The sequence below is a fragment of the Callospermophilus lateralis genome, chromosome 2 (assembly GCF_048772815.1).
Source record: "Callospermophilus lateralis isolate mCalLat2 chromosome 2, mCalLat2.hap1, whole genome shotgun sequence".
Lineage (NCBI taxonomy): Eukaryota > Metazoa > Chordata > Mammalia > Rodentia > Sciuridae > Callospermophilus > Callospermophilus lateralis.
The window spans coordinates 202,733,365-202,805,453 of record NC_135306.1 but is presented as its reverse complement, the minus strand read 5'-3'; the positions used below and the strand labels follow the sequence as shown (position 1 = coordinate 202,805,453).

The window sequence follows — 72,089 nt, the reverse complement described above, 5'->3', positions numbered from 1 at the left end:
TAAAACTCCACTGTATACACATCCGGTCCTGGGTTTTTCTTGGTTGGTAGTCTTTTGATGGCTTCTTCTATTTCCTCCATTGATATTGGTCTGTTCAAATTGTGTGTATCCTCCTGACTCAGTCTGGGCAAATCTATGACTTAAGAAATTTACCGATGTCTTCACTATCTTCTATTTTATCGGAATATAGGTTTTCAAAATAATTTCTAATTGTCTTCTCTATTTCTGTAGCATCTGTTGTGATATTTCCTATTTCATCTTGTATGTTAGTAATTTGAGTTCTCTCTCTTCTTCTCTTTGTTAGCATGGCTAAGTGTCTGTTGATCTTATTTATTTTTTCAAAGAACCAACTTTTAGTTTTGTCAATTTTTTCAATAGTTTCTTTTGTTTCAATTTCATTGATTTCCGCTCTGATTTTAAATATTTCTTGCTTTCAGCTACATTTGCTGTTGTTTTGCTGTTTCTTTTCTAGGGCTTTGAGATGAAGTGTGAGCTCATTTATTTGTTGGTTTTTTCTTTTTTTGAGGAATGATCTCCAGGTGATGAATTTCCCTCTTAAAACTGCTTTCATTGTGTCCCATAGATTCCGGTATGTTGAATCTGTATTTTCATTTATCTCTAAGAATTTTTTGATTTCCTCCTTTATGTCTTCTGTAGACCATTGATCATTCAGTAACTTATTGTTCATTTTCCATGAAATGTATGATTTTTCCTTACTTCTTTTATCGTTGATTTCCAGTTTCATTCCATTATGATCAGATAGAATGCATGGTATTATCTCCACCCCTTTATATTTACTGAGGGTTGCCCTATGGCATAATATATGGTCTATTTTTGAGAAGGATCCATGTGCTACTGAGAAAAAAGTATATCCACTTGATGATGGTTGATATATTCTATATATGTCAGTTAAGTCTAGGTTATTGATTGTGGTATTGAGTTCTATTGTTTTTTTATTCAACTTTTGTTTGAAGGATCTGTCCAGTGGTGAGAGAGGAGTGTTGAAGTCACCCATAATTATTGTGTTGTGGTCTATTTGATTCTTGAACTTGAGGAGAGTTTGTTTTATGAACGTCACAGCACCATTATTTGGTGCATAAATATTGATAATTGTTATGTCTTGTTGGTGAATGGTTCCTGTTAACAGTATATAATGTCCTTTCTTATCCCTTTTGATTAACTTAGTCTTGAAGTCGATTTTATTCGCTATGAGGATGGCCACCCCTGCTTGCTTACGAGGACCGTGTGCGTGGTATGTTTTTTGCCAACCTTTCACCTTCAGCCTGTGTATGTCTTTTCCAATCAAATGTGTCTCCTGGAGGCAGCATATTGTTGGATTTGTTTTTTAATCCATGTTACCAGCCTATGTTGCTTTGTTGGTGAGTTTAAGTCATTTACATTTAGAGTTACTATTGATATATCATTTGTATTTCCAGCCATGTTTGATTATTTCTCTCTCTCTTTTTTTAAATTTGGTTTGTTTCTCCATGATTAGCTTTTCCCCTGCTCTCTGGCTTACTGAGGTACTTCCCACTGTTGGTTTTGGTTATTGTTTTCATTTCTTCCTCGTGTAGTGTTTTGCTCAAGATGGTTTGCAATGCTGGTTTTCTGGCTGCAAATTCTTTTAATTTTTTTTTTATCATAAAAGATTTTTATTTCCTTGTTATCCCTGAAGCTTAATTTTGCTGGGTACAAAATTCTTGGTTGGCATCCATTGTCTTTCAGAGTTTGAAATATGTTGTTCCAGGATCTTCTCACTTTCAGCGTCTGTGATGAAAAATTTATTGTTAACCTTATTGGTTTACCCCTGAATGTAATCTGCCTCCTTTCTCTTGAAGCTTTTAATATTTTCTCTTTGTTCTGTATATTGGATATCTTCATAACAATGTGTCTTGGCATTGGTCTACTGTGATTTTGTATGCTCAGTGTCCTATATGCATCGACATTTTGTACATCCATTTCCTTTTTTATGTCTGGAAAGTTTTCTATAATTATTTCATTCAACAGGTTGTCCATTCCCTTGGTTTGAACCTCTATGCCTTCCTCTATCCCGATGACTCTTAAGTTTGATTTTTTTATGTTATCCCATATCTCTTGGATGTTTTTCTCGTGATTTTTTACCAGCCTTCCTGAGTTGGCTAGACTCTTTTCAAGATGATATATTTTGTCTTCATTATCTGACGTTCTGGCTTCTACTTGCTCCACTCTGTTGGTGATACTCTCAATTGAGTTTTTAATTTGGGTTATAGTTTCCTTCATTTCTAAAATTATTGTTTGATTTTTTTATAACCTCTATCTCCTGATAAAGATGCTTATTTGCTTCTTTTATTTGCTTGTGTATTTCATTTTCAATGAGTTCTTTCATTGTTTGAATTTGCTGTCTCATATCCTCTCTAAGATTCCATTCCATCTGTCTAAGGTATTCTTTGAGTTCTTTATTTGGCCATTTTTCTGATGCCTCTAGGTTCTCTTGTCTATTTGGGCTATCCTGCATTGTTTGTACTTCGTTTCTTCCTTGTTTTTTCATGCTGCTTATGTTACTTCTTGCTCTGTTTGACTGCTAAGTTACTGTTTACTCCTATAAATTTATTTGGTTTTGTGTGTCTCTGGGGTCTCTCTTTTGTGATGGGAGACTATGACTAGAGATGATGAGTTTTGTTGCACTTTAATGTAGATTCATTTGTTTCCTAAACTGTGTACGGATTCTGATGGCATATAGCGGTCTGCGGTTTGGTCTTGGGACTTATATTTAGGTCGAATGATGTGATGCTATTGAGGTTAGTATCTCTTGACAACCTTGCAAGGTTGCTCTACTGATGAGGGATATTAACAGGAGAATGGTCTGGAGTATTTGGGGGAAGTTAAGGTCTTGGTAGCACTATATAATGCCTCGGAACATTGACTTATACATATTTAGTAAATTACACATAAACAGCGTAGTATAGCTTGGGAGGAAAGGTATTAGAAGGGAAGGGAAGAAGTCACTAAAGGGAATGACAGTAAACAGATAGAATTCAAGGAAAGGGGAATAAGTAAATTGAAAAGAAATGAAAAGACCAAAGGAAAAAATAGAGAAAAAAAAGAATAAATTTAAAAAAAAATCAAAAAAAAGGTGATAGTAAAAAATAAATAAATAATACAAAAAATATTTTAAAAAATTAAAAAAGAAAAAAATAAAATTTAAAGTTTAAAAAAAATTAAAAAATTAAAAAATGCAGTCCTAGAGTTCGATTAACTTGTCTTCCAGTAGGTGGAGCTGTGCCCACCAGGCCAAGCTTCTCCTCTCAGTGCGGGGGAACCAATCACTGTGCAGCAGCTCCTCCTCCCCGACTGGGAGGGTCTCCACTCCTGAGTGTCTCAGGCCGTTTCTTGTGTCTAGTCTCCTCGCCACTGTCCCGGTTCACAAGTGACGCTCACCACAGTACTGGCTACACACCAGGTCTGCTGCTCACGGGAGCCCTATCTTCTTGAACAACTGGGCACCCTATCCCTGCTTGCCAATCCCTCAGCCCCTAAGGTTGTGGAGATTGGGGCTGAGAGCCCTCGGCGTATTTTGCTTGCCCTCCAGTATCCACGCCCCCAGGAGCTGGTGCAAGAGACCTCAGTTGTCTGCGCTGGTGGGAGTGGTAGCCTGGGGTCCCGCGCCGCAGGTCCCCCGCCACTCCTGAATCCCTCAGTCTGACTATCGTGCTCACAGGAGAGCTGGGAGGGTCCCTTGAGGTTTCCCCGCTGTGTGGAAGGTGTGGCTAGGGGATTACACACCTGTTGCCACTAGAATCAATGAAGTTATCTCCTCTGCCGCTTTTTGATGACATCAGATCTCTGCCATGTTGGTATCCCATGTAAATGGCAGCATTTCGTTCCCTTTGCCGGGTGACCAAAGCAACGGGTGGGTCCTGACCGTCCCTCTCAAGCCCCGTCTCAATCCTGTTGCCACTGCCTATGAAGGCTCGGTTGGCATTTACCGCCACAGTATTCAGCAGGACCCTGACCGAGAAGCAGTTTCCGTGGGTTCTTTAGCCCTGAGCCAGAGCAGTTTGTCTGCGAGATGCAGGCAAACGGCAGCCTACAATTACTTGTTGTATAGCTGAATGAGATGCGATCAGTCGAAAACAGGCAATGGTGACCGAAATGACTGGTTTGATACGGGAAAGTCCCATTTTGATCACTGATCTTGTATAAGGTTTTAAGTCTCCATAAATAGTATGATTAATCAGTCTAGGTCTCCCAATTGCTGTCTTTTCCTCAAATGATACTTTAAGACAGCCAGCATGTTTATAATGGGACCAACACAAATGTAATTGGGCACTGTAGCTAGAATAATTAAATCTAGTCTCATGATTGGGAGTAATATGAGTATCTGTAAATCCTCCCATCATGAATGAGTCATTAGTAAACACTGAAATAGATTCCCAGGTCCACACAGCTGGATGTACCAGGGGTGGATCTGGGAAATATGTCCAGTAAGTGTCTTCTCAACTCCCTTTTACCTGACAGCCCAACAGGGCAATCACTGTAGCTACCATCATCAATGGGGTCTTATTCCTTCCTAGGAGTTGAATTATTTGTGAAGCATGTGTTGTCATCTTCTTCATGTCCTCCCATGAGATCAGCTTTATAGCTAGGTCATGTTGGTTTCTCTTCATTCTTCTTCAATATTTCTTCCGTTTGAGTGGAGGCTTCTCCAGGTGGATTTTCAGTCACTTGAATCTCGGCTCTATCTCTTCCATGTCAGATTGCTCATTCAGGCACCCAGATAGGGTGGAAAGCACCTTCTGGAAAAATACAAGCATGACCTCTGCCCCACATAATCACTGTATCTGGGCCTTTCAATTGTCCAGTCTGCCTAAAGGGCCTGTTGTTGTGGAAGACATATGTCTCTCAGCTGCTGTGTGACCTTCTGTGTCACAATTTAAAAAATTTAAAACAAGACATGGTTGAGGCTATTTTGGGGAGTCATAAACCTATTCCCTCTTTTTAATTTTTGTAATTGCAGCTTAATAGATAAATGAGCTCATTCCACAATGGCTTGACCTTGGGGGTTATAAGGAATTCCTGTTTTATGGTCAATTTGAAACTCTTGGCAAAATTGTTGAAAAGAAGAGCTTACATAAGGGGTTGCATTTTCTGTTTTAATCTTAAAGGGCATCCTAACACAACAAAGGCTTCTAGGCAATGAGAAATCACATTATGAGTATATTCCTTTGTATGTGCTGTGACAAAAATAAATCTGGAATATGTATCTCAACTATTACATGTATATAACATTGCTTACCAAATTGAGGAATATGAGTTGCATCCATTTGCCATACTTGATTTGGTTTTAATCCATGGGAATTTACTCCTGATGGCAGAGATGGAATGTGAATAACACACTTAGGGCAGTGACTTAAAATTTGATGAGCTTGTTCTCTGGTAATATTAAACTTTTTACGTAAACTAGAAGCATTTTGATGATATATAGAATGTGAAGCTTGCACACAATCATATGGAGACATCTGTTGACAAATGGCTACCAATTTATAAATTGTGTCATTATCTGAAGTTAAAGATCCTGGAAGATTACTGTGAGCTCATATGTGTCCTATGAAACATGGGTATTTTCTCATTTGCACCGACTTTTGTAGATTATGAAATAATTTAAATAGCTCTTATGATGAGGTATATCCAATAAATGAAGCTTCAATATTTTTGGTAACTCCAAGTGTATATAAGCTGTCAGAATAAATATTACTAGGTTCATTTGTAAAGAAAGTTAAGGCACAAATGAGATACCTCTGTGTGAACATGGCTATAAAAACCTGCTTTACCTGAACTTGAATCATCAGTGAACACCGATAGAACTCCATCTATGAGCTGGGCATGTACAATCATTGGAAAAATAAGCAGTGTTATTGATGCAAATTAAATAATTTTATCATGAGGGTAATGACTTTTTATCTGAGCAGGAAAATCATCAAAGGCTATTTGCCATAAACTAGAAGCTTGAAAAAGCCAATTATTTTGTTGAATAGAAAATGGAATAATTATAATATCAGGTTCAGATCCAATTAATTGTAAAACTCTCATTCAACCTTTAATTAATAATTGAGCAATAGAGACGTGAAAAGGAATTAATGTCTTTTGTGGAGAGTGGGCTAAATGAATACACTCAATGACTCCCAATCTTTTCCATATGGCTCCTCTAGGGGCATGAGCAATTGGAAATATTAATAAATATACCAGCTCTTGAGGATTAATTCTGGTAAGCTCTGCATTTTTAATTACACTTTCAACCTTTTTTAAAGCTGCTCTAGCCTCTATTGTCAGCTGATGAGGAGAGGTTGGAGAAGGATCTCCTTGTAATATCTGGAATAAAGGACTTTAATCAGGAGTAGTTAGTTTTAAAGATGGCCTCGGCCAATTGATATCTCCTAATAGTTTTTAAAAATCATTAAGGGTACATAACTCCTTAACTTTTATGGTAGATTTTGAGGACAGATTGTACATCCTTGAATTGTTTGACCCAAATATTGAAAGGGAGGCATCTTTTGTATCTTTTGAAGAGCAGTGCACAAACCCATTGCTGTAAGTGAAGCCTCTGAGTAAAATTTTCTGAAAGTACTTCTGGATTAGCATGAGCCAATAATATATCATTTATAAAATGAATAATATATGCATCAGGAAAGTTGTTTCTTAGAGGAGCTATCACTTGACCCACAATTTTTTTATGTAAAGTATGACTATTACACATCCCTTGAGGCAAAACCTTCCAGCAATATCTTTTAATATAATTTAAAGGAATTCCTCTGGGGGAAGGAAGTCCTGGCTGCAATGATCCCATAGGCTGAATTGCATGGTTTATTGCCCTTAAATCCTGTAGTAATGTCCAGTTAACTGACTTTTTCTTAATAATAAAAATGTGGGTGTTCCAAGGACTGATTATGACCAGCTTGAAGTTGCTCCTCATCTAACATGTGAATTATCTTAAGTTTTTCCCCTGAGATGGGCCACTGAGAAATCCATATAGGCTCTTCTGTAATCTTCTGTTTTTTGGATCGGGGAGATACCCAGGGCCCCTAGTAAAAATTTTGGTTTGGAGTATTTACTAATCTCTGTCAAGGAGACTGGTTTATAAGCAGATAATTTCCCTGATAATTTCCCTCTTATCTCCAGGAAGAAGCCCTTGATTAAATTTCCTCAAATGATCTCATGGAATTTGGAGTTACTAATAATAATCCTATTTTGCTTAATATGTCTCTTCCCCATAGGTTTACTGTTAAGGACTCTAACACATAAGGTTTAAAAATTCCACTGTTCCTATCAGGATCCTCCCAACAGATAATTAGCACTTTGAGCAGGCTGTGAGCTTTGTTCAATTCCCTCTACGTTAGCTGGTGCTATATGTAAGGGCCAATTTTTAGGCCAGAAGTGACTAGACAGGACTGATTTATCTGCTCCCGTGTCCACTATGCCTTTGAACTTTTAAAGATTAATTTTAAGTTCCAGTAGGGGGCATTCCTGCTGAACTTATTAGACCAGTACACTCTGTCTGGTGGTTTAGAAACTGAATTTACTTTTGGGTGTCCATCGAATTACAGGGTAATAAAATTAATTGAGCAATAGTAATTTTTGGAGTAAGCCAAAGGGGATAATTTGACTTTACAATAACATTTAATTCTCCCTCAAAACAAGAATCTACCACTCCAGGTATCATGTCGATGACCTCTTTTAAATTGTTAGGTCCCAAAATTAACCCTATACTTTCTCTAGGGAGTGACCCAAAAATCCCAGTAGGGATTTATTGTGGCCCTAATTCAGGATTTAATTCAATTATCATTGAGGGTCATAAAGAAACTGTCTGTGAGATCTGCTCTGGTAGAAATGGTGGCTCCCCATGGTCGGCTGTGATGACATTAAATTGTGCTATGTTTCTTCTTGTTCCCCTGTTTTTCTGGCCCAGGGTCAGGCCAATCAGAAGTTTCTTGACTCCCTACTAGGCAGAAGTGAAGGCCAGAATGCGGGCTGATGAGCGCCATCTTGGCCTACCATGTGGTTTTCAACTCTGTAATATCTCTTACCAGCAGCAGAGGGAGCCCTGGGCTTAATATTACAATTTCGCACATAATGGCCACACAATGAAAGCACCTCCCATGGGGTCTACATACTGATTCTTGGGGCTGGAGAGTTTGTTTTAATGCCACTGCGAGTGTAATTGTTTGTAAATGGGGTGGGTCAATATCAGAACACAAACAAATAAACTCTGAAACCATACCCTTCTTTCTATGGGGTCTGAGAACTCTTGACAATATTTATTTGCATTTTCAAATGCCAGCTATTTAACAGTAAACTTAAAAGCACCTGTATCTCCAATGGAGCAGTTTGCGGTCTGGTAGAGCCACCTACAAAATCAGAATAAAGTTCATTGGCACCTTGCTTAACTTTAGTCAGAACTAAGCTAGATTGGACCCTGGAGGCAATTTGTCTCCAGGCACGTTTAGCACATGCTGTAATCTTATCATACACCACAAATTCATAATTTAGTTGCCTTTCCAAATCAACAAATTCACCCATTCCTAAAAACATGCCCATGGGTGTTTGATGTCCCAGCATCCAATTATTTCTGTCTGCTCTGAACAAAAGTCTGTCCAATATGACCACCAGAGTAAAAAATCCCGCCCCCCCCCCACTCAAGGAAGCTCTAGCGATAGATATCCAATCACTAGGTGGGAGCAGCCAAGAGCAGATAGTCTCGAGCAAGCTTTGCATGAATGGTAAATTTGGACTGTAGACCTCGCAGGCGTTTTTTAACTCTTTAATAGTTTTAAAAGGAATTACTGCATGGACGTGAACAAGCTGGTCCTGATCATTAACCTGCTCAAAAACTGAAAAGAGTTGAAAGTCACTAGTGTCCTCCCCAGCTTCCTGGGCCTTTCTAATTCCTCGCTGGAATGGAGTAAGGAAAGTCATTGCCAGCTCAGAATATCTGTTAAAATTTGCCCTTTTAACAGAGAGCGGATGAATTAGAATGACCGGGGCAGGTGTTGTTAAACACCATCTGTTAAAAACCCTGGCAAATCCTGGACTTCATTGTCCTCTCCCTCAGACTGTGATTCCTCCATGGACTATTCCCTGTCACCATGTTGAATCTGAGCTTGTAAGTCTTGTGGAGGAGAAGGACTTTCTGTCTCTCTTTGAATCTCCTCTGGATTCTCCTCTCTGGGAGAAGGACCTTCAATCCCCCTGGAGGCCTCCTTCTATGATTCTCCTCTCTATGGTCTTCCTCCAGACTACTCTGGTTTGATTCAGGCAAGGCTAAGTTTTTTACTTTCAGTCTTGCCCCAAGGTTTTTTGTTTGAATAAAATTTGTTTTTATTTTTAGGCAGCTTAGAGGAAAAGAGATTTCCTTAGCCTCAGGCAATTTTTTCATTTGAATATATTTAATGGCTCTCTGAATACCTTTCAATAGATCTTCAGGGGGCCATGGACTATGGCCCATGTAATCAAAAAGACAGATCTCTAATGCAGTCTAAACCTTTTGAATATTCTCAAAGGTTCCAGGAAATTCATTAAAAAGGCAAATTTTATGTAATTTCCTTCCTAATTTGTCCAATGTATGTAAATTTGGTGAATCTTAGCCACAAAACCAAGGGCAAAATTCACCTACAATCTTTAAGAATTGCAGCAAATAGGTCTTTTTGACCTGCTTTCACTTCTGGGTAATTATTGTCTCTAAAATAGTCAAATACGTGTCTTTATTGGTAGAAGTTGAATTCCCCATCATTAAAGATTTTTTAACGTCCATTTGCTCCAGAAGTGCCAGGTACTTTCGTGACCCGAAAAATTGTCAGAAATTCTGCATTTCTATAGTGCACTTTCTAACTCAACTTAGTTGATTTAACTCACGAACCTCAATTCAGGGTGCCACTTCTGCCAATCGACCAGCACTGGCTTCATTAAAGATGGCTCAATTTGTGAGTAAAATGCTTGGGAGTTTAAAATTAAAGAGACAAGACTCTAATTACCTTTAAAACCAGCTCCATGATGGCTTCTTCTAGCTCCTGCCTCCAGCCACCATGCGGTAGTGAGGTTTACTGAAGAGGCTAGTGAGAGAGAGTGAATATTGGGGTTTGAGTGTGCAGAGTTTAGCTCCCTCAGGCCTGACACTTTGCAAGAGCTGTGGTTGTGATTTAGGTCAGCTGAGGCAAACCTCAGTTAGGAGGAGAAAACGTTCTCTTCCCCTTATCGCAAGTCACAAGTTCTGCATGGTTTGGCCAAGAGGAAGAAGCTTCCTGCATACTTGTCCTGGGAACAGTACATTCTAAAGAAACAAATGCATCCTCAGGGGATTAGATAATGTCTACAAAGAACTTTAGGAGGGTACTTATCAAATAAACAGGAACGATCTGAATTTAGCTCTGTGTACCCGCTGAGGCATGATATTTGGGCAAGGATAAAATGTTATTGAAGAATTGCTTGCTTTGTTAGAAGAAGAATATAAAAGGAACTTGCAAATAAACCTCAGCACGCAGTTGCAATTGCTGCCTTTGCTCTGCATCCCCTGTGTCCTGGTTATTTCGTGACCCTTACCCAGGGACCCGAACGCACTAGTCATTCACAAGGGAACACGCCAGGGAGTGGGCTTTTATTGTGTTACAAAAAATTCCAGGGAAAATCCTATACAATGAAGGTTTAGGGGGGCAGCATCCCAAGGTCAGGGGCAGCGACTGGGTCTTCAGGGCAGTGGCCAGACATGCCTCTGCACAGACAAGTCCTCCAACCTAGAAAAGGGTGGGGAAAGTCCTCACACAGCTGTGTCTAACCACCTCTCACCCAGCCAGGGTGCAAGTATGGCCTCCCACAGTGAATTAATCTCCTGATGGGATTTACTAAATGGAAACTGAAGGTGGGTGGGTTGTGGCTAGAGGAAGTTGGATACTGGGGTCCTGTCTTGTTGGTATATATTTTGTATCTGGCAAGTGGAATCTTTCTCTGCTTCTTGATTATCATATGTGGAGCTTCTCTCCACTACACTCTTCCACCATGATGTTGTGCCTCGCTTTGATCTCCAAGGAATAGAGCGTGCTGTTTTTGGATTGAAACTTCTGAAACTGTGAGCCCCAGATAAGCTTTTTCTCTTCCAAAATTGTTCCTATCAGACCTTTTAGTCACAACACCAAAAAAGCTAACTAAAACATAAATTAGGACTGAGAAGAGGGGCCTTGCTGTGACCATGTTGTTTGGAAGCTTTTGGGGATTTTTGGAATTTGGGGGAGGAATTTCAGCTGTTTAGTAGTGCAGGCTGGAAATGTTTTCAATTGTTGTAAGCAGAGCTTAATGGCTCATTCTGATGGGAGCTCAGAATATGAGAATGCCAATAGAACCATGGATTGTAAAGACAGGGCTCAAGAGGGTTCAGAGAAAGAGAACTGTATTGGAATTTGTAGTAGAGACAATCTGTGTTATGTTCTGTTTTAGAAATTGTCTGTATTTTGCCCAAGTCTGTGAGGCTGATTTAAAAGAAATGGACTCTCTAATCTGGTGAAAGAAGTATCTAGAAAGCATAGAATTTCAGCAGTGGCATACATGTTGCTGGTGGCTGTTAACCACATTTATTATGATAATCAAGAGAAGAAATCAGAGTAGAAAGATTTGAAAAACTTTGACTTGAAAGGTGGGAGTAAAATGAGTCTATGGAAGTTGCAGTTGAGAAACACATTACCTAACTAAAATGCTGAAACATTTTCCCAGAGACAATAAGAAAGATGGCTATAGAGCATCTCAGAAAATGGCAAGATCATATCCATCTCAGACTCAAGAAAGTCAAAGTAAAAATTCTCTTGAGAAGAGACCAGTGGGGACCCCTTCTTGCAGAAGGGGACCTAGGAGTTTTTCAACAGAGTAATATACCCAAACACTCAGAGGCTGCCGCAGCCAGAGTCCCTGGAGGCTTAGCTAATGTTCAAGCTGGTGGTAGACCTTGCTGTCAACCACCTGGTTCTGCAGGAATGTAACATGGTGGAGTTTAGAGGTCGGGAAGCCTTCATCAAGATTTCAAATTAAGGCATGGGAATCCAGAAAAAGTGAAGCAGCATCATAGTTCCTGCAAGCAAGGGGGCAATGCATAAAGATGTGAGAAAGAAGCAAAAGCTGCCATGGCAACCCTCCAGAATAAGAAATTCCAGTACCATGGAACATCCATTGAGAACGACTGCAGAAACCGAGGTGAGTCAAACCAACAGAAAGGCCACATGGGCTACAATCAACAAGGCCACAGATTGGAGTTAAGCAAGCCCTGTAGACAGAAGATAATGCCATGTGCCCAGATGCCAGATGTGGAACTACAGGACTTGTTTTCCCAGCTGCATTTAGACTTTCTGAACTCCCTGTACAATTATGTTTTGGATGCATGTACATTGCTTTTGAATTTTTACAGGAGCTCATGATATAAGCTTACCCTGAGTCTCAGAGGAGATTTTATTTTAATATAAACTTTTGGGCAGCTTGAACTGTTCAGCCTATGGGAACTCTTGGAAATGGACTAAATGTATTTTCCATAATGAGATGAACATGAGCTTTTGTGGGTCAGGTGTGGAATGTTATTGTTTAAATATTAGTTGTCCCCCAGAAGCTCATGTGTAAGACAATGCGATCATGTTTAGAGGAGAAATTATTAAGGTATGAGAGCATCAACCCAGTTAGGGGGTTAATCCCCTGAAGTGACTATCTGAGTGAAAATGGAAACAGGTAGGTTGTGGCTTGAGGAGCTGGGTCAATGGGGGTATGCCTTTGGGGTATACATTTTGCCTGGCAAGTGGAGTCTCTCTCTGCTTACTGATTATCATGTGAACTGCTTCCTTACATCACACTCTTCCACCATGATGTTCTGCCTCACATGGAGCCCTGAGGACTGGACCTTGCTGTCTATGGATTAAGATCTCTGAAACTATGAGTCCTAAATAAACTTTTCCTCTTCTACAATTGATCTTGTCAGGTCTTTTATTCCCAGCAGCAAAAAAGTAACTAAAACATCAATAGAACAAAATAGAAGATATAAAGACAAAACCACATAGATATATAGCAATCTGATACTCAAAAAGGTGCTAAAAACATAGGTTGGAGAAATGATGATCTTTTTAATAAATGTTGCTAATGAAAACTGTATATTCATATGTACAAGAATGAAAGTAGATGCTTACTTTTCACCCTGACAAAAGTCAACTCAAAGTGGATCTGATACCTAGGAATTAGACCAGAAACTGCAACTGTTGGAGGAAAACATAAAGTCACCACTCCAATATATTGGAGCAGGCACCAACTTCCTTAGCAAAACACTAAAACTCAAAAAAAATCCAAGAATGAATAAGTGGGATGTCATCAAATTAAAAATGTTATGCACAATAAAGGGAACAATTAAGTGAATGAAAAGAAAGCCTACAGAAATCTTTGCCAGCTACTCCTCATAGAGGGATTAATGTCCAGAATATATAAAAAACTCAAAATACTTAACAAAAAGGAAAAAACACAGTCAACAAGTGGGCAGAAGAACTAACCATATATTTCTCAAAAGAAAAAATATAAAAAGTCAACAAATACAAAAAAATACTCAATATCTCTAGCAATCACGGAAATGGACATCAAAGTAATACTGAGACTTTATCTCACTCAATTTAGAATGTCAATCATGGAGAATGCAAAGAATAATAAATGCTGGCAAGAATGGTACACTCAAACATTTTTGGTGGCACTGAAAACTAGTACAACCACTTTGGAATGTAGTTTGTAGATTTCTTCAAAGCCCAGGAATGGATCAACCCTATGACCCAGCTATCCTGTTTCTTGTCAGACATGAAAAATAAATAAATAAATAAGGCCATTACAGTGAAACAAGAACATTACATCAATATTTATAGCAGTGCCATTCACTAATAACCAAGTTATGGGCCCAGCCCAGATACTCATTAATAAATGAATGAAAAAATAGGATATGCCATATACACACAATGGAGTTTTACTCAACCATGAAGAAGACTGAGATAATGGCATTTGCTAGGAAATGAATTGAACTGGAGAACATAACAATAAGTGAAATAAGTTAGACTCATAAAGTCAATGGTTGACAATTTTCTTTCACATGCAGAAGCTAAAGCCAAATAAGAAAAAAAGATAGGTGGAGGGCAGTTACTTGAAAATAAAAGGCAAGAGAGTGGAGTAGTATAAAAGGATAGAAAGGGAAGGAAAAGATAGAAAAAGTAAGAGACTGTGGAATAAAATGGACAACATTATTCTATGTATCTAAATTTGAATACAACACAGTGACTGAGCATGGTGGCACACACTGTAATCCCAGAAACTCAGGAAGCTGAAGTAAGAGGATTGAATGTCCAAAGCCAATTCAGTGAGATTCTGTCTCTAAATAAAATATTTTAAAAAGGGCTGGAAATGTGGCTCAGTGTTTAAATACCTCTGGGTTCAATCCTCAGTACCCCCCCCCCCAAAAAAAAAAATTTAATACAACACAGTAGAGTTTTCTTTTATGTATGTCTATAAAACATCTATTAAAAACAATAAATTAATCAAAGAAAGACCAGTAGAACAAAGGAAGGGGAATATGGGACAGTGGAAAGAAAGATAAGAGGAGGTAGTAGGGACTGAAAAGGAGTAAATTATTTTCCGTGCATCTATGGTTGTGTAAAAATGAATTCCACTATCATATGTAAGTATAATGCACTAATAAAAACATTTTTTTAATTGAAAAGAGAAGCCATATGATCCAGCAATTCTACTACTGAGAATATACCCAAAGTGTCGGGAGCCATTCTCACATGTGACTGGGTGACTCCCGGTTAGGATCTGAGGTGCTCTGGCTGTGTCGGAGCTTTCCCGGCCCTCTCCTGTTGAGAGAACCTGTCCATGTGGGGGTGTAACTGACCACTGACCCCGGAGGCCCAATCACTGACCCTGACCTTGGAGTGCGGCCCCCCCTTCAACCTTCATTGGATGGAATTATCCCCTGAATTTCTTGTTCCCCAATAAAAGGCTACTCCCTGGCGTGCTCTCTCTCTCTCTCTCCTGCTAGCCCTGAGTAATCCTTGCTGCCCTGCCGGGCGGTTAGAGGAGGGAACCAGAGAGGGGAGCCGTCTCGGACCTGGTCATAGAAAAAGGTAACTGAGTCTGTGTGTTTATTTCGATCTCACTAGCTAACTTTTATGCCAAGAACCTCATTAATGAAACCATTGCGCTGGACGCATGGTAGAATTGGCGCCCACGAGGGGGGCATTCTAGATTAGCTAGATTGAGTGGGAGCGCGCGCTATAAAGATAAAGAAAAAAGTAAAAGATAAAGGAAGTGGTGACAATTTGGGTCACAAAAGGAAGTGGTGACAATTTGGGTCACAAAAGTACCTTAAGATATTGAAGGAAAGAGACGTTAAATTAATTAAAATGGGAAATTCAACTTCTACGGATAAGGAAATGTATCTGACTATTTTAGACAGTATAATTAATCAGAAAGGAAAACAGATAAAGAAAGCTCAGTTATTACAATTCTTAGAGATTGTAGGTAAATATTGTCCTTGGTTTTGTGAACAAGAATCTCCAAATTTACTTACTTGGGAGAAATTAGGAAGAAAGTTACAAAAGGTCTGTCTTTCTAATAAATTACCTGGAGGCATAGATAATATTCAGAGAACCTGGACGGCTTTGGAAGTTTGTCTTTTTGAATATATGGGCCAGAATTCGTGGCCCCCTGAAGACCTGCTAAAAGGCATTCAATGGGCTATCAAGTCTATTCAAATGGAAAATCCGCCTGAGGCTACGTTAATTTCTTTTCCTTTAAGCTGCTTAAAAATGAAGGCGCTAGGGGCCAGGCCCAAAGTTAAAAATGTAAATTTAAACTTGCAAAATCAGGCTACTCCGCAGGGAAATTATGGAGAGCAATATCAGAGAGGAGATACCTCCGAGGTCCTAGAGAGCCCTCCAAGGGAGGTAGATGATCTTCCTGGAGAGGAAAATGCGGAAGAGATTCCTAGAGGGGCTCAGAGTTCTTCTCAGCCACGTGACTTAAAAGCCCAATTTCAAAATGGCGACAACACAGAACCTTTACCAGCTAATCTATGAGGAAGAGATATTTTAACCAAAATGGGATTATTATTAGTTACTCCTAACTCTATGAGATCAGTTGAGGAAGTTAGTCAGAGGTATTTTCCTGGAGATGATAAGGAGACCCTTCAGGAAGAGTATCTGTTTACAAACCAGTCTCCACGACAAAGATTAGTAAATGCTCCAAGCCAAAATTTTTATTAGGGGCCCTGAGTACTTCCCCAATCCCTAAGACAGCTGAAAAAATCACTTGGCTCACAGAGGAGCCTATATGGATTTCTCAGTGGCCCATCTCAGGGGAAAAGCTTAAAATAATTCATAGGTTAGTTGAGGAACAACTTCAGGCTGGTCATATAGAGCCAACGCTTAGTCCTTGGAACACACCTATTTTTGTTATTAAGAAAAAGTCAGGAAATTGGAGATTGCTACAGGATTTAAGGGCAATAAATCATGCAATTCAGCCTATGGGATCCTTACAGCCAGGACGTCCCTCTCCTACAGCCATCCCTTTAGATTATAGCTTGATGGTAATAGATTTAAAAGACTGTTTTTTCTCTATAAGGTTACATCCTGGAGATTGTGAGAGATTTGCTTTCACTGTCCCAACAATTAATTTTAAGGAACCTGTTAAAAGATATGGCTGGAAAGTACTCCCACAGGGAATGCGTAATAGTCCTACTCTGTGCCCAAAATACGTAGACCAGGCGATAGATCCCATAAGAAGTAGCTTTCCTGATGCATATATTATTCATTTTATGGATGATATATTATTGGCTCATGCTAATCCAGAGGTACTTTCAGAAATTTTTACTCAGTTAGAGACTTCGCTTACAGCAATGGGTTTATGCATAGCTCCTCAAAAAATTCAAAAAGTGTCTCCTTTTCAATATCTAGGTCAGATAATTCAAGGATGTACAATCCGTCCTCATAATCTTCAGATAAGAATTAAGGAGTTACATACCCTTAATGATTTTCAAAAGCTATTAGGAGATATTAATTGGCTGAGGCCATCCTTAAAACTAACTACTTCTGAGTTAAGTTCTTTATTTCAGATATTACAAGGAAATCCTTCTCCAACCTCTCCACGTCAGCTAACTTTAGAGGCTAAAACAGCTTTAAGGAAAGTTGAAAATGCAATTAAAAATGCACAGCTTACTAGAGTTGATTCTAAGGAAATGGTGTATTTATTAATATTTCCAACTGAACATACCCCAACAGGAGCCATATGGCAAAAATTAGGAGTTATTGAGTGGATTTATTTATCCCACTCCCCTCAAAAAACATTAACTCCTTTTCATGATTCTATAGCTCAATTAGTAATTAAGGGTAGAACTAGGATTTTACAATTAATTGGATCTGAACCTGATATCATAATTATTCCATTTTCTGTTCAACAGATTAATTGGCTTTTTCAAATTTCTAGCCCATGGCAAATAGCTTTTGCTGATTTTCCTGGCCAGATAGATAGTCACTATCCTCGTGATAAAATTATACAATTTGCATCATTAACGTCACTTATTTTTCCAAAGATTGTACGTGCCCATCCTATAGATGAAGCCTTATCAGTGTTCACTGATGGATCAAGTTCAGGTAAAGCAGGATTTTATAGTCATGTTCACACAGAGGTAATACAAACTTCTTATACTTCTGCCCAAAGAGCAGAGCTTCAAGCTCTGATTTTTGCCTTAACCTACTTTGCAAATGAGCCTATTAATATTTATTCTGACAGCTTATATGCAGTCGGAGTTACTAAAAATATTGAAACTTCAGTTATTGGGTATACTTCATCACAAGAGTTATTTAAATTATTTCATAATTTACAAAAGGCAGTGCTAATGCGGAAATATCCATGTTTCATAGGACATATATGAGCTCATACTAATCTTCCAGGACCTTTAGCTTCAGGTAATAACAAAATTGACAGACACGTAGCTTTTTGTCAACAGATGTCTTCATATGACTGTGCACTAGCTTCCCATTCCTTACATCATCAAAATGCTTCTAGCTTAAGTAAAAAATTTAATATTACTAGAGATCAAGCTCATCAAATTGTAAGCCAATGCCCTAAGTGTGTTATTCACACTCCATCTCTGCCATCAGGGGTAAATCCCCGTGGATTAAAACCAAATCAAATCTGGCAAATGGATGTAACTCATATTCCTCAATTTGGTAAGCAGTGTTATGTGCATGTAATAGTGGACACTTATTCTAGATTTATTTTTGCCACAACACGTACTAAGGAAAATTCTCAAAATGTAATTTCTCATTGCCTAGCAGCTTTTTCTGTTTTAGGATGCCCTATGCAGATTAAAACAGATAATTCTCCAGCTTATGTGAGCTCTTCTTTTCAACAATTATGTCAAGAGTTTAAAATTAATCATAAAACAGGAATTCCTTATAACCCCCAAGGTCAAGCCATTGTAGAACGAGCTCATTTATCTATTAAACTTCAATTACAAAAATTAAAAAGGGGGGATAGGCTTATGACTCCCCAAAATAGCCTTAATATTGCCTTGTTTGTTTTAAATTTTTTAAACTGTGACGCAGAAGGTCACACTGCTGCTGAGAGACAAATGTCTCCCTCAGTAACAGGCCCTTTAGGCAGAGTTTTGTGGAAAGATTTACAGACCGGTCAGTGGAAGGGCCCAGACCCGGTGCTTATATGGGGCAGAGGGCATGCTTGTATTTTCCCAGAAAATTCTTCTTGTCCTATTTGGGTGCCTGAACGTGCTATCAGACATGAAAGAGATAGAACCCAGATTCAAGCGACTGAGGATCGACCCAGAGGAGCCCCCATCCAGAAGGAGGAGATATCGGAAAAGGATGAAGAAAGACCAGATTGACCCAGCCGAAAAACTGATTTCATGGAAAGACATAAAGAAGCTAACAACCCAGGCTTCCCGAATACTTCGAGACCTAGGAGAAAACAGGACCCCAATGATGATGGTAGCAACAGTAATTGCCCTACTGGGCTGTCAGGTAAAGGGGGATCAAGTAGACACTTACTGGACATATTTCCCAGATCTACCCCTGATACACCCAGCTGTGTGGACTGGAGAATCTATTCCAGTATTTACTAATGACTCATTCATGATGGGAGGATTTACAGATACTCATATTACTCCCAATCATGTGACTAGATTTAATTATTCTGGCTATAGTGCCCAATTACCCTTGTGTTGGTCCCACGATAAACATGCTGGCTGTCTGAAAGTATCATTCGAAGAAAAGACAGCGATTGGTAGACCTAGACTGACAAATAATTCTATTTATGGAGATTTAAAACCTAATACTAGATCAGTAATCAAGATGGGACTTTCCCATAATAAGCCAGTCATTTCTGCAAAACCTCCACAGATACACCACTGTCCAAATAGTTCTACAATTGAGATTGGCACCTTTCCTAAATGGATGGATTGTATAAATCCCTTTCCTGTACAACATAAGGTGTCTAAAGATAGTGGGTATATTTTAGACTGGTCTCCAAAAATTGATAAGAGACAATTACGAAGAAATTCTGCTATGACACCTGCAGGATTTTTTAGTAATATTTTGACTTATAATAAAGGTGGTGTTCAAAAAGATATTTGGCGTTTAATTGCTGCCTCAAAATTCTTACATTTTACAGACAAACCCTTACCAAGATTTATTGGCAAGAACTGTAAAGAGGGATCTTGCTATGGCTTACGAGCTTGTGTCCAATCTCCTTATGTTTTAATTATTGAAAATGTAAAAGTTAAATGGATAGATGACAGATATGTTGTCACTTGTAATAAATGTAACCTAACCAATTGTATTACTAGGTATAATGGAGAAAAAGGAGTGCTGATACTTCATCAGCCCTCTTTCATTTTATTACCTGCTAATATTTCAGAGCCATGGTATGCTGATGCTGGTTTACAAGTCTTGCAACAAATTCATGCCCAGCTGGCAAGACCTAAACGTGCTATTGGAGTTATAATTGTTGGTGTTTTGGCGCTAGTCTCTTTTATTGCATCAACTGTCTCTGCGTCTCTGACATTGTCTCAAAATATTCAGCATGCAAAATTTCTTAATAATTTAGCTCAGAATACTTCCAAGGCTCTGCGTAATCAAGTAAATATTGATGAAAAGATTGAAACTAAATTAAACGCCTTAGAGGCAACTGTTATTGACATAGGTAATGAACTTTCAGCCTTAAAATTTAAAGAAAGGCTTAAATGCCATGGTAATTATAAGTATGTGTGTGTTACAGCTGCCAAGTACAATGCTTCTCTCTGGGATTGGGAGAAGGTTAAAAACCATTTGTTAGGTATTTGGCAAAATAGTAATAATAGCTTGGATATTCTGGAACTTCATCACCATATCCAAGACATTCAAAATAATAGAGCTGATTTTTCAGATCCTTCTTCTTTGGCTAACCAAATATTTAAAAAGTTAAATGGATTCAACCCTGGAAATATTCTTAAACACTCGGCCTGGTACATTATTGGATTATCCTCTTTGCTGCTAATTCTCTATTGCATTGTAATTGTAGGATGGCGAGTCTTCAGAACAAGAATGCAGAAACTCCAGAGAGTGAACTGCCGCCTCATTTTTGCGAAAAGAAAGGGGGAATATGTCGGGAGCCATTCTCACACGTGACTGGGTGACTCCCGGTTAGGGTCTGAGGCGCTCTGCCTGTGTCGGAGCTTTCCCGGCCCTCTCCTGTTGAGAGAACCTGTCCGTGTGGGGGTGTAACTGACCACTGACCCCGGAGGCCCAATCACTGACCCTGACCTTGGAGTGCGGCCCCCCCCCTTCAACCTTCATTGGATGGAATTATCCCCTGAATTTCTTGTTCCCCAATAAAAGGCTACTCCCTGGCGTGCTCTCTCTCTCTCTCTCCTGCTAGCCCTGAGTAATCCTTGCTGCCCTGCCGGGCGGTTAGAGGAGGGAACCAGAGAGGGGAGCCGTCTCGGACCTGGTCATAGAAAAAGGTAACTGAGTCTGTGTGTTTATTTCGATCTCACTAAACTAACTTTTATGCCAAGAACCTCATTAATGAAACCATTGCGCTGGACGCATGGTAGACCAAAGAACATGAAATCAGTGTGAAAAAAGATAACTGAGTGCTCATGAACATATTCACAATAGCTATGAAGTGGAAACAAGCTAGGTCTTCATAGATGAATGAATATATTCATATATATATACATATATATTCATAAAGAAGAATGAGAAGAAGGAGGAGTTGCAAGGTGGGGGAGGGGAGGCAACGGAATGTGGAGTAATGGGGATTGAAATGGAGCAAATTACATTTCATGCATGTATGAATATGTCACAATAAACTCCACTACAATGTGTAAGTATAAGACACTTATGAAAAAAATTTGAATTTTTTAAATGAAAGAGCCTAGAAACTAGTGGAATGAAAAAACAGAAATAAAATACTATCATTTGCAACAACATGGATGGATCTGGAGGTCTATATGTCAAGTGAAACAAAACAGGCTCAAGTATTGCATATCATACAAATGTAGAATCTAAAAAATTGAGAGTATAATGGTATTGTCAAAAGGTTGGGAGAATATAGTGGACAGATGGCAAAAGTTTGATCAATGTGTACAAAATGACAGTTGGATGGAAGCATAAAATATTGGTGTGCTATTGTACAGTGAGGAGACTATAGCTCATAATAATGTGATATACATTTTTAAAAGTTACAATAATAATTTTGATAGTTTTCACCATGAAAGAAATGATAAGGTCTGGGGCTCTGTGTCAGTGGTAGAGCACAGGCCTAGTAAGTGTGAGGCACTGGGGTTAATGCCCAGTACCACATTAAAAAAAAAACAAACCTACATAAACAAAAAGTATTGTGACCATCACTACTAAAAATATTTTATTTTATTTTTTAATTTTTATTATTAGTTGTTCAAAACATTACACATTTCTTGACATATCATATTTCATACATTTGATTCAAGTGGGTTATGAACTCCCATTTTTACCCCTTATACAGGTTATAAAATCACATCAGTTACACATCCACTTTTTTACATACTGCCATATTAGTGTCTGTTGTGTTCTGTTGCCTATCCTATCCTCTATTATCCCCCTTCCCCTCCCCTCCCCTCCCATCTTCTCTCTCTACCCCATCTACTGTAATTCATTTCTCTCCCTTGTTTTTTTTTCCTTTCCCCTCACTTTCTCTTATATGTAATTTTGTATAACAATGAGGGTCTCCTTCCATTTCATGCATTTTCCCTTCTCTCTCCCTTTCCCTTCCATCTCTCTTCCCTGTTTAATTTTAATCCTCTTCTCATGCTCTTCCTCCATGCTCTGTTCTTAGTTGTTCTCCTTATATCAAAGAAGACATTTGGCATTTGTTTTTTAGGCATTGGCTACCTTCACTTAGCATAATCTGCTCTAATGCCATCCATTTCCCTCCTCCAGTTGGGGTGGTCTGTCTACCGCACAGGCAGGCTGCTGGGCCCTTTCTCCTGGTCTCGTGTTATGCCTACCATGCTGGTGATGGCTGGGCCTCTCCTCCAGTTGGGGTGGTCTGTCTACCATGCCAGTAGGCTGCTGTGCCCCCTCTCCAGGCTGCATGGTCTGGCTACCGTGCAGGTGGGGGGCTGGGCTCCTCCTCCAGTTGGGATGGTCTGTCTATCATGCAGGCGGGCCACTGGGCCCCTTCTCCAGGTTGCGTGGTCTGCCTACCCTGCAGGCAGGAGGCTGGGTTCCTCCTCTGTCGCGACCCCTTGCCCGCAAGGAAGACGCAACTCAGGAATCTTCTTTCAGCAGTTTATTCAGGCCTTGATTTAAGTATCTTTTAGTGACTCCCTTTCTTTCTTCCTCCCGAGGGCCCAAGCACAGCCTAATAAAGCCTCCCACGTACCAATCTTAAGCCGCCGCGTGGATCTTTCTTATAGGGTGGCAAGAGATAGCGTGCCAACTCTCCACAAAGGAATTTGTTTATCACAGGCCACAGTGGAAGCCGGCGCCATCTTCTAATGGCGGCCACAATTTACAACAATGGCTTACCACACTCCTCCAGTTGGGGTGGTCTGTCTACTGTGCAGGCAGGCTGCTGGGACCCTTCTCCAGGTCGCACAGGCATCCGCTGGGCCCCTCCTCCTGTTGGGGTGGTCTGTCTACCATGAAGGTGGGATGCTGGGCCTAAAAATATTTTAAATTAAATAAATGGTAAATGTTTAAGGAAACAGATGTTTGGCCATATTAAAATACTATACAATGTATAATGTGTCAAAACATAAAAGGGTACCCAAAATATGTACATTTTTAATGCTTTTATGTATGACTTAAAAACATTTCATTTAAATTCTCAAAAAGTCTTTTCTTGAAAAAATTTGTGCATCCTGGACAGAAATCTGCATTTTAAGATGTTGCACAGGTGATGGATTTAAAGTTAAGGAATAGAAACCTCTAGTTTGCATAATTATTTCCAGATATTCTGTTTGGTTGCTTGTTTTGGTTTTATTCAACCAGTCCAACTTCTTTCATTATTACCCTGCATGTTCTTTGGAATATCCTGCAAATATAGTTATGTCAAATCTTTTTATATAATTAGGTACTTATCATGATGTACTTTCTTGTTCAGAAACTGTTCTTTTAATCATTTATTGTCTCAGGAATTCTTCTTCACAAGTTCAAAGTTCTACTTCTAGAGGGATGACTCTCCTGTCCTGTTCTACCAAGGAATTATTAAACATTTTCTGTGAAATAGTCTATGTGTCTATCTCTCACTAACTGGAACATAAGACCTTATAACAGAAACTCATATACTATTTCCAAATTTGTAATTAAGTAAACAAATATATTGATATAAAAGGCCAAAATGCTATTTGAATAAATTAATACATCTGATAAAATAAACTATGGCATAAAAGTTCTGTTTTCTTCCTCTCTGTCCATTATATTTGTTTCCATATTTCAAAAACTTTAAAATCAGTCACTATTTAAACTGAAACAGAATTTCAGTTACCAATAGTCAGCATTTACATTCAATATCCCTCTTTCTTTTATTTTAACCAAGAATATTTATCAGTAACTTCTAGTGAAAATTCAGTCCTAACTAAGAAAAGCCATGCTCTATTCTTTACACAGTAATATCAGAAAGATTTTTACTTTTGAGGTTCCAACATTCCTTTTCTAAAAAGTAACAGATCATTGAAAGGTATGTTTAGGGTCATGTGGAGATTACACCCGCTGAAAGTCCACTGTTGACTCAAAGATCAGAATCATTCACAGAGTAATCTTTTAAGCAGGCTCAGTTGTCAGCAAGTAGAAGTCTCTTTGACAAATATTTATGTAACTTTATTGAAACTATCTGCCTGTCTAAACCCATTATTCTGCAGCAGTGAGTCACAGCCCATCAAGGAGAAAGTTGAATGAGGATCAACATATTATAGGTCTTGGAAAAGGAAGCATTTTCTCCTTCTGAATTTACCTTCATAAAGTGGTTCCTTCAGGTGATCCCCTGTTCAGCCTCAATGTCCTTTGATGAGCTCCTGGATCAAGCTGGAGGCCTGGGGAGATTCCAAATCTTTCAGCTAGTTCTCTTTTGTGTCATCAACATCCTAACATACCCACATATTGTACTGGAGAACTTCACTGCTGCAATTCCTGATCATCGCTGCTGGGTCCAGATTCTGGACAATGACACTGTCTCTGGTAATGACACCAGAACTCTCAGCCAAGATGCCCTCCTGAGGATCTCCATTCCCCTGGACTCAAACCTAAAACCAGAAAAGTGCCGTCGCTTCATCCGTCCCCAGTGGCAGCTCCTTCACCTGAATGAAACTGTCACCAACACAGCTGAGCCAGACACGGAGCCCTGTGTGGATGGCTGGGTGTATGACAGAAGCTACTTCCCCTCCACCATCATAACTGAGGTAAGGTGCCTCATCCAAATATACTGTTTGTATGATCAAAGAGTTTGGAGGTAATACCAAGAAGAAGCTTGCTTCATACATTTAGTCCTTCTGTAGGTAGCAATTGCTTATCTACTTACTCTATGATGCTGTGGAGAATGTACAGTATTGGAGTTAATGAACTGAACAAACAAAACATATACCTATAATTATCATTTAATCTAGTGAGAAAGATCTTTAATTTTAAAAGTGATCAAATGTTATACTAAGTCAGTGGTTCTCAGTGCTGAAAAACTGACCCTGAGAGCAACCCTGAGAGTTGCCCTATGGCATAATAAATCAGAATATCTGGGATTAGGATCCAAATACTAGTGTTTTTGATGTTCTTTAAGTGATTCAATGTGTGGCCGAGGATGAGAGATGTTGTAGTAGTTGAAGTATGGACTGCTAAGAAAAGTCAAAGGCAGGGTCCTTATACCACTTACATGATGAGAAAAAAAGTTATAGTTTTAAAATTTTTGGTAACTGTGTTTTTACATGTTTTAATTGTAGTAGCTAAAGAATCTGTATAAGTTAATGGAATAAAGAGAGTTGGTGACCTGAAGGTAAAAATGAATAAAGTCATGCAGAAAAAAGGTGCAGGATATTTGAAGATTATGAGGCAAGAGAGAGGCAAGTGCACTTGAAGGGCTAAAATAAATGGAGGAAAGGCAACCAGGGGAGAGTGACTGTAGGTGAAGCTGGAGATCGGGCAGGATCCACAAAGCAGAGATCATATGCGGGAGTTTGCACTTTGACTGCAAAGATTTTAAAGGCTCAAAACCTTCTAAAACTCCACTGTGCTTTTTTATTTTCTTCCAGTGGGACCTGGTTTGTGAATCCCAGTCATTAAAACCAATGATTCAAACTTTGTTTCTGACTGGGTCACTGTTGGGAAGTCTCATATATAGCCTTCCTTCAGACAGGTGAGTGTCACCTCATTTTCTTTTGAACTGTTGTTAAAATTAAGTATTCAGTAAATACTTATTTCTTTATTTAAGAAATCTTGACGAGATCTCTGTGTTTTGCACTGAACTGTGTACTGGACTCACTTTCTGACTACAGGAAACTAAGTATTAGCACTTAATACATACACTGGAAGTTAAAACTTGTTGTGAAAAATTCATTGTTCTGCATTAAGGAGACAGAAAAGGGTATGTCAATCTTATTAGTTTCAGGGAGCAATTTGCAGAGCAAATCCAGAATGTGAGGTGTATGAGTAACAGTTCAACAAAGGGAAAGAAAGTAGAGTTCAGGGAGAAGGCACTTGCATGGTTAATTTTTTTATTGGTTATTCAAAACATTACAAAGCTCTTGACATATCATATTTCATACATTAGATTCAAGTGGATTATGAACTCCCATTTTTACCCCAAATACAGATTGCAAATCACATCGGTTACACATCTACATTTTTACATAATGCCATATTAGTAACTGTTGTATTCTGCTGCCTTTCCTATCCTCTACTATCCCCCCTCCCCTCCCCTCCCCTCCCATCTTCTCTCTCTACCCCATCTACTGTAATTCATTTCTCTCCTTGTTTATTTTCCCATTCCCCCTCACAACCTCTTATATGTAATTTTGTATAACAATGAGGGTCTCCTTCCATTTCCATACAATTTCCCTTTTCTCTCCCTTTTCCTCCCACCTCATGTCTCTGTTTAATGTTAATATTTCCTCTTGCTCTTCCTCCCTGCTCTGTTCTTAGTTGCTCTCATTATATCAAAGAAGACATTTGGCATTTGTTTTTTAGGGCTTGGCTAGCTTCACTTAGCATAATCTGCTCTAATGCCATCCATTTCCCTGCAAATTCCATGATTTTGTCATTTTTAGTGCAGAATAATACTCCATTGTGTATAAATGCCACTTTTTTTATCCATTTATCTATTGAAGGGCATCTGTGTTGGTTCCACAGTCTAGCTATTGTAAATTGTGCTGCTGTAAACATTGATGTGGCAGTATCCCTGTACTATGCTCTTTTAAGGTCTTCAGGGAATAGTCCGAGAAGGGCAATACTTGGGTCAAATGGTGGTTCCATTCCCAGCTTTCATCCATTGATATGGGTCTGTTCAAATTGGGTGTATCCTCCTGACTCAGTCTGGGCAAATCATATGACTTAAGAAATTTATCGATGTCTTCACTATCTTCTATTTTATTGGAATATAGGTTTTCAAAATAATTTCTAATTGTCTTCTGTATTTCTGTAGCATCTGTTGTGATATTGCCTTGTTCATCCCGTATCTTAGTAATTTGAGTTCTCTCTCTTCTTCTCTTCATTAGCATGGCTAAGGGTCTGTCAATCTTATTTATTTTTTCAAAGAACCAACTTTTAGTTTTGTCAATTTTTTCAATAGTTTCTGTTGTTTCAATTTCATTGATTTCCACTCTGATTTTAAATATTTCTTGCCTTCAGCTACATTTGCTGTTGTTTTGCTGTTCCTTTTCTAGGGCTTTGAGATGAAGTGTGAGCTCATCTATTTGTTGGTTTTTTTCTTTTTTTGAGGAATGAACTCCAGGGGATGAATTTCCCTCTTAAAACTGCTTACATTGTGTTCCATAGATTCCGATATATTGTGTCTGTATTTTCATTTATCTCTAAGAATTTTTTGATTTCCTCCTTTATGTCTTCTGTAACCCATTGGTCATTTAGTAACATATTGTTCATTTTCCATGTGATGTAGGATTTTTCCTTCCTTCTTTTATTATTGATTTCCAGTTTCATTCCATTATGATCAGATAAAATGCATGGTATTATCTCCACCCCTTTATATTTACTGAGGGTTGCCCTATGGCATAATATATGGTCTATTTTTGAGAAGAATCCATGTGCTACTGAGAAAAAAGTATATCCACTTGATGATGGTTGATATATTCTATTATGTCAGTTAAGTCTAGGTTATTGATTATGATATTGAGTTCTATAGTTTCTTTATTCAACTTTTGTTTGGAGGATCTGTCCAATGGTGAGAGAGGTGTATTTAAATCACCCATAATTATTGTGTTGTGGTCTATTTGATTCTTGTACTTGAGGAGAGTTTGTTTTGTGAACCTCGCAGCACCCTTATTTGGTGCATAAATATTGATAATTCTTATGTCTTATTGGTGAATGGTACCTTTTAACAGTATATAATGTCCTTTCTTATCCCTTTTGATTAACTTAGTCTTGAAGTCGATTTTATTCGCTATGAGGATGGCCACCCCTGCTTGCTTACGAGGACCGTGTGCGTGGTATATTTTTTCCAAACCTTTCACCTTCAGCCTGTGTATGTCTTTTCCAATCAGATGTGTCTCCTGGAGGCAGCGTATTGTTGGATTTGTTTTTTTCAATCCATGTTACCAGCCTATGTCGCTTTATTGGAGAGTTTAAGCCATTAATGTTTAGAGTTACTATTGATATATGGATTGTACTCTCAGCCATGTTTGATTATTTATCTTTTTTTTTTTAAATTTAGTTTGTTTCTCCATGATTAGCTTTTCCCCTGCTCTCTGACTTACTGAGGTACTTCTGTTGGTTTTCGTTACTGTTTTTCATTTCTTTCTCGTGTAGTGTTTTGCTCAAGATGCTTTGCACTGCTGGTTTTCTGGCTGCAAATTCTTTTAACTTTTTTTTTTATCATGAAAGATTTTTATTTCATTATCATACCTGAAGCTTAATTTTGCTGGATATAAAATTCTTGGTTGTCATCCATTGTCTTTCAGTGTTTGAAATACGTTGTTCCAGGATCTTCTCGCTTTCAGCGTCTGTGATGAAAAATCCGTTGTTAACCTTATTGGTTTACCCCTGAATGTAATCTGCCTCCTTTCTCTTGTAGCTTTTAATATTTTCTCTTTGTTCTGTAAATTGGTATCTTCATAACAATGTGTCTTGGCGTTGGTCTACTGTGATTTTGTATGCTCAGTGTCCTGCATAGAGAATTTGTATATCCGTTTCCTTTTTTATATCTGGAAAGTTTTCTATAAGTATTTCATTCAGCAGGTTGCTCAGTCCCTTGGTTTGAACCTCTATACCTTCCTCTATCCTGAAGACTCTTAAGTTTGGTTTTTTATGTTATCCCATATCTCTTGGATGTTTTTCTTGTGATTTTTTACAGCCTTTCTGAGTTGGCTGGACTCTTTTCAAGATGATGTATTTTGTCTTCATTTTCTGATGATCTGGCTTCTACTTGCTGCACTCTGTTAGTGATACTCTCATTTAAGTTTTTAATTTGGTTTATACTTTCCTTCATTTCTAAAATTATTGTTGGATTTGTTTATAATCTCTATCTCCTGATAAAGATGCTTATTTGCTTCTTTTATCTGTTTATGTAATTCATTTTCAATGTGTTCTTTCACTGTTTGAATTTGCTGTCTCATATCCTCTTTAAGATTCCATTCCATCTATCTAAGGTATTCCTTGAATTCTTTTTTTGGCCATTTTTCTGACGCCTCTAGGTCCTCCTGAATATTTAGGCTGTCCTGCTTTGTTTGTGCACTTGCATGTTTAAAAGTAAGTTCCTAGTCTTGGCAATATTCTGAACCACCTAGTCCCTGTAAGAAAAATGAACATAGATACTTTTATACTGGTCATCATTTCACACATGCAGTGTAGGCAAACATACAGAAGTAATCGTCATTATAAAATCTGAATCTGAGGATGGAGTAGCACTGTGGCCCTGATGGGATGGTAAGTCAATGGACCTGTAACCTGGATGCTGGTCCTTGTGAAATGACTTTAATAGGTAACATTTGTAACCAGAAAAGGTAATTATTAAGAAGTTAAAAGGATGAAGCTTGGAGGTGAGAAGTTTGTGACTTCTAGCACCCTGACAGAACTACAAAGGCAGTCAATCATGGCTCTCATCCACACATGGTTCCCACAAGAACACCGATGGGAGTGCTGATTCTAAAAGCTACCTAGTATTCTCAGTTCAAAATTGTGACTTTGCACATACAATAGATAATTCATGCCTGTATGGATTTCTAGATCAGAGAGTTCATTTCCCTCTAGTTTTCAGGTCTCTATACTACTAATTTGTACTGGAGAATGAATTAACAAAACAGTTAAATGAAAAATATGAATAAGTAAATTTTCTTTGAGCAGAGATTCAGGTTACTATCCATAAATAGTAGAATAAAAATATATTATATTCATATAAATTTCTATTGAGCCACAAGAAAGAACAAACTACTGCCACATGCAATAACAGGGGCAATATTACATAATAGAGGACTACATAACACATTATTTCAAGTTCAAAGATCAAAGCATACAGGCTAATATATGGTGGTGTTAAAGTTCATGATCTTAGATATCTTTGGTGAGAATGGTGTCCAGGAGAATGTCTGAGAACAACTTCTTCATGAGACTGATGTTCTGTTGATTTAGAACTGGTTAAATAGAGTGGTCTTGTGAAAATAATTAAACTTGTAAATGAAATGCTTAATAAGGGATGTAACAATGGTAGGGATGTGACTCTTGAATTAGGAGTATAATTTGATAGAAGGCAATAGTAGCAGCCAGGAGATCAGTTGTAAAACGATTAACTTCAATACTTATGACAGAGATTTGTAAGATGGTCCTTTCAGATCTAAAGTAGTAAATGATGGAAAGCAGTAAAGAAACTTACTTTAGTAATTATTTTATTTCACAAATTTATGGATTACATTAATTTGGTATATTTATATACTTTAAATAATTACAAACAGTGTGTAATTACCAAGACAATGTGGTTAATATTTCATCACCTTAAACATTAAAAAATGTCTATAAACACATAATAATTGTACCATGAAATACTATGTGATATTTTATTTTATGTATACCTTATATAAGGATAAAATCTGGGTAATAAGCATTTCTGTCTTCTTATGATTATTTTGGTATACAGCTTTCAAGCTCCTCTCTTCTAGTGATTCATAAAATATACTATAGGTTATTGTGAACTATAGTCACCCAGCTTTGCTGTAGAACTTAGAATTTATTACTGCCAACCACTTGTGCTTTGGTGCCAATTATTCAACTTCCTTCTACTCCCCCTCACCTCTCCCTGCTTCTAGTACCAGAAGTTATGGAGTTCAACCCCATTATCATATGAAGGGACCTCTGCATTCCTGACAAATAACCACCCAGTTTCTTAGAACACTTTAGAGTATGTGTAGCTCACATTTGCAGCTAGCATTTTACATGCATTAATTATCCACATTTCATCCATGCACTATGTTGACCTGTGTCTTCTCAAGCTTGAAAATTTTCTGCCTTTCTTACCCAGGTATTAGCCAGTGATTTTCTGTCATACATACAATAAAACTCTGAGTTTCTTATCAAGTCTTGCCATTCTGTCATATGGCCCCAGCCTCCCTTCCTCACCTTGTCTACCCACTTATCCATTCTCTGTTAGTCTTCAGAACATCTAGCTGGATTCTACCACATGACATTTGCATTTTCTATTTATTCTGCCTATGATGCTTTTCCCTGTACACTGTTCAGCCCAACTTCTAAGTTCTCAGATTCAAATCTTACCTTCTGAAAAGTCTCTTCCCTGATTCCCTATTTAGTGGTACCTCTATCCAAGTTACTCTTGTGGCAAATCCCAGCCTTTAAATTTAATGGGTATGTGGGCTCCCTCTTGTCCAGCAAGGAGGTCCACAAAACATGGTAGAGGAGTGTGTGGCTGTGGAGTCACTAAACAAAATCTCCAGAGACCAAGAAGGAAGCAGGTCTGATTTTACTGCAAAGTAACCATGTATTTATACTCGGGCAATAGCTAAGCAGATTACAGGTAGCCACCAATGCAATTTCTGATAACTGTCCTTGCAGCAACCAATTGAGGAGTGGGCCGTGGAGCAAGCACAGGCCTCACACCCATGGCCTCACACCCAGGGCTGTGCCTACAGGGTAAGCAGTCTGCCACTCACTTGCCTAGCACGAGGGGAGTGGCGTGCCACTCAGATGCCCTTAATTTATGCCATGCATGCAGTAGTCCATGCACTTGTCCCCACAAATGAGAATTTTATAACTTTGCCTTTTAAATGCCTTATTTCTGCACTGAGTGGTAACAAAGACCATCTGTCAGCCTATTGAAGTATCCCAGAGTAAAGATGATAGGAGTCTAAAGGAAGTAGATATCATGGAGATGGAAAGATGGATCTAGATTTGGGGAATTTTTTAGAATCAGAGACATCAAGACATTCTGGAGATTAAGATTATTTTTCACTATTGCAGAGCTGCTAGTAAGAGAAATGGAAGTTTCAAAGAGGATATAAGCTTCTGACCTGAAAAAATGACTAGACTATAGACTTAATGCCACTATAGAAGATGGAAGAGAATTAGAGAAGTGGAGAAATGTTGATGGAGAAAATCAAGAAATCTGTTTTGGATTTGCTGAGTGGGAGCTATTTGGCATTGTTTCAGTCCACTTTTTTGTACTGTGACTAAAAGAGCCAAATTTACAGGATAAATGTTTATCTTGGGGCTCACAATTTCAGAAGTCTCAGTGCATAGGTGGCTCACTCTATTCCTTGAAGCGTCATGGTCAAAACATATGGTGGAGGAAATTATTAGCCAGGAACATGCCACAAAAGGGGTGGGGAGAGATAGAGATAGAGATAGAGATAGAGAGAGAGAGAGAGAGAGAGAGAGAGAGAGAGAGAGAGAACTCCCCTTATCAAGACAAAATATAAAAAGGCATACCACCAGTGACCTACCTCTTCTAGCCACATGCTACTCAACTATAGTTACCACTCAGTTAATTCATTCAACTGGACTTACACACCAATTGGTTAATACTCTCATAATATAATCACTTCAACTCTGAAGTTTCTTGGATTGTCTCACACACATCAACTTTTTGGGAACAGCTCACATCTGTTCACATCTAAACCATAATGGACATATATATGGAGATTCAGGTATCTAGTTGTACATGTACGTTTGGGCCATAGAAAAGTTTAAGTCTGTGAATATCTTGAAATTTGCTATCATACAAATATTTGTATAGTTAGAGGAGTGAGGATAGGAAAAAAACATTAGTAAGCACAGTGATACAAAGTAGTTTAAACCTGCCTAAAGCAATAACTCACCATGTGCACAATTCTACTTCACTGTAATTGAACAGGTGTTGTTGCCTCACATGATCAGGAGAGTTTTCCAGTCCTGATATCTTTCTTCTTCAGATTTCAAATGCACACAAATTTATTTATTATGTACAATTCAGTATTCATCTATACCTTAATTCCTTTTACTCGAGGATAATGTCATTCTTCTCATTTACAATGTTCTTATTGGTTTCAGCAAAGATCCTTTTCCTTGTGTATTCCCATTCATGTCCATGAATTCCCATTAATCTACATTCCTATCCATCACAACAGAGAAATGTGTTACATATTTACTATTTCTCTTTCTACATGCTATGAAATATGTTATGTTTTTGAGTATGATAGTTTTCAAATCTATATAAGATGTATCTTTTGTCTAATCTCTTTATTACATTTATCATTCAACACTAAGTTCTTTTAGGTCTACTTATATTTTCATGTATGTAATCTTTTGTTTCAACGTAACCCAGAGCTCTCATGATAAGCCCCCAACACTTTTCCCTATTCTATTTTCCAGTGTTGGTTTCTTTGATTCCCACAGCATCCCTAAAACCACACCTATCTATTGAAACAGGGTTTTCCTCAGGTGAGGCTGACCTTAAACTTGTGATTCTACCTCTGCCTCCTGAGTCACCACCATGCCTGGCAATGAGCTTTAAAATTTTGCATCAGTTTTAGGTTTACAGAAATATTGAGTCCAAAGTACAGAGAGTTCCCAATACCCCCTCCCACAAACAACCTCACATATTCTTAGCAATTTACATTAGTGTAATAAGTTTATTATATGTGATAGACCAATATTTATGTGGTATTGACTAAAGCCCATGGTTTACAACAGGACACACTCTTAGTGTTACATGGTTTTAGGGGTTTTGGCAAAAGTATAAAGCCATGTAGCCACCAACAGAGTATCTCTTTTAAAATATCCTGTCCTCTACCTGTTCATCCCTTCCACTCAAACTCTGTAACCATTATCACAAGAATTTATTTGTTGTACTGATTGTGTTTTCATTTCTCAATTTTCCAGGAATTGTTTTATCCTCAATCATGGCTAATAAAAAGATAGTTCTATCTTGAATTCTCTCATTCAAGTTTAGTAACACAATGTATGTGGCAAGAACCTACATTTTGTTAAAAATGGAAACACAATTCATAAGACTTTTAATGACTTAGTCTGTGAAAGTAACACAAGTTATAGGGAAAATGTTCAAAACTAAAATTTTGTCCAGATAGTAATGTCCTAAGCAGCTTTTTCACTGCTGGGAGTAAAGGATCCAATCAGAACAACTATAGAGGAAGAAAAGTTTATTTGAGAGCTCACCGTTTTAGAGGTCCTTAGTCCATAGAAAGACAACTCCATTCCTTGAAGCTGGAGACAAGGCAGAATATGATGGTGGAAGAGTGTGGCAGAGGGAAACAACTCTCATTGTAACCAGGAAGCAGAGGGACTGCTGTCACCAGATGCAAATATATTCATCATAACTGTGACTCCAATAAACCACTTCCTCCAGCCACATTCCACCTGCCTCCATTTACAATTCAGTTAATCCCACCATGGATTAACTCACTGATTAGTTTAATTAGGTCATTTCTTCTCCAAGCCTTCTTGCATTGTCTGACATGTGAGATTTTGGACGATGCCACATCTAAACCATAAAAATTAACATTACTCAAAACTTTGTATCAGCTCATGGAACTTTGTTCAAGTTAACTCCAGAATGAGACTATTCTCTGGAGCTCCATGACACAAATATTTTCCTGTTCTTTTTGTGTGATATGTCCTTCTGCTTATTATTCTCTTTCTCTCCTCTGTGGACCTCCTATGAGTTCTTGTGCTAAAGGGAACAGTTGCCAGGTCATCTTCTGAAACACACTTCCTGAAACCTTTGAACACTGACATGGCCCAGGGTATTGATTATGTCATCTCTCTGCAACTTTGATGTATTTTCTTCCCACACTTCCTTTCAAATCCTTCAGCATTTACCTAAAGATTGCAAACATCCAACTATGAATCTCTTGATTTCCCTCCTCAGCACTCTGAACATGATACACAAATCCACTTTCCTAAATGAACTTTTTTAAAACAAACATTTGTTATGACCTCCCCTTTTCCTCCTCTTGATATGGTTCCATGTGGCATCAAGATCCTCTTATGCCATGTGCTTTTCTGTGCATTCTGGCATCATTCTAAGATTAGCAGGGATGCTTACATCTGTGATTTTCATTGTTGACTAGTATTATGATTCCGCTAGACCACAAGTACAATGTCCTACTTGTTAAACATTTTACCATAAATCTCAAGTTATTTTATCTTTTCTTGTTTTCCACATATTATTTTTTTCTGAAATAAGCTTACCTGTTCCAATCTTTCTTAGGTTTGGGCGGAAGGTGGTGTACCTGTGGTGCATACTCCAGCTGGGCATCGTTGACACTGCCGCAGCATTTGCCCCCACCTTCCTCATTTACTGCATATTACGCTTCTGTGCTGGGTTGAGTGTCATGACTATTATGATAAATGCTTTTTGTCTCAGTAAGTAAATAATTTGAGACTTTCATTTTTTCCATGCCTGAATTGACTGTGAATTACCCTTTGCCTGGAATGACAATTAGGTACATATTTTTTTCCAGTGTCAGAATGGACAACATCCAAAAGGAAGTCTCTAGGAATAGTCCTGATGATGTCTTCCTACAGTATTGGGCAGATGTTCCTTGGAGGACTGGCTTTTGCCATTAGAAGCTGGCACATACTGCATCTGGCTGTGTCTGTACCCTTGCTTGTCCTCCTTTTGCCTTCCAGGTATGAACAATCTCCATGTTATTTACAAGAGAGGCCAAAGGGATAGCAGATAACGCTGGGTATGTTTTTGGTTCCAATGTTGGTCCCTATTAACACCCTTTGTGCCATCCATGGTGCAAGAGAGGAAATAGGATGGCAATTTAAATGGAGGTTGGCACTATGCATAACCATTTTTGTATAATAGTCAGGAAATTGTCATGAAATAATTGTAATACAAAAATAAAACATTTTATCATACTTTTATGAGTGCAATATAATAATACATAATAGTGGAGTTCATTGTGACATACTCATAAATGCACATAATATAATTTCCTATATCTCATTTTCCCTTACCTCCCTTTTGCCTGCCCTCTTACTCCCTCTGATTGTCTTCCTTATGGTTTCTCTTCTACATGTTTATTTTTTAAATTGGTTCATTATGATCATATATAAACATGGAGCTCATTATGATTTGTTTATACATGGACATAGCACACTTTGGTTGATTTCAATGCCCAGCATCTCTCCTTGGCATCCCTCATCCTTGCCTGTCTTACTCTGCTATACTGTTCTCCCTTCTATTCTCATGAGATCCTTTTATTTTTCCCTTTTTGTTCTCTTTACCTTTCACCTATGAAAGAAAACATTCAATCTTTGGCTTTCTGAGTCTGGCTTATTTCACTTAGCATTATGCTTTCCAGTTCCATTTATTTACCAGCAAATAACATAATTTCATTCTTCTTTATGGTGAATAAAACTCTATGTGTGTATATACCATATTTTCTTTATCTGTTCATCTGTTGATGGACACTAACAATGGTTTTATAACTTGGCTATTTGAATTGCACTCTTACAAACATTGAAATTCATGTATCACTAGAGTACACTGATTTGGGGGTTTTGGTGTAAATTTCCTAACTCTGGAACAGTTGAGTCATGTGGTGGTCCCATTCCTAGTCTTTTGAGAAATTTCCAAACTGGTTTCTAAAGTGATTTTACCAATTTGAAGTCCTACCAATGATAAATGTTATTTTATTCAGTTTTTTTGCCACTGTGATTTAAAGACCAACCAACAATTGTAATTATCTTTTCACATTGTTCATTATTAATGTATATGAATACAACTGACCTTCTATGTTGACTTTGTATTATGCTATTTGGCTACATTTTCTATTCATTAGCTAAAATATCTTTTTTTCTGGAATCTTCAGGATTTTTTACATGGAAGACCATATCATCTGCAAACAGATAATTTTACTTTCTCCTTTTTCATATAGATGCCTTTTATTTCTTTTTATTGCCTAATTAATCCATCTATAATTTTTAGTTCTATGTTGAAAATAAGTGGTGAAAGTGGGCATGCTTGCCTTATTTCTGATCTCTGAGAAAAAATCTTTTAGTCTTTCACCATTGAGTATGATGTTCACTGACTTGGGTCCTACAAAAACATTATGATATGTGAATTATATATCAAAATTATATATCAAAAAATTGGAATGCAAATGGATGATTTATACCATTTGATCCTTGTTTACTGATCTCTATAATTATTTTCACACATTAATGGACAGATATGCCCCTCATCTTAGTGAAAGACAAGTCCAGTGGAAAAGGAAGATTTGGTTAGAAATTACACTGCCACAATAATAAAGTATGTATAAATGGAAAGGCAAAAGAATCTCAAGGTTGTGTGGAAATTAAATAGTTAAATATTTACTGTACCTTCCTTGTCTTCTTTAATCAGGAAGCTGGTGGAGTCCTTCCGGTGGCTGATTGTCAGAAATCAGCTAGAAAAGGGTGTAAAGGAACTTAGAAGAGTTGCACACATAAATGGAAAAAAGAATGCTGAAGAGACCCTGACCATAGAGGTGATCTGGAAGGGGGACTGGGATGAAATGACATGACCTCATAATCACACTAGGCTATGTTCCTGGGTCTCTGGGGTGACTAAAGGGTCTGAATGATAATGCTGAATGAGCTCTTACATCTCGTCCTGGTTCTCCATGGATTCATTGTAGAGAGGGGACCTTGAAAAAACGTATCAGGTATTTTGACATAGATGTTGCAATTCATTCATGGAAGTACACAAATTGTACCTAATTCATTTCTCACTACTTAAATAAATTATGGTCCCTTTTAAAGAAAATCAGAAAGCTAGTAAGACAAAGAGTAATTGAGCATGCAAAAGATAGCATTAAAATTATTTTTTAATTCTATCCATTTATGTATCAATTCCACAAATATTGATTGTGCAACAAATGAATCACATACTCTTCTACACAATATAAACATGACAGTAAAATATATAAAAGTCCTTTCCTACTTCTTTTGACATTTAACATTGTTCTCACTAGAGAGTAATAAAATTGCACCTCTGTGAAAAATCTTTGGACAAATTTTTTTTTCTTTTTTTCTCCCTGAAGTTCCCTCCTCATGGGAACCAGATTCTGATGCGGCTTATTCAAAAAATACTCTCATTAACACATTTAAAAATACTTATGCATCTACTGTGTGCCAGCAGGTTAATATATATTAATAAGCAAATAAATCAGATTCTCTCCCTTTAAGGAACTTACATTTTAATTTGGGACAAAAATTAAGCAACAATTACAAAAAGAGTGATATGACAAGTCACGTGAAAAGAATTTTTGAGAGAACACAGCTTTAATGGACCAAAAAGTATTTGGGGTTAACTGATAAAAAAAGAAGCTAAAAATCACTTCAGGCATCACACAAACTGCTTGGTGGAGGGACAACTAATAGACCTCCCCACATTAACCCTGAAAGAGAGCAAATGCCCTAGACTAGAAATTGTTAATAAAGGAAGACACAAAGGATAGATTCTATGGCTACAAAATTATTCTATCCTTCTGACTCACTAAATAAATTGAAACATTCTCAATTTCCCCAAAAGTCTTATTTTTATAGCATATTCTTGAAGTCCAGAATATTTTTTAATTGCCATCATTTGAACTAAAGACTTCACTCTTGATAGAAGAACACTCTAACACTGAGCTACACCCTGACTCCCAGAACCAAAACACTTCAATGAGGTCCAAATGTGGATAAGACTACTTATGTGTTGTTCTCTAATCATAGAACCTGTATTTATAAATCCACAAAACTAAAGAGACAAAACACATGTCTGAAACATACACTGATGATCTAAGTTTAGAATAACTACTGGAGACATTCCCATTCAAAAAGGAGATTTGAGATACAGAGTCTATAGCAATTATGAAATCAAGAAAGGCAAAGTTTAGAAATTCTGTGAGTAGGTTTAAAGGCTTGGAAAATTGAAGCAATTTGGATCTCACAACCTCTTGTCTCTTGGCTCCAACTTACAAATTTTTTCCCTCTCATAAAATGCATAAACATATTTTCATCTAAAAGGTGTTTTAAGTTAGCTTATCAGTGTAGCATTTTTGGGAGCCTTTCTCATTTGATACAATTTCTTTTTTTTTAAATTTTTTTAAAAGAGAGAGTGAGAGATGAGAGAGAGAGGGAGAGAGAGAGAGAGAGAGAGAGAGAGAGAGAGAGAGAGAGAGAGAGAGAGAATTTTTTAAATATTTATTTTATTTTTTTTTAGTTTTTGGCAAACACAACATCTTTGTTTGTATGTGGTGCTGAGAATCAAACCCTGGCCGCACACATGCCAGGCGAGCGCGCTACCGCTTGAGCCACATCCCCAGCCCTTGATACTATTTCTGTTCCCTTCAGTCAAGTAGGAAATGTTTATTGTGACAAATATTTCTCAAAAACATTGGGGAGCTCCTATGAACTTCATTGGGGTTTACAAAAAATTGTAACACTCTAACAAATACCTTTGATATAAACCCTTCTCGGCTTTGGGTGCTTGAAATGGTTGAAAGAAAACACATCTAATTATCTCAGAAGTTCTATTGTTTGTTTGAGATCTAATCCCCATGAGATCTTGAGAAACATTGTCCAGGAGGTGATGCATATGCTAATTACGTATTGATTCGTGAAAGTTAAGACATCCTTGCAAGATTGGCATAAAAATCAACTTGGTATTGGTGTGTAATCTTCTCAATATATGATTGAATATTAATAGCTAACATTTTATTAAGAATTTTTTCATCTTAGTTCATCAGGCTAATTGGTCTGTAGTTTTCTTTCCTTTTGTGTCTTTATCTGGTTGTAGTATGAGGATGATAGTGGCTTTATAGAATAAATTTGGAAGTGTTCCATCCCTTTCTATTTTGTGGAATAATTTGAGGACCATTAGCATTATTACTTCTTTGAAATTCTGGTAGAATTCAGATAAGAATCCATCTGACTCTGGGCTATTCTTTGTTTGAAGACTTTTCATTACTTCTTCTATCTCATTGGTAGTTATTATTCTGTTCAGGCTGTCATTCAAAGCTGTGAACAATTATTTCCATATGAAAAACAAACTCCCCCTTTATTCAAGTTTATACTCTGACCATCTTGATCGTTTTTCTTTTTCTTTTATTGGTTCTGTTTTAGTTATGCAAGACAGTAGAATTTACTTTGGTATATTTATACAAGCATGGCTTTTATCTTATTCTAATTAGGATCTCAGTCTTGCAGATGTACACAATTGTGAGTTTCACTGTGTTCTATACATATGTGAACATATGAAATAATGCCAGATTCATTCCACTGTCTTTTCTATTTCTATACCCCTCCCATCCCTTCAGTCTTCTTTGTCTAATCCACTGAACTTCTATTCTTCTCCTCCTCCCACCTTATTTTGTGTTAACATTCATGTAACAGAGAAAAATCTAACTTTTCGTCTTTTGGGCTTGGTTTATTTCCCTTAGCATGATAGTCTCCATATCCATTCACTTTCTGGAAAATATCATAAATTCATTCGTTTTATAGCTGATTTATGTTCCATTGGGTATAGTATATATACCACAATTTCTTTATCCATTCATCTGTTGATAGGCATCTAGTTTTGTTCCATAAGTCTGCTATTGTGAATTGTTCTGTTGTAAACATAGATGTGGCTGCATCACTATAGTATGCTTATTTTAAATCCTTTGGATATATACTGAGGAGTGGAATAACTGGTGTTTCCATTCCAATTTTTGAGGAATCTTCATACCACTTTCCAGAGTGGTGGCACTATTTTGCAATCGCACCAGCAATGTATGAGTATTTTCTTTTCCCTACATCCTCATTAACACTTATTGTTCCTTGTATTCTTGATAATTGCTATTCAGACTGAAATGAGATGAAATCCCATTGTAGTTTTAACATGCATTTCTCTAATTTCTACAGATATTGAACCTTTTTTCACATATTTGTTGGCCATTCCTATTTCTTTTTTTGATATGTGTCTTTTTAGTTTCTTGTCCCATTTATTGACTGTTTTTGGGTGAAGGTGATTATTGTAGTGGTGGTGGTGGTGGTATTGTTGTTAAGCTTTTTGAGTTCTTTTTATATCTTGGAAATTAATCTCCTATCTGAAGTGTGGGTAGCAAAAATCTTCTCCCATTCTGAAAGCTCTCTCTTCACACTCTTGATTGTTTCCTCTTCTGGAAATAAGCTTTCAGTTTTATACCAACCAGTCTGTTGGTTTTTTATTTTACTTCTTTTACTTTAGGAATTTTGTTAAAGAAGTCTGTTCCTAAGCCAACATGGAGTGTTGTGCCTACATTTTTTTTCTATCTAATATCTAGTTGACCACCTTAATCTTAGAATCTTTTCTTTCATAGGTAGAGTTAATATTGATTAAGTCACCATATGGCCCAACATGATCTACACATTCAATGTAATACTCATCAACATATCAATGACACTCTTCACAGATCTAAAAAAAAAAAAGAAAAGGAGTCCTAGAATTCAAATGGATAGACAGAAGACCCATAATAGCCAAAACAATTTTTAACAAAGAAAATATATCACTGGGTTATCACAATATCTGATTTAGAATTATACAACAGAGTTGTATTAAGAAAAAATTACAATAAATGCTGGTGAAGATGCTGGGGGATTGGAACTCTGATATTTGAACTCTGTAAGAATGTAAATTACTACAGTCACTATGAAAATCAGAATAGAGATTCCTTAAAACTAGAAATAGAACCACCATATGACAGGTATAAGAGTGAGTAATTCAGTATTTATCCAAAAGACTTAATATCATCATACTCTAGAGATCCATTCACACAAATGTCTATGGCAGCACAAATCACAAGAGCCAACTTATGGAGCAGGTATTAATCAACAGATTAAGGGATAAAGACAGTGCTATATTTATACACAACAGTGTTGTATTCAGCCATAAAGAAGAATGAAATTTTGTCATTTGCCAAAAAAAATAGATGGAATGTGAGATAATTATGTTAAGTGAAATAATCCAGACTCATAAATTCAAGGTCATATGTTTTCTCTCATATGTGGAAGCTGGATAGAAAAAGGAAAAAAATGAGAATCTCATGAAAATTGAATAATACTGTCAGAGTAAAGAAAATTATCAGGGGGACAAAATAGAGTTTAGTGGGGTATTACTTGGAAAAGAAATTAACCAAATTATGTTATGTGCATATAGGAATCAGCCACAATGAAACCCACTATTTTGTATAATTGCTATTTGCACCAATAAAATTTTGAAATTAAAAAATTATTCCCCATATGTGCTATCAAGCTGATGGTTTTAACTTGCTACTTGAGCACTTTGAGCATACAGGCACATGTCCCAAACAGAGTATATTTTCTTTTCATCATCTGGTAGGAGGAAAATAGTAATAAATTATGACAGGGAAATTATGCATTTTCTTGCAATCATAAACCTCTGCACTATCTTTAAACCAGACATTAGCACTAGATTTTAGCAGGGAGGAGGGGTCAATATTTTTTCATGCCAAGTAGTAGGAGGGAAGGTAGGGATTCAAAAGGATCAAATGCCTCAACTCAGGTATAACCATCCCCAAATAAGTCCTATTTCTCAATTAAGGCCAGGTCCTTCCACAAAGAAACAACGAAAGGTTCATATCTTCAAGTTTTATTGACATTATTTTTAAAATTGAGTCCTGGGACTTGGACTTCAGATTTTTCTGCCCTCTACCTGTGGAAGATGAGGGTATCCTTATACTCTGCTCTTTATATACATCTTCTGATTTTCACATTCCACTTTAGATTGGTAGTCAATCACTACTAGTCTTCCATTGTCTTTTTAAAATGCATTTGAACTACTTTACAAGAGTTATAAATATCAGCATACTCTAGAGATGCATTCTAAAGTCCGAACAATTATTCCTTTTTTTTTAAAACTTTTCAAATCCTGGGATCATAACCAACCCATCCCAGTTTACCTCCAGTGAAAATTTTAATACCTGAATTACAACTGCATGCACCAGCTAACACCACTATGGGATTTTCATTGGATAATCTAGTTCTCGATTCTTATTATAGCATTAATTTATTTGACTACTACCATACAATTACAAGTATTATAGATCTGCTTTCCTAGAAACTGGAAAATCTGAGATTTGTGTGCAGAAGGTTTATTGAGATGTTCTTTCAAAACATTATCTGTGAGGAAAAAAATGGAATTAGGCAGAAATAAGTGTCAGAGTATAATGCAGTTCTAACAGAGGACCCAGGAGATCTTGCAAGAAACACTGGAATTAGTGTTGCCCACGAGAATTCCTCTTCCTTGAAGCAAGGAAACATGATTCTAATATGCTTGAATTCTTCAGTTATTGGATAAGGACAAGGGTCTGGCATTGATTGAGGAGATTTTCTTTATCTAAGTGCAATACCCAGTGGGGGCACAACACCAGCCATCAACACTCCCAGAAGCTGGAGAAGTGAATAAAACATGTGAGTAGGAGATACAACAGCATCCCCTAACCAGAGATTAGCAAACTATTTCCAGAATAAAACCTGTTTTTGTAAATAAAATATTATTGAAACATAGCCAAACCCAGTTGATTTTGTATTATGAATGACTGTTTCACACTACAGCATCATAATTAAGCAACTGCAATAAAAATCATTGCCTGTATGGCCTAAAATATTTATTTACTGTAGCTCAGGGGAAAAAAATTGTCTGTGGCATCCTGTGTTAAGTCACTATAGGTTTTGTTGTTGTTGTTGTTGTTGTTGTGGGGTGGTGATTGTTTGTTTTGTATGTTTGATTGTTTTTGTTTTGTTTTGGTCTGCTTTGGGAGAGCTAATTTGTTTGTTCTGCACCAAGGATTGAAGCCAGGGTGCTTAAGCACGAGCCACATTCCAGGCCCTTTATATATTTTATTTTGAGAGAGAGTCTAGATAAGTTGCTTATTGTCTCACTAAGTTGCTGAGGGTGGCATTGAATTTGCAATTCTCCTGCCACCCCCTCTTGATCTGCTGGGATTACAGGCATGTGCCACCATGCACAGCTCACTGAATTTTTATTATCAGAAATAACTTATTACTATTTTGAAAATCATTAAGTGCCTTCTCTTGTGCTGAATATATATGATATTTATATCATGATACTGAGTATCTTGAAAGAGTTATCTTTAAAAACTCCAGTAAGAACATGAGGGGCTACTTTCACTTTTTAACTGATGCATGATAAATTTACATACTTGGTGATATTATGTGACATTCTGATGCATGGATACATTGTGTAATGTTCAACTTGGAGTAAGGATATCTATCATCTCGAATATTTATTATTTGTACTGAGAACATTAAAATTCTTTATTCTAGCATTTCTGGAAATACAGAATATATTATCATTATCAATATACACCCTGTTGTACCATAGAACACAGAATAGAGCACTTATGTACCTATTGACCAACCTTCTCCAAAATATAAAGTAACAGTAGTGTCAGGCCTAAAAGTTCTAACCCTGAAACCAAATGTTTTTGCAACTATTATGTTTCACTTGGAATTTCACCAAATTTCATCTGCTATAACATCTGGCCTGAGTGCAAATCATACTCTAACAATAGATACCCTAATTTTTACTCTCCTTTAACTCTGTACACTCCAATCATGAGTGGAGGCAGCATGCCTAAAATACCTAGCAATGCTCTACTTAGAACCAAATCATAAAGTGGACCTAGATTTTTATAAAATCCATTGTTTTACAGAGATAAACTCTAATTCTAACAATGAGGGGAAATTCTCATTTCCAGTGAATAGGAAAGAAAGTTCAAATCCTTAAACAAGTACCTTTTCATTGTTTTCAATTTACAGTGCAAATATTTTGGTTAATCCTTTTTTCCTCTCATAAACTAAGTACTGGCTTTATTCATAGATAGTTTTCATTCTCCCCAATCCCTTTGTACATGAGGTAGATCATTTAGCATCCATATTCCCAATGAGTCAGAGGTTTCAAAGATAGTGAACATATCCTCTAGTACTTACCAGAATACATGTCCATTACTGACATATTATAAATGCTTGTTGTTTTTGTTGTTTAAGTTTGTGAAATCTACCATGCAGAAGGAGTTGGATGCAGTCCAGGTCAAACCATCAATTTTTCAATTGTTCCATGCACCCAAAGTGATTATGAGAACCTGCTGCTTGTGCCTTTTCAGGTAAGTTCCATCTGATGTTTAGTAACTTCAAAGTGTTTAAGATGCAACCACATTCCTCCTTTCAAAAAATATTAGCCATGAGGAACAAATATGGTAGAGTAGAGAAAGGTTGCACCTCCCAGTTTCTCTATGGCTTTGAATTGAATCAATGGGAATACTGTGTCTCAGTGAGGTAGATGTTTAAGGGGATTCACTAAAATTCAATACTGGACAGTCAGAGATTTGGAGAGGCCCAGAAGTACTGATAATTCAAATGGAGGATATGAAAGAGTATATCAGTGCCAAGACATTGTGGCTACACCACACAGGGGAGGGGTGTGACAAAAAGATTTTTAAAAAACAGAAAAAAATTGGCATGCAGATACCCAGAGGACAGAAAGACATCCTGAAATTAGCTTACTCCGAGTCTGCACTTGGATTTGGTGATTCAAAATTGCTCAGTATTTCGCAAGTTGGGAAGAGAGAGCCAAAGTGGGAAGCTAACTCATGGAAGTCATACTAGATGTGGGGAACACCTTTGATACAGGAACCAATAGAAAAGATTGGATGGCATCTACCATAATGTCTAGAATACATGCTGTTGAAACAGGCATATAGAAGAATTCAGTTCAGGGATATAGAGAGGAGTGCAACTTACTTCATGGAGTCTGGCAACTCATTTAATCAGCTGAAGATATTTAGGAAGCCAAACAGGCAGGCATGATTACATTCAAGGATTGTAAACCTTGGAAAATCATAGTCCTGGGTGGTGAAGTGTGACCTGCTGTGCCCACTCCACCCAGGAAACTTGGTTACCTTCTGAGTGAAATTTATCAAGAAGTGTCTGGGATTGGGACAACCAGAATAGATTGCCATCTACCTGATCTTATTGGTTTCTTTTACTAATATCTCCAGAATATGACAAAGAGTATGACAAATAATGGATAGATCCCAACTGTGGGAACCTTCCATTTAGATCTTTGCCTCATCTCTGCCCTAAGCATACATTGACCGAGTCTTTCTAGACAATATTCCAACAGATGGTATTTCTCATACCTACTACCTTGTACTGATGAACTTAAAACCTAAGAGTCATTTCAATGAGCATTGAGTCCAACCACTCCATATTTGGTTCTAGGTATATCAATTAAGAAAAAGGAAAAATGGCTAATAATACCCAAATCTTTGCTATAAGATGCACTTATGCCAGGAAGAAATGGAAGAAAGAGGTCTGGCATTTGTAGTCACCCATTGTTGACAAATTTTTTGTTCTTCCAGTTGTATTTGCAGTTTGGTTTATATGTATACATAAATATGTGTGAATGTATGTATGCATACACATTTTCTTTTTCATATTTTACCTGATTTTTATCTTATTATTTTTTTAGGGTTAGTGAGGTTTTTTTTTCTTATTTTTCTTTTCTTTTCTTTTCTCCTCCTCCTCCTCCTCCTCCTCCTCCTCTTCTTCTTCTTCTTCTTCTTTGTTATTGTGACTCTCTGTTCTATATTCTCCTTCAAATACTAAAATTTTTCTGTTCTCTCTCTCTCTCTCTCTCTCTCTCTCTCTCTCTCTCTCTCTCTGTCTCTCTCACTCTCCACCCCCATCCCTCTCTCTCTCCACTTTATTTCATTTTTAAAAAAAATTTTCTCTTTCTTTTTGGGCTTTTTGCCTCTCTTCTGTTTTATTTCTGTTCTTTATCATATTCCAATCTTTATTTTCACTTTTTCCATATTTTCTCTTAATGAACCAAAATTTTCCCATATTTTAACACTATTTTATGTAATTTATGGGCACACAATTCATATTGTTACAGTTATTATCATTTTGGTAGTCACAGTTGAAACCTGGTATTTCCTTTAGTGAAAAATCTAATTGCTAAATTGTAATTTTTGCTGTTGCTAACTTTTGACCCCACCATTCCTGTTTTGTGGCTATTAGTACTGAAAATGTTATAGTTGGCATCTGGTATTCATTTTAATGCTATATATTGTTTGCTACTATTGTTGCTGTTATTTATTTTTATTTTTCTGTGAGATGCTAGAGATATGGTATAACACTTTAACTTCATTGGGTAGATATTATGCTTCTGAGCCACACACTCTACCCATTTAGGAGACAGCACATTTTCCTCCATATATCATCTAACTCACTCAAACTTCAGCAACACAATATCACAAAGAGTAGGAGAGAACCCTCAAACTGACAATCAGGAAAGACTACGGGGACTCAGTGCTCATTCATAAACATTTTTTCTCATAGAAAAAGCAAAGAGAAATAACAAAAAGACTGTGAATACCACATCTATGAAGCATTTCAAAATAGATTGCTCCTATACCCCTTAATATATACAGAATTATCAAGTCTAGAAAAGCAATCAGAGAGGGTATACTCCTTATGCCCTTGTATATATAACACAATTTCCTGACTTAACAGAAGGACCTCCCTCTTTTGGGATCTCATAGAAAGTGGAATTCTCCAGCTCCGATGCGATAAACACTATTGGAGTATACTGAGCTTGATATATGTTGTTCCCAGAATCTTCTAGCTTTCAAGGTCTGTGTTGAAAAATCTGCCATTATCCTAATTGGTTTCCCCCTATATGTAATCTAATTCCTTCCTCTTGTGGCTTTTAAAATTCTCTTCTTATTCTGTATGTTGGGCATTTTCATTAAATGTGACTTACTGTGGATCTGTTGTGATTTTGAACATTCAGCATCCTGTAGGCTTTTTGAATTTGGACTTTCAATTCATTCTACATGTTTGGAAAGTTTTCTAATATTATTTCACTGAATAGATTGTTCATTCCTTTGGTTTGTACCTCTATGCCTTCCTGTATCCTAATAACTCTTAAATTTGGTCTTTTTATGCTATCCCATATTTCTTGAATTTCTGTTCATGGTTTCTTACCATTATCACTGTGTGGTCTATGTTCTTTTCAACTTTATATATTTTATCCTCATTATCTAATGTCCTGTCTTCCAACTGGTCTACTCTGCTGGTGATGCTTTCATTTGAGCTTTTAATTTGGTTTATTGTATCTTTCATTTCAAGGATTTCTGTTTTGTTTTGTTTTTTCCGAACCTCTGTTACCTATTTAGGTAATTTTTGCTTCCTGTATTTGTCAAAGTGATCTTTCACTGCCTGTGTTTGTTCTATTATATCTTCTTTGAGTTCACAGAACATTTTAGCCATGCCAATACTAAACTCCTTCTCTGTAATTTCTTCTACTGTGGCTGCCAATGATTCTAATGATGTGATGTCTTCATTTGTTTGGAACACTTTCTTTCCTTGTCTTTTCATGTTGCTCATGTATCTTCCTTTACAGCTCTGAGGGTCTGATGTGTTGTTGTTTTTACCCTATAGGTTTATACTGCTCTTGTAGGGTTCCAAGACCTCTCCTTTGTGGGAAAGTACAATGTTAACAGATCCCAATATCAACTATATACCATTTTGAACAATTTGTTGTTATTAAGACATTTCAAGTTTAGTCTCGATGTCTGGAATTGTTGGATTCAATTATTATCTAAAATATAATCAGTAGTTTTGTAAAAATATTTCCAGTTTCTGATGGTGGACAATGAACTGGGGGTGGGGCATAGGACCATATGCTGAGGAGGTAGGATGTGAGGATAAAGAACTAGTATCTTAGGAAGTGCAAAAGAGAAATCTAAGAAGAGGGTTAGTATCAAGGGAATAGACAGGAAGTAATTTAGGGTAGACAAATACGTGGGATGACAGTGGAGTACATGAAATACACACATATGTATTCAGAAAAATACAGATGTTAAAATAGTAAAATTTGAAGGGGGAAAGAAAAGTGAAAGAAGAAAAAGAAAAAGAAAAAAGGGAGCATATTCAACATCTCTATATTATATTATTCAGATGACTCAGTCCTCAAATCCCACTTCATGCAAAGTTCTTGGTTTCACATATGTTGGGGATGTGAGTGCCAGAGAATAGAGGGGTAGAAGAAAAAAAATATGAAGGAAGAAACCAGGTTTGTTGCTAGCTTTAGAGATGTGTATCTTTCCTGCTTCTCTTCTCATCCAATAGGTGGGGTTGTCTGTTGTAAGCTGCTGTCTCTGCCCTCAGAATGGTGGAGGTAACCTAGGTAGGAAGACTGGTCCTGGTGCAGGGCACCTGGAAAGGGGAGTGGCACCTCACCTTTTGGGACTCCTTGTATGACCTGAGTGCCCAGTCCTATCTTCCTATCTTGCCTGGAGATTTCCCAGTTCCTGGTCTCTCTGTTAGGCTCCAAACTTTAGCACCATATCCCTCTCCCTTATCAATTCACAATTGAGAAAACTCTCACCCCAGAGCTCCCATAGGTGGGCCCTGGTCACACTGCACACCTGTGTTGGGCAGCTACTGTGCTGGGGAAGAGGGGAAGTACTAAAATACATTGCAAAACAAGTACCAGGAAACCTATACTATTAAACACACCTGGAAATATATTCAACAATTTACAACACCCTGATATCCAAAAACACTTCACCAAGAAAAGACTGTACCCTACAAAGTTCTTCACATAAAATTGGAAGATAAATCCATCTCAACAGATGCACTAACCTCAAAACTGAAAATATGAAAAATTGTGGTAAAATGAAATCTCCAAAGGTAAAACTCACAAGCAATGACTCCAAAGATATGGCATCATATAAAATGCTGGATAAATAATTCAAAATAATAACTACTTAAAAAGAGGATTGAATACCAAGAAAATTCAGGAAAACTGAATAAACTAAGGAAGGAATTACAGAATATGAATGAGAAAATCAACCAAAAAAAGATACAGATCTTGAAAAAACTGAGAAGAAATCTTGAAAATAAAAGGCAAGTAAATCAAATAAAAAATACAGCTGAAATTAGAGTGTGTTAATATGTTAGAGCAGGTAGAAGATATAATCTCAAACCTTAGAGATAATGTCATCATTCAGACAGTATTTAAGAAAAAAATGAAACTACAATAACAATATACAATATTTCTATGACATTATGAGAGTGAATTGAAGGCCCATAGATATTGAGTAATGAGAAAAGATAGAGTCTAATAGCATTAATAACCTACTCAGTGACATAATAAAAGAAAATGTTTGAAACTTTGGGTATGAGATGAATATCCATATACTATAGGCATGTAGAGACCAAAATAGACAAGACCAGAAAAGAATCTATGACATATTATAAGTTAAAAACTAAAAAATAGATACAAAAGAATGAATTTAAAAGCTGCCAGAGAATAATGTTGAGTCACATTTAGAGGTAAACCAATAAGGATAATTATGATTTAGCTCAGACCCTATAATCCAGGAGGTCTTGGCATTAAATAATACAAACTCTGAAATAAAATATTGCCAATCAAGATTGCTATACCCAACAAAGCAATCAGTCACAATGGAAGGAAAAGTAAAAACTTCCCAAGATAATATAAAATAAAAGAATTCATTATCCATAACCCAGCACTACAGGAAATACTTAAAGAAGTACTACACAAGGGATACAAGATGGCAGGCCAGACAGAGGAAGCATTCTGTGTTGCTCCATGACCTGTGATTCAAGAAATGAGAACACTGCTTCTCTTGAGCAATATTCCTGCTTTTGCACAGGAATCATGGTACTGTGTCATGCAGGGCATCAGGCCTCTACATCAGAGTAGGTTTCCCAAATACTCACCCATGCAGGACTACCAGGTGTCTGAGAGTGAGCATAGGCATCAGCACCCACATAAAATTTCATCCACCCACCTGAGCAGAAATCCCAGATGCAGCTCCCACACAGGACACCTGACAGCTACCCAAACACTGTCTCTTGCCTCAGCCTCCCAAGCAGCTGTGATTATAGTCATGTGCCACCACCCGATCTGGGTAATAATTTGAATGGACTAACTAGGTGGTTCTTACAGGCAGATGGGATATGGCTGGAGAAAATAGGTCTCTGAGGGTGTGACCTTGGAAATTATATCTGGCTTTCCTGGCCCCTCTTTGTCTCTCTGTATTTCCTGACTACCAAAATATGAACAATATTCCTCTTTCATAATGTTCTTTCTGCCTTATCTTGGCCCAGAGCAATGGAGACAGCTGACCATGGACTGAACCTCTGAAACTATAAGACTAAGTAAACTTTAATTCCTCTAATTTTTTCTAGTCAAGTATTTTGCTTACGGCAACAAAAACAACAAACACAACACTTCTGATCTAAATAATACCATAAATCAAATGCACACAACAGAAAATTATAGGCTATTTCATCCAATAACAAGCAAATTCACTTTCTTCTCAATAGCTCATAGAACATTCTCCAAAATAGATCATATTTTAAGTCACAAAACAAGTGTTTGAAAATACAAAATAATCAATATAATTACTTTTACCTTATCAGATCATAATGGAATTAAATTAGAAATAAACACAAAATTACATAAGCACATGGGGAATAAAAATTCTCTTTTGAAAAGAAATAGGTCTTAGATGAAATGATAAGAGAAAGTTTAAAAATTTCTAGATGGGGTAGAGAGAGAAGATGGGAGGTGAGGGGTGGGGAGGGGGGATAGTAGAGGATAGCAAGGGCAGCAGAATACAACATACACTAGTATGGCAGTATGTAAAAACCTAAATGTGTAACCGATGTGATTCTGCAATCTGTATATGGGGTAAAAATGGGAGTTCATAATCCACTTGAATCAAATGTATGAAATATGATATGTCAAGAGCTTTTTAAAGTTTTGAACAACAAATAATAAAAGAATTTCTAAAATCAAACAAAAATAGTGATACAACATTAAAAAGTTGTGGGTCATTATGCAGAGTTATTGCTAAGAGGAATTTTATAGAAGTAGATGATTGTATTTAAAAAAGAGAAACACATCCTAAATAAATGATCTAATGTTATATCTCAAAGTGCCATAAAAGCAAGAACAAACTAACCCCAAAATGAGAAAAAGAAGTTTAGAGCCAAAATAAATGAAATAGTGTGGGGTGGGGTGGGGGGAGTATCAATGTAACAAATAGCTCATTCCTTGAAAAGTTCAAAGATTGATAAAACCTTAGCCAAACTAGCCAAAAGAAAGAGTTTAGAGACCCAAATCAATAAAACTAGTGATGAGAAAGGCAATATCACTACAAACATTTTTGAAATCAAGAGGATCATTAGGGACTACTTTAAAAATTTATATTCCAATAAACTGGAAAATCTAGAAGATAATGACAATTACTAGACATCTATGACTTATCCATACTGAGAAAAGAGAATATAGAAAACCTAAACAGAACATTATCAGGGAATGAGATTGGAGACATAAAAGAAGCTTTCAACAAAGACAACTAATGTCAATCATCATCAAATTATATCATAAAATAGAAAGGGAGGTAACACTTCCAAATTAATTCCTTGAAACCAGTATCAGTATTATCCTGATGCCAAACCAAGAGGAAAATATATGGACCAACATCTCTGATGAATATAAACACAAAAATCTTTACTATAATATTAGGAAAACGAATTTGAAAACACATTAAGGGATTGTACACTGTGATCAAGTTGAATTAATCCCAGGGATGCAAGTTAGTTTCAGCATATACAAATCAATAAATGTAATTCTCTCACTAAGTGGTCTTGAACTTACAATGCTCCTGTTTTCGTCTCCTGAGTCACTGGGATGGCTAGGTTGACACCACTGCACCTGTCTAGGTCATTATACTCTTAAAACCAGGAAACACATGGAAAATTCTCCCTAGTGCCCTGCACCCTTACTTACTAGGATTAAGGTGAAAAAGGACTCCACACCAGGGATCAAAGAAAAGAGACTCACTGTTGCAAAGAAACAATTTACCTAATTTCCAATATCTAACCCTATCTATGTTCATTCCTTTATCCCCTTAAATTGAACCATGAGCTCAGATTTCAAATTACCTTTTTTGCATAGAATTAAGCAGTTAAAAATTAACTTTTACTGGAATATGTGTATATCTGCTATATGTTTTTTTTTTGTGGCCTCAGAAAAAATTTTAGCAATAAAGAGCCCATGGTAATTTTATGGTAATTTAAGATCACTGCCTTAAAACCAATTGTTCTATTATTCCATTCTATAATTATCATTGAACACTTACCATCTTGGGCCATTATACTCATCAGTTGTAGGAGTCTCCTTCAAAATCTTAGGGAATGTTCCTTAGGCTCTAAATGTTATTAGATGTCTCTTCTCCTTTCACTTCAGATTTTCACATGGTGTATCCCTTTATGGCCTCATCCTCAACCTGCAGCACCTGGGCAGCAATATCTTCCTGTTCCAGGTTCTCTTTGGAGCCATCACGCTCACAGCCAGATTTGTTTCCGTTTGGACTCTGAATTACATAGGTCGTCGGACAAACCAGATATTGTTCTCATTCCTGGCTGGAGTCTCCATTCTGGTCAACACATTTTTGCCTCAAGGTGAGAGAGACAAAAGTTTGGGAAAAGAAAGTGTTTTCCTCATTCCTTAGGAATTACATCATCTTACCTGTCTGATGCCACAAAAATGTCATTAAAAGCCAAAGGATTTTTTTGCAATTAATATAAAGGGTTGAAACAGATTATGGCAAGCACTTGGCAGGACTTAGGCTCCAACTGTGCCTATGTCCTTAAAGTATGGTTCAGAAACAAAGCTGTCCTGACCACATCCAAGATGAACCTGAATAGCAGTTGCAATGGTTCAAACAGTGTCTTTAGAAGAGGAGCTAACCACATGCCTCTGGCTAATGACACTTTTCATAACAATCCTGGAGGGGGTAGGCCATGCAATTGCATCTCCAAATGGGAATGTGAAACTCTCCCTGGGACTCTTCCTGATTTTTAAGGCCTCCCTACCTCAATACATTTTTAGGAAAGGCTTCTTGAACTTAGTGAAATAAAAGTCCCTTGTCTTCAGACAGAAAGCAAGAGCACAGCTGGAGTAAGGGAATCATTTAATCTTAATATGTCTTCTAATCGGCTTTGTAATTTGGCCTTAGAGAAGAAATGAATAATGACTTCTACTTTTATGTGTAATTATAATGCACCAATTAAAAACAATAAATAAATGAAAGGAAGATCAGTAGAATAGAGGATCAGGGAGATGGAGGAAGAGAGTGAAAGTGGTTGAAATGGAACAAATTATGTCAGATGCACTTATGAATGTATCAAAATGAACCCCACTATTATATATAGCAATAATACTAGGAAAAAAACTAGAAACAAATTAAGAATATAACCCAACCTATTTTACTAACTTACCCAAATGATCTCATTAATGATTTGAGAATTTCAGTGGTCACCATACTCCACCATGTTCCCAGAGCAGGAAAATATTTTGTAGGATTTCAGACTGGAAGTCTCCATTCTTCTCTCCAACAGAAGTTTGCTGCCTTTCAGGAGAACTGTCTGTATTCTTTTACAGTCCTATTTTGGTTATTTTAGTGAATTTAAAATAATCTGTTCAAACTCTGTAAATTCAGTAACTCAAAAGTATGTGATTAATACCCAGGATGACATTATTCACTTCTGAACAGACTTTCTAATGTCAGGCTTTTAAAATCCTGAATTATTGCCTAGAACTTGCCTCTTTTCAGATTGTCCAATCCCTTCGTCAGTATGTGGAGGAGGACTTTCCCCACATCACACATTGTTACCACACTCTTACTTCTAAGCTGTTCAAGACACGGGTCATAAAATCCTCAGTTTTCATTCACATATAGTTCTAGACCCTTCAGAAAATGCCCTGAAAAAAATGACAGAATTAATAAAACAAATATTTCCCGATTTCTCTATTCCCACCATTATGAGCAATACTCAAATGTGCAGAGAAAATTGAAGCAAGAGATTTAGATCCTTTGGTTCAGTGTTTCAGCCCAGCATTCAGCAGCTCATCAACCTCTCCATCATCTCTGAGGGGTTGCACTTTGTCTGTCATTTGTTTCTCACCTGCAAACCCTACAACAGAATCACTGCACAATTAGTTAGGGATAGACAGATTTCTTCAGCCAAGATTTTTTATTCTCCCTGGTCTCTTCTCTCCAGAAATGCAGACTCTGCGTGTGTCTTTAGCAACCTTGGGAGTTGGATCTGTTGCTGCTGCCAGCACTGGTTGTACTCTCCACCAAATTGAGCTCCTCCCCACTGTATTCAGGTACAAGAGCTCAAAGACCTTCTGTTTTTGCTTTCCAAACAGGAATTTCTGAACTAATTAACACTTACTGCAGGGATAAAATTGAGGCTTTTTATGTTTCCAAGACATGAATTGTAATATAAATTTTAAAAGCAACTAATAATCCACAATTATTTAAAACAGACTTTATGCCTCGCAGTGTGCCAAGTCTTTTACTGCAGTTTTTCACTTAATCCGAAGAGCCACTATACAGGATTGGTGCTATGAATATTCTTGTTTTAATTATGATGAAACTGATTAATTAGAAATCAATAGTGCTCAATGTCACAATTAAGAGCTGGTTGTCAAAGCCCATGCGTTCAATAACTCTGCTGTATTGTCTCCCAAAATGAAATTGAATTGACAAGTGACAACATATATACAGATTTGTACAAGATTTTATTTATTTATTTTTTTAATTTTCATCCTAAGGTCCACACTGGGAGGCATCATTACAGGATTACAGAGAACAGGGGCAATAGTGGCTCCTCTCCTGATGACCTTACTGGGGTATTCTCTCCATCTGCCCTGGATCATCTATGGAGTCATCATCCTCTTTGCTGGCCTTGTTATTTTGCCCCTTCCAGAAACCAGGAATCAGCCTCTTGTTAACACCCTCCAGGATGTGGAAAATAAGTAAGCAGATGCCATGATCATCACCTGAGTAGGAAGTGGCTATGTTCTATAGCTCTGTGATGAAGAAGCAAATGGCCATTTGCAGCCATCTGTCCTACACATAGACTCAGATCTGAGCATTTCTGCTTGACCCATGTCTTTTATTCAGTAGCAGCTCTCCTCTACCCACAAAGCTGTATAACTCCTCTTGAGACTAGATCACACAGACCATCTTGTACCAGTCTTTTAGCAGTGAAAATGTCAAAATTAGTCCTACTGTAAAGGGCACACACTCTCTGCCCTTAAGGAAAGCCCACTTCTGGTGTTGTCTTGTAAATATGTGAAGACTCAAATACTTAATTCTCATACTTGTGGTATTATCAGGCATCAGTCCAGTCAGTGCTCAATATATTATGGGGAGGAAATGAGCATGCCTCAAAGATACAACCTTGATTACTGCATCATTCAGGAAGGATTGTGGGACTAAAACAGAGCAACCTTACTTATAAAGATAACACCATAGCTAAAGGAAGTGGATTCTGTAAGATTTAATCCAATTTAATGCCATATATAGTGAAAATTTTAAGGAGAGAGAGAAACTGAAGATATGGGCTGACAGAATTTGAAATAAGGAAACATGAAAAGTGCCCTCAGAAATTTTTAATTTCCCTTTGATATTTTTCCACAAAAGATGTCATTGACCAAATGTCTAAATTTGACAAGGGTAAGAATAGCAATACTCAACTCTGTCTTCCCAGGCATTCCTAGATATCAAGGCCTTTCCCAGCACAATGGTGTCTAGGGAGTCTTGAGATAGAACAACATCATGTAGAACTTGATACAAAGCTCATCATCTAGCATGGAGGATATGTGCACTAATTCTACATCTTTACTTTTTTTTTTTCTTCTTCTTCCCAGCACAAAATATTCAAGAAAAGTAAAGCAGGAAGATACTTCCACAAAAGTAACACAGTTTTAACAACTTTCCAAGAGTTGATCCAGGGAAGAAAAAAATAAGGAATTAAAAAGTCAAGATTCTTCTTTAGGCCAATAAAACTAGTCAAAAATTTAATGGACAAATGGATGCTACCTAAAATCACTCAATATATAAATTTTCTCAAAATAATTTATGAGTATGAAATTTCACCAAACAATTGTTGGTTTGAAGGAAGACATTGCAAAAATAGTTTGAAGTTCATCTTGAAATTAATAATAGAAAAAGAAGCCTTGTTTCCATGATCCAGCAATCCCATTACTTGGTATACATCCAAAAGAGAGTTTATATGCCAAAGAGATACTTGCACTTCCATGTTAATTGTAGCACACCTCAGTGTCCTTCAAAGGATGAATAGTTTAAGAAAGTGTATTATATTACATGAAATGGAACACTACTCAACCACATAAATGAAGAACATTCTGACATTTGCAATAACACAAGTGAACTGGGAAGAGATTATGTTAAGGGATGTAGGAAATACAAACAGAGAATGACAAATACCACATAACTCACTCATGTGTGAAACCTGAAAATGTTGATCTCAAAATACACTAGGATTGTGATTTCTAGAGACTGGGGCACTGGGGTAGGGGGAGTGTTCAAAAGATACAAAATTACAATTAGGTAGGAGAAGTAACTAAAAGAGATCTATTGGGCAACATATTGACTATAGTTAATGACAGCATATTGTATTCTTGAAAAAAGCTGAAAGGATGGCTGAGTGCTATCACCACAAAGAAATGAGGTAATGCATGGTTAATAAGTTACATTTCATCATTACACAATGCACATGTACTACAAAACATCATGTCGCTAAAATAAATACATATAATTTTGTATGTCAATTTGAATAGATAAAATTTGAAAGCAAAAAAAGGAAAAGGAGTAACAAAGGACTGGCTCATATATCATGAAACATGTGTTACTTTTTATCAAATTACCGGAATTCAAACAGTAATAGTAAATGCCACCAGAATCATAATAATTCCAAAAAACATACTTGTGTATAAATAAACACTTAATATATGAAAGTTTTGGCACCAAAAAACACTTATCAATTGAAATATTCTGTAGTAAATAATATTAATTAGCTATCTGGGAATAAATTTACAAAAATATTTGCAATGATTCTATTTGTGATAATGTTTTATTGTTTTTCCCCTGGATTATTTCTGGCTTCACACTTTAAACAAATAATATGAATCACTTTAAAATATTATACATATTATCAGATACTAAATAACTATTGATATGATTGATGACTTCAACATATACATATGTATATTTATTTGATATATAATTAGGAATAATATTATACTTCAATGCAAAAGTGTCAAAACAAGAGCAAATAATTCTGAGAGGGAAAAAGCCACTTGAAAATAAGTAAAGGAAAAGATTTCTAAGTTTGTGATCAAATAAATACACATTAAAATAAAATAGCAACTTTTATTTGCCAAAATAACAAAAAATTCTTCTACCTATTTTTTATTCTGCTATTAGTTTTGGTATAGTAAAATAAAAATTCATACAACACATTATCTCAATACAAATTGCAAAGCCATAGTGATCAAAATAAATATGGTACTGATATAAAAACAGACACACATGAAGTGGAACAGAACAGAAAATCCAGAAATTAATTCTCATATTTATAGACATCTGATATTTACAAAGGCACCAAGAACATACCTTGAAGAAAAGATCGTAAAACACTTCAAGACATTGAAATTGAAAAAAAAATTTTGGATAGATCCTCCCAATGCACCAACAGTGAAAGCAAAACTAGACAAGATAATATCAAACCAAGAAGTTTCTGCACAGAAAAGGAATCAGTCAACAGAGTCAAGGCAACCTACAAAATGGGAGAAAATATTTATAAACTACTCATCAAAAAAGTGGTGATTGAAAGGTGAGTGACTCACCCTAGACAGAGATTCAACCAAGAGATTTATTGGGGGTCTGTCCAAAGGGGAAGAAAAGGAGAGTCAGAGAGCTGAGAGAGAAGAGGAGGAGGTCAGAGAGGAAGAGAGCAGAGAGCAGAGAGAGAGAAAGAGTAAAGAGAGGAGAGAAAGAAGGGAAAGAGGGCAGAGAGTGTGAGCTTGCAAACTTTGGCTTAAGAAGGGTTGCATAGGTGACATGGTGGGTGCTGATTGGCAAGGTGACTCAGGAACTGCTAGCAGATGCTGGGTCTCATGGGGATTGGATGAGAAAATATTTGAATTTGATGCTCTTCAGCTTTGCACCCTTTACAGAGGAGGGGAGGAGTAAGGGATTATGCAAGACTGAAACTTAACTTCAGTGGGGAGTCTCTCACACACCCAACAGTGATGATTGGGTGACAACCACTCAATATCATAGAAAAACTGACTTTAAAATAGGCAAATGGTCTGAATAGATGTTTCTCAAATGGTCAACACTAGTCGTTAAGGAAATGCAAATCAAAACTACAATAAGATATCATTTCACCCAGTTAAAGCGGATATTATCAAAAAGACAAAAATTACAAATGCTAGCCAAGATCCAGAGAAGGGTTAAATTTCATACACTGTTGATGGGAATATTAACTGGTATAGCCATTGTGAAAAATGGCATGGTGAGTGCTCAAAAAACTAAAAGTAGAATTACACCATGGTCCAGTAATCTCACCAATAGGTGTATATCTATCCAAAGGTAAAGATATCATTCTATTAATGAGATATCTGCATGCTTATGTTTACTGCAACACTAATCACAAAGACAAGTTATGGATTTAGCAAGATGTCAAAGATAATCATTTGAATGGAATTTTAAATGAGGGGATCTGGGGAGTGTGGTGGTCTATGAGGCTCACTGCTAACAATGTAGCAGTCATCTCCCTGAGTCAAATGAAGCCACAGATGGGGCCTGGCCAGCAGCAACGTGGCCTAGGCTTATGCCTTCCTCCAGTTCCCTAGAAGCAGGTGGCACCCAGCACTGGAGCAGAAAATCAGAGGTGTCTCTTCCTGAACCTCAGCCTGAGCCAGAGGAAGACAGGCAACTCGGGTGGTTGGAGAGGGCCCACTGCCCAAGAATGAGAATTCTATTGACTCAGACATGAAGATGATTTAATTGCCAGGAGCACAGTTATCATTGTTGTGTTGGCTAATGCAGGGAAAATCAACATTATTTACAAATTTTCTGTGAATTAAATTATAAATAGTACCATAAAAGGTAATGTAGAAGAGAGGGTGGTGAAAAATACACCTTACCAATGTTGGATATTGATGACCAGATGATCAATTTATTTTCCCTGGAACACTTATTATGCTAACATAGAGTTTGTAATAGTTGTTGTGGACATAAAGAGGGCTTCTATAACTAGAGAAGAACTCTGTAAAAATGTTCAGTGCATCAGAACCTAAAAATAACTAGGATTATTAATTTTGTTAATAATCAAGATGTTAAAGAATTTATGGCTGTAGCAGAAATCTCTCACTTTTTGAAAAAAGTGAGGTTAACTTTTCTTTCTTTTGAAAAGGTTTAGATCAGTTTATGATAAATATATCGAAACCATTAACTTTTGCAGCCCTTTGGTAAAGTCCAGACTTTTTTTGATAAAGAGTACATGGAAAGGGCTGGGTATATAACTTAGCTGGTAGAGTGCTTACCTTGCATGTACAAGCCCTGGGTTCAATCCCCAGCACCACAAAAAAAAGGTCTTTGTATATAGGACAGTAGAGATCTCTTCATCTTTGAATGTGATATCATCCATTCAAGAATCACCATGTCAATGGGAACTCTTATTAGAAGTTGATGAATATATATATATGAATAGTTTAGATATATTTATCTGGCTTGGGATATAGCTCAGTTGGTAGAGTGCTTGCCCCACATGCACAAGGCTTTGGGTTCAGTCCCCACCAACAAACCAAATTAAATATATTTATCTAATGGTTTAGATATATTTATCATAAACTGACCTAAACTTTTTTATACATATACTTATTATAAGTTGATTTATATTTTTTTATAGGAAGAAAAATCAACATCACTTATTTTAAAACAAAGATGAAGTCTTACCTTTCAATTTATTTTCTCTTATTTCCTTCCAAAGTAAGGTAGTAAAACTGTGATTGACATTTGCCCCATAATGAATCTATACAGAATATGGTGTAGCCTTCAGCAAATAAAAATATGTTTTTGACATTAAGAGCTTTTCTATCAGCATAATCCTATGTAGTTGAAGTTTGATTCCTTCTTGTTCCATACAGTCAAAATAAATCTTAGCACAGATATTGTTTCCAGTACTTGAAAATGTAGTAAATATTTATATAAAGTATTTCACATACTATTGTGTATGTATTGTGTATACACCTCAAATTCAAGTTAATGGCTTTGATTTATGTTCCAAAGAAAAGTAGATAACAAAAAAATTAATAACTTTCTTAGTTATAACCCTAAAAAGATAGGTACTGGCATTGGTGTTAAGTGTAATTTTGTTCTTTTCCTCAGCTTTCTACAATATACCAATCAAACCCAAAATCACTTAATGACTCTTAAAATAGAAGGAAATAAAAAGAAAAAACAGAAAAAGATGCACATATACACAATGGAATATTATTCAGCCACGAAAAGAATAAACTCCTGTCATTTGCAGCACCTAGAGAAAATGATATTACATGAAAAAAATCAGGCAATTACTGGAATAAGAAAGACAATTAGTGAATGTTTTCATTCATTTGTGGAAGCCAAAAATAGTTAATCACATAGCAGTAGAGAGTAGAAGTCACTAAAGGTTAGGAAGGGGGAAGTTGTTCATCTTTCTGTCATTATGAAAATAAATATGAGAAAATCAACTTAAGGGGGTAAAAGATCTATTTTGGCTCACAATTTTTCCATGGTTGCTTGTTCCTGTTGCTTTGTCAGCAAGGCAGTTCACCATGGCAGGGAGTGCTTGGTAGAGCAAAGCTGCTCATCTCTTGGTGACTGGGAGCAGAAAGTGATAGAAATGAGTTGGGATCCCAATATCTCCCTTAGGAGCACAGTCCCAGTGACCTAATAGCTTTCAACTAGGTTCCACATCCTAAAGCCACCATCCCAATAGCCACCTCTTCACACCTGCATCTACTAGACTGCAAGCCTTCAACTCATGGGCTGTGGGGGAACATCTAAGTTATGAACTATACTGGGGGAGTAGCTCTAATGTCCTGCAGTGTGATAGGACAGCTACAGTCTATGCAGTCTATGGCAATTAAGTATATATTCCAATATAACTAGAGGACAAGGATTTGAATGTCCCAACACATAAATCTGACAATATTCAAAGTGATGGAAATGCTAACTGCCTGATTTGATTGTTAGACGGTCTCTCTCTCTCTCTCTCTCTCTCTCTCTCTCTCTCCATATATATATATATATATATATATATATATATATACATATATATATATATTCTATGTATTATATGCTAACTGACTGATTTGATTATTATATGGTATGTATGTATGTATGTGTGGGTATATATATATATATATAGAGAGAGAGTTACAATGCTATACACCATAAATGAGCACAAATGCATGCCAATTAGAAAAACTAAATTAATTTTTTTAAAATTTGCTATAATTTGCCAGATCTATTGAGATGATCTGTTTTCTTTCTTTTACTCTATTAGTATGGAAAAGTACAGTGATGACTTTTCAAATGTTAAAGCACCCTTGTAATTCTACAATAACACAAACTTGGTCATGATATGTTAGGGGTTTTGTTGTTGTTGTTGTTTTGTTTTTTTGTTGAGGGCCATAGCCGAGTCGGGATGACGCATGGTATTTTTGCCAGAAGTAGTGGTTGAGAGGTGATGCCAGCGAGCCATTAAGATGATGACTTTTGAGTTCTTGCAGAGTTTCCATTGAGTTCCTGTTGAGCTCTTGCGGGGATTCCTGAAGAGTTCGCATTGGTTGGTGAAGTTCTGGTGGTGGGAGTTCCGGAGTGTGTGCTGTTCCTGGAAGGGCACGTGGGTGGCGTTTGCATGAGTTCAGAAATAAAGTTTGTTCCTGCTTGAGTGACTCGAGATTTGTGCCCAGCCAGACTGTGGCAGTTTTTGATAGAATTCACCAATAAATCTATCTGCCACTGTAGTTTTCTATTTTATTTTCATTTGTCTTTTTTTAAAGGTGGAATTAAGATTGTTTTACCTACAAACTTCATTTTTCGTAGCTATATGAGGCTATTAATATTGTCTGCTTCTTTCATAGTGATTTTTGTCTTCATTAATAATTTTAAAATGCAAATATTAACCATGGTAAATTTTATTACAATTATTTTGAAGTCAGAGGCAGGATTAAAGTTTTCTGAATGTAAAGAATCATCCTCTATTATCATACAAAGAATGGATTGGAAATTAGACTGTGCTGTTAACTCTATAATATTTCTTTATGAGTTCAACCTAAAATTATAAGTCAAAATATCACTGAGGTGTGAACCTTATAATACTCCAAAGTCACTCAGGTGACAAATAATGTTTTTTGAATAACAAGTGATGTCAGCTACTTTATATAATTCCTGTACTGTCTAATGTTCATGCAAAAGGCAAGAACCTTAGTACCACACAAATTGTCAACAATTGCATTTTTTACTCTTGTGATATTTCATTCAAGGAGACCAAATTTCCCTTCCAGGGACAGGGCCCCAGTGAGCTAAAGACCTCCTACTAGACATCACACTTTAAAAGGTCTATCACCTCTGAACACTACAGCCAAGTTCCTAACAGAAGAACCTCTGTGGAGACAGACAACACTTAAACCATAATAAAATGTATTGCCAGTTTTTATTTTGGTTTATGCTGTTTGATCCACACCAAGGCACATTATAATGAGTAGCATACAGAAAAAGAAGAGAATTCTAAAAGGAACAAGAAAAATGAATCATAGAGGGGAAAACCAATTGAGATATCTGTAGATTTGTCAATCCAGGTGCTGAAAGCTAGAAGATCCTGGAACAACACATACCAAGCTCTGAAAGACTATGAATGCCAACAAGAATCTTCCACCTAGCAAAATGAAGATTTAGATTTGATGATGAGATAAAAACCTTTTGAGACAAACAAAAGTTAAAAGAATTTACAACTAGAAAGCATACACCACAGAACATTCTTCACAAAATATTCCATAAAGAGGAAATGAAAAACAACAATGAAAATCAGCAAAGGTATGTATTACACCAAAGGAAATACTAATCAAAGGAGAAACTAAGTCAAGTTAAATACCCAAAATAAATATGTCCAGGAATACAAATCATGTCTCAATAATAACCCTGAATGTTAATGGTCTAAATTCAATAATCAAAACACATAGACTGGCAGGATGGATTTTAAAAAGACCCAACAATATGCTGCCTTCAAGAGACTGATTTCATAGGAAAAACTTCCACAAACTGAAGGTGAAAGGTTGGAAAAAAACAATCCATTCATGTAGACTGTGGAAACAAGCAGGGATTTCCATCCTCATACTAAATAAAGTAGACTTCAAGCCAAAGTTAATCAAAAGGGATAAAGAAGGACATTCACAGTGCTTAAGGGAACCATTCATCAACAAGACATAACAATTATAAATACATATGCCCCAAACAATGGAGCATCTATATTAATAAAACAAATTCTTCTCAAGTCCAAGATTCACATAGATCAAAACACAATAATTCTGGGTGATTTTAACACACCTCTTTCACTACTGAATTGATCTTTCAAACAAAAGCTCAACAAATAAATGATAAAAATCAATAATACAATCAATAATTTAGACTTAAGAGAGATATATAGAAAATTTCATTCATCCACAAATGAATACACTTTTTTCTCAACAACACATGAATTCATCTCTAAAATAGACCATATTTTATGTCACAAACTAACTCCTAGCAAATACAAGAAAATAGAGTTACTTTACGATCATTTCTATATGATCATCTCAATAGTTGCAGAAAAGGCATTTGACAAAATACATCACCCCTTCATGTTCAAAATACTAGAAAAACTAGAGATAACAGGAATATATCTCAATGCTGTACAAGCTCTCTATGATAAGGCCAAGGCCAACATCATTCTAGATGGAGAAAAATTGCAAGTGTTCCCTCTAAAATCTGGAACAAGACAGAGATGCCCTCTTTTACCACTTCTATTTAAAATAGAACAATGTGTTGGAAAAGACATCAAAGAGGAGATTAAAAATTCCTAAAGGTAAATGAGGACACTGAGACTCTAGCCAGAGCAATTAGACAGATTTAAAAAATAAAAAACTTAAATGGACACAGATCAGAAAAAAAGAATTCAAATTATCACTATTTTCTAACGAAATAACTCTATACCTAGAAGATCCAAAAAGTCCCACCAGAAAACCTCTAGAACTGTTAATTAATGCAGCAAAGTAGCAGGATATAAAATCAACACCCATAAATCAAAGGCATTTCTGTACATCAATAACAAACCCTCCAAAAAAAGAAACTCAAAAAGCCACCCTATTTCCAATAGCCTCAACAAACAAGCAAACAAACCTTGGGAATCAACTTAATGAGAGAGGTTAAGACCTCTACAATGAACACTAAAGAATAGTAAATTAAGAAATTAAAGAAGTTCATACAAGATGAAAAGATCTCTCTTGTTCTTGGACAGGCAGAATTACTATTGTCAAAATGACCATACTACCAAGACCACTATACAGATTTAATGAATTTCCAATTGAAATCCCAAAGACATTCCTCATAGAAATAGAAAAAGTGGTCATAAAATTCATCTGGAAAAATAAGAGACCCAGAATAGCTAAAGCAATTCATAACAAGAAGAGTGAAGCCGGTGGCATCACTGTACCAGACCTAAATTATACTACAGAGATACAGTAACAAAAATGGCACAGTATTGGGACCAAAATAGGTTTGTACACCCATGATGCAGAATAGAATGACACAGAGACAAACCCACATAAATGCAGTTATCTCATATTAGACAAAGCCACCAAAAACATGTATTGGAGAAAGGACAGCCTCTTCAACAAGTAGTGCTGGGAATACTGGAAATCCATATGCAACAAAATGAAATTAAGCCCCTATCTCTCACCATGCACAAAACTCAACTCAGTGTGTTTCAAGGACCATGACCCTGTGCCTATAGAAAAAAAGTAGGGCCAAATTTTCATCATGTCTAATTAGGCCCTGACTTCCTTTATAAGAGTCCAATAGTGCAAGAAATAAAATCAAGAATCAATAAATGGGATGAATTTAAACTAAAAGCTTCTTCTCAGCAAAAGAAACAATCAGTGTGTTAAATAGATAGTCTACAGAATGGGAGCGAATTTTTACCATATGCACATCAGACAAAGCACTAATCTCTAGGATATACAAAGAACCCCAAAATCTTAACACTCAATAAGCAAATAACCAAATCAATAAATGGGCTAAGAAATTGAAGAAAGACTTCTTAGAAGATGATATACAATCAATCAACAAATATATAAAAAAATATTCAACATCTCTAGCAATTTGAGAAATGCTAATGAAAATTAAGATTTCATCTCACTCCAGTTAGAATGGCAGTTATTAAAAATACAAGTAACAATGATTGTTGGCGAGGATGTGGGGAATAAGGCACACTCATACTTGCTTGTCAGACTGCAAATTATTACCACCAATCTGGAAAGCAGTTTGAAGATTCCTTGGAAAACTTGGAAAGGAACTCCCATTTGACCAAGCTACCACTCCTCAGTTTATACCCAAAGGACTTAAAAACACCATACTATAATGATGTAGCTGCGGCAGTCTGACTGGGCACAAAATAACAGAGCCACCACAAAACCTTGTAGATTCCAACAGCAACTCTTTATTCCCGAACTCTCACCGACACTCTACCCACACTTCCCGTGAACACACTACCCCTACCGGGCTCCGCGCACCAATTCTCTCAGAACCCTGCGAGAACTCAAGGGGAACTCCAAAGAGCAGGCGCCTGAGGCAGCAGGATATGCCCTAATCCTGGAGCCGCCCTATTCCCAGCAGGATCCACTGTTGAGAGCCACAGCCGAAGGGGCCCCAGCAAACTTTCAGACTGCCAGCTGATGATTGGCTCACAGCAGCCCCAACAACATCTAGCTGATTGACTCCTCTGCGGTGATGCTCATTGGAGATGCTCATTGAGCTGTTTCCCCACCCTTTCAGACTACCAGCTGATGATTGGCTCACAGCGGCCCCAGCAACATCTAGCAACATCTAGCTGATTGGCTCCTCTGTGGTGATGCTCATTGGGCTGTTTCCCTGCCCTTTCAGGCCACGGAGCTGCTCATTGGGGGACTTTTTTGGCTCCGCCCATGCGACCCAGCCAATCAGCCTCAAGAACAGGAGGATTGTGGGAGGTGGAGAGGCTAGTGGTTGGGGGAGTGGCTTGTGGGAAGCTGGTGGTAGCAGTTTGGCTCTGAGGGTTTTTCCTGAGGAGCTGTTTTGTTTGGCATGTGTGGTTCTAAAAATAAAGTTAGTTTCTTTTGACAAGTGGCTCCTCAATTGTGCCCAGCCCGACTGTGGCAATCCACCCTAAACCTGGAGCCACCGTATTCCCAGCAGGATCCACCCTAAACCCAGAGCCACCCTAATCCCTGAGCAGGGTCACCTTTGAACCCAAAAATGCCATGTGTCATTCCTACTTGGCTATGGCTCTCAGCAGTAGCCACATCAATGTTTACAGCAGCACAATTCACAGTAGCTAAATTGTGGAGCCAACCTAGATGTCCTTCAGTAGATGAATGGATAAAGATAATGTGGTATATATACACAATGGATTATTACTCAGCATTAAAAGAAAATAATATTATGGTATTTTCAGGTAAATGGATGGAGTTGCAAAGTGAAGTAAGCCAATCACTCATAAACAAATGCTGAATGTTTTCTCTGATATGAGGATGCTGATTCATAATGGGGAATGGGAGGGGGAGCTTGGAGGAATGGAGGAACTTTAGGTAGGGGAAAGGGGTAGGAAAGAGGGTGGAATGAGAAGGACATCATGACCCGAAGTATATGTATGAAGACACAAATTGTGTGACTCTACTTTGTGTACAACCAGAGACACGAAAAATGTGCACTATATGTGTACAATAAATTGAAATATATTCTGCTGTCATATGTTACAAATTAAAATAAATTAAAAAAAATTAAAACTAATTAGGGAAATGAATTATAGAAAATAACAAAAAATATGGAAATTTGCCTTTTCTTTTGTTATATAAATAACTATGTAAAGCTTCAACTTTGCATCTTGGTTTACAGATCTTAAACTATTTATTATCTAAAGGTTATTTCCTAGACCTTACAGACAACATCTGCCAATCCATGATACAAGAGTCTTCACATCTGAGTTTTGAGCCCTGCCTCATGATCACTTCCAGAACAGAGTTTCATTATCATTTCCTCAAGGGCACTTATTAAGCAACTGAGGAATCAACATTTGATTTCCAGGATAAAGTTGATTCTTTTGTTTATTCCTTTAAAATCTCTTCTCTAGTTATGTGCCCTCTTTAATATCTGACTATGTTAAGAAAGCACTGATTGTACAATGATCCCATGTTCCTCTACCCCTCTGTTCATAGTTGTGCTTGTTATTACTCAGCCTGGAATGATATTTTCCCAGTGTTTAATTCCACCTACCCTTCTTTAACTCTGGAGGGTTCACTCATTCTTGGATACCTGGTTGAAACCTTATCTCTACAGCTGAGACTTCTTTACTTTGCATTTACTAAGTACTACAAACACCATCTTATTGATTCTTCTACAGCATGTTGTACATCCTTCCCTCACAAACTGAACTCTTCCTTTCTTGAAGAAATATGAGACCATTAGAAATCCTTATTATGTTCTTTGAACTCTGTGTTCCTAGCAAGCACAGATGATGTTCTGAAGATATGTTAAATAAATGAAAAATAAGATAAAGAAAGTAAACTGCTTTGTCAGAAGGAATACTAATTCTCCCATGCCTCCACTCAGCCCCAAATCCATTTCCCAATTTTCATAAACTTAAAATCATTCTGAACTCCTGGTTAGATTCCATTGAAGTAAATCATTAGTTAATAAAATTAATATTTTATATTGAACATTCCATCTGGATTTAATTTAACTCATAATTGTTTTAACTAGCACTTCTAACCAAAATGTAACACTAACATAATTGATTGTTTTAACTAACTTTTTTAACCAAAATGTAATGCTAAATAACCTAGCACTTTTTCTTTCTAAAAAACAACAACAAAAAAAGTATGAACATGTATCAACATTTTTACTTTAGAGGAAAATTGCTATAGATCCTTATCATTTGGGCTGTGTGGTCTATGTACTTTTCAAAATGATCTATTTGATCTTTATTGTCTGATGTCCTACCTTCTAAGTGGTCTACTCTAATGGTGATGCTTTCATTTGAGTTTTTAATTGGGTTTATTAGTTCTTTCATTTCAAGGATTTCTGTTTGTTTTTTTAAAGAACCTCTATCTTCCTGTTGAGGTCTTTTGCTTCTTGGATTTTTTTTATGTAGCCGGGTGTCTGGTGATGTGTGGGGAGTTGGACGATGGACTTGTGCTATGGATAGGTAGCATCCGAGTGACCTACATGAGAGCTGAGCACAGTCTGGAGTTCTGCAGAGGTTCTGATAGGTGTTTCTGCTAATCTGCTTGTGAGTCCTGTGTGAGCTAGAACTGCAGGCTGTGGGTCTGGAGTCTGGAGACTTACTTGAGCCCAGAGGCTCTGATTTCTGTGCAGGTGGTTGCAGCACTGGTGATTTCTGCTCAAATCCACTGTATAGGGGTCTTCTCACACTCTCTGAGATGTTGTGTTCTACTTAGGCAAGACCTTGTGGAGAAGCTGCCTGTCTGCTTTCTTGGTTTCATTCCACAGAGCAGCCAGAAACAGGCTTTATTTTCCTCTATGATCTTGGAATTTGGAGTCCAAGAAGCTGCTGTGAAAGCTGGAGGCCTGCTTCCAGCCCAAATAAGACTTGTTGCAGATAGGGAAGGAGGAGAATCTGTTAGGACCAGGGATGACCTGGGAGTTCTGAGCCTGGCACAAAAACTATAGATACTGCTCTAGGCCCTTAAGCAGGTATACTTTTGTTTACTTATTTTATTAAACTACAAGATCCTCCTGGATTTCTAGTTGTCCCCTGAAGTCAGGGACATTTCCAGAAGGGGAATTTAATATGTGCATGTATCAGTTATTAGAAGAAACATTTTAAATATTTCCCCTTTTGACTCTAATGAAAAATGTATCTGCCTGAACTAACCAAAACCCCAAGAAACTGTTAATATTACTTTTCTAAAGCATTGGTGAAGGAAATGTTGATGGATAAGTGATGTTAGGATTAAAGCTGCATGTGTGAATTAGTGGCAGAAGCTATGTTCTATCTCCATAAAGACATTCTTTGCCAACAATAACCTGTTCAACCCTGATAGTCTTCAAAGAGCCCCTAAATCAAGCTGGAAGCAGAGGAAAATTCCAAACCCTTCGAATGGCTTTCTTCTTACCTCTATCAAGATAATGTGCCCTCACATTTTTTTTTGAAGAACTGCACCAAAATTTTCCTAGTTATTGATGACAGAATTCACTTCCTGGACTATGGTGTTTTTTTGCTAATGTCACTGGGATCATATCCCAAATGCCCTCAAGTAAATTTGCATCACACTCAATACAAACTGGAGGCATGTGACGGTTATAATATCCTCCACACTCAGGAGCAGCTCTTACATCTTTTTTTCATATTTTATTTTTTAGTTGTCGTTAGACCCAATACCTTTATTTCATTTATTTATTTTTATGTGGTGCCAAGGATTGAAATCAGGGCTTCACACATGCTACACGAGTGCTCTACCACTGAGCCACAACCCCAGCCCAGCTGGGGATTTTTCACACATATGAATGAGTAAAAGAAACCAGATAATTCAACACAGAACAGCTAAATAAGTAATTCTGTGCATGGCCCAGGGATTTGCACTTTGGGAATTTACTTGAGTGATCAACATATGCCAAAATTAAGAGCCACTGTGCTAAGTGATGAAAGGAGAGTAAAAGGATGGTGAAGCAGGAGTCCTACTATAATGTACAGGGATAAGAGAGCATCCTGGAGAAAGTTATGTTTCAGGTGACACTGAATGGATGTTTATCAATTGTTGAACTACTGAGAGTTGGTTGTGTAATAACTAACAAAATATGCTATTCAGATGAGCTAGGAAGATTTCTTAAAACCCAGTAGGGGAGAAAGAGTCTGGAGCAGTTTAAAAACTGATAGAATTTCTGTAATTTTTGAGTGTGGCATTCTCAAGAAAGCAGCCAATGAAAAGGATGGGAAGAAATGGGGCCATACTAGTTTCCTATGGCTGTCATAAAGTACTACAAGTGTTGTGATTGTAAACAATGTAAATTTATTTTTTCACTATTTTGGAGTTGAGTAGTCAAAAATTGAGGAGTCATCAGGGCAATGCTCCCTTTAAAAGCTCTAGAGGCTTTTAAATCACTCATTGCCTCCTCTTAGCTGACAATTCTTGGATATCTTTGGCTTGTAAAAAAAACCCTCAAATCTCCACCCCCATCATCTCATGATGTTTTCTACCTATATATCAGTGTCCAAAGTTCCCTTCCAATAAGGACACCAGTCATTAGAAGGGTACAATCCAATCAGTATTGACTTCTTAACTTGATTATATCTGCAGAAAACCTATATCCAAACAAGGCCACACTTGTGGGTCCCCAAGTTTAGGATTCAACATATATCTTTAGATTATACAGTTAAATTCACAACAACCCACCCTCTGGCATCACCAAATTCATATTCTTTCCATGTGCATTCATCCCCACTTTGGCATCCCAAAATGTCACCACCCATTACAGAATCAACTCTAATTCCAAAATTTTAACTAAACATCAACTCAAAAAGTTCCAAACTTTATCATTTAATCATCTAAATTAGACATGGGGGGAGAGACCTGAAAGACTAGGGGAAAAGTTGTCT

General features: G+C 37.0%; 1 protein-coding gene across 1 annotated transcript; it reads left to right on the top strand.

Annotated features, from left to right (window-relative positions):
- Positions 1-24,556: 24,556 nt before the first annotated feature.
- Positions 24,557-57,094, top strand: LOC143391922 (steroid transmembrane transporter SLC22A24-like). Its single transcript, XM_076844714.2, has 10 exons — positions 24,557-24,958; positions 25,799-25,902; positions 35,428-35,582; positions 35,681-35,849; positions 37,576-37,699; positions 45,249-45,364; positions 53,557-53,771; positions 55,374-55,482; positions 55,933-56,136; positions 57,034-57,094. The coding sequence occupies exons 1-10, from the start codon at positions 24,557-24,559 to the stop codon at positions 57,092-57,094; spliced, it is 1,659 nt and encodes a 552-aa protein (XP_076700829.2).
- Positions 57,095-72,089: the final 14,995 nt, after the last annotated feature.

Excerpts from the sequence above, each read along its gene's own strand:
- LOC143391922 (XM_076844714.2), top strand. The coding sequence starts at position 24,557 with ATGTCCTTTGATGAGCTCCTGGATCAAGCTGGAGGCCTGGGGAGATTC. Across the intron at positions 35,850-37,575 it reads GTCCTCCTTTTGCCTTCCAG|GAAGCTGGTGGAGTCCTTCC; the intron begins GTATGAACAATC and ends TTCTTTAATCAG. Across the intron at positions 37,700-45,248 it reads AAGAGACCCTGACCATAGAG|TTTGTGAAATCTACCATGCA; the intron begins GTGATCTGGAAG and ends TTGTTGTTTAAG.